The following is a 72,089-nucleotide window of genomic DNA, read 5'->3' on the forward strand; positions in this document are numbered from 1 at the left end:
AATGGGGAAAGCAGAAGGAAAGAGGTAACAACCTTAGGGCTTCTGCTGAGTAGGCAATGAAGGCTCAGTTCTACCAGGACTCCTCGAGCCCTCAGAATACCTTCCAGATCTGGGGAAGTAAAGAACAATGAACCTACTTGGTCCATTCCACAAATAACTGAAGGTTGTCCTTAAGAGGAATCATTCCCCTCACTTCTAGATTCACCTGCTTGTAGTTCTAGAGTTTTTCTTAGATGTCTAGAGAATCCCTGATGGGAAATGAAGATGAGATGAGAGTCTAAATTTGAGTTGCTCTCTGGTCTATAAACATATGTAACATTTTGATTCTATAGATAAAATGCATAAATAATTATATATAACATAAAATTGAGATCCATTTCAATTAAGCAATGCTGTTATGAAAGAAGTAGGCTTTGAACCCAGATTAGTATCCCTAGGTCTTCATGCTTCATTTTAATTCCACCTTGCTTCATGGCTGGGTTGAGTGAGTATGGCCAGTGAGTTAACTCATCTCTATGTGAGTTGCATTTGCTTGTTTAGCACTGGCCCAACCTGAATGCTGGGACTTGGGAGAGGCAGTGCACAGTGGAGAACAAAATAGTGCTGTTGAGGGGATGGTGTACTGGAAAAAGCTGACACAATGAATCTGAGTCTATGCTGATGCTTGGTGAATGTGACCTGGCCAAACCACACTTCACCTGTGGGTCTCAATTTCCTCATGAAGAAATGAAAGGCTCAGGACTGACTTTGCTTGATCTATTCCAACATCAACATTCTGTGCCTCTAAGAGACTTTTGATAAGTGGGCAATCCTACAAATATATCTTCATAGTTATAAAAGTGAAACTGCCAAGGTTTAAAAAAAATAGAATTTTCTGAGTAATCTGTCTGTGGGGAATGAACACTACTTTCCTGGGGAAATCCATGTAAAATCATATAAATTAATTTGTAATGTTTCCTTACAAGTTTACCTTTTTAAATCCAGGGCTACAGTAATGTTAGCTATTTGTTAAAGTAACAAAAATAATTGGGATACTGCCAGAATTTTTTAATGCTGATAATCAATAGTTTGATATGCCCTTGCTTTAGCAGGAGCCAATATTTTGCCTTAAGAAAATGACTTGAGTGTCCAAACAGTAAACAAAACCATAGAATAAATTGTCTCCTTCCTTGCCCTCTATTACTCAGCTATTAAATATCTGTAATTATTTTTTGATTCTGAATATGATTCTGTTTTATCAGGAACTAGAGGTAAGGATGCAAAACAGTTTATTTTCATAAAGGTTATCATGCCATTTTCTCATTACGTTCTAGGGAAAATGCTGAAGTAAGTTTATACAGTATAGCTTTTAGAATATTGGCCTGATGATGATTTTAATATACTACTTCCAGTGAACAGTATAAGCCAAGACATTGTCATCAGCCAAGCAGGGTAGATCTGTGGGCTATTAAGTTTGAAATGCATTACACTAAAAGCTTGGAGCAATGTTAATTTCCTTGGTTTAATTTCTAAAAGACAGCTCAGACATACACTCGACGGGAAAGATTGCTGCTAAATCCAGCCAACCAAGAAACATTTATGCTGCAAAATATAGAGGATAGATGAATCACTTATCTCTTTGTTATTCCTCATGATTCTATATTGAGTGCTGTCCAAAACCAAAATTATTACAGTTAGTGTAAAGATCTAATGACCTTTTATTTGTGATTATAAAATCAGGCAACACCTCATTCTATAAAGTAGATGACTGCTCTGATGATCTGAGCTGGGGAGTTTGGTTTTAAAGAAAGAAAAGGGCTGAGGAAAGCAAAAACAGAACAGTAGACTGGTCATTTCAAAGTTATTTTCCTTGTGAAGGTTAAAGCAGAGGACACTTCCTTATCATGCTTGCTAAAACTGGTCTGTTAAGAGGTTTACTATCTTCTCATTGTCTTTCCCTCTCTCCTAATTTCTCAAAAGTTTAAATACATAACTTAGTTGGGGCTTAGTGGGTTGGAACTTTGGCATGAGTGATGGCATTTTGATTTGTCTTTTGGGCCTACTGCAGGAGCTCAGGCCAAACCAATGGGCTCCTTTGAAGTTTAGGTGACGGCACCTTTCAGGATGAGGAACTTAATTGCTACTGCCAGAAGAGGGCTTAATCTGTCTCTCTAATTGATGCTTTTGCTCCATTTGTTTTCCCATCAAGACTTTGTGTGACAACCTGCTCAACAGTGCAGCTTGTCAGAGGCAATGTAACATTGCGTTTGTTGTGTATTGATGGGAACAAGAGGACAGACAATGCATACTTCTCCTACAGTATTTGTAGCTTTCCCAAAGTGGCAGTATGATTTCCAGTATAAACATTTGACCAGATAATGGTTTCACCAGAATTATTTCTAGTCTCTGGTACCAAATAGTACTTTGGAAAAGATTGGAGAGAAGAAAAGGCATCCTCTCTGGAACTGGCCTTTAAAGATTAAGGCAGATCTTACTATTTCTTATCAATAACTACAATATTGGAAAAAATACCTTTTGGTCCAGGACAAAATTTTGCTCATATGAGATTTATTCTCTTTCTGAGATGGCTAATGATGAGGATTACACAAACATATAATACCACTAAATTGTATACTTAAAATAGTTAAAATGGTCCATCTTAAGTTATATATGGTTAACTATAATAATAAAGAATTTATCTCGCTTTTCTCTATACTTTACCCCCAAAACAAAAAAAAGCACCTTTATATGAAAACAGAGTTAGATTAAAATTATTTGAAATTTAAATGAAAAATTTGGATTTACTCAGTTACAGCCTGCTGTTCCCTATGAGAAGTCTGATTTTTATGTGTTTTTAAAAATTCAATCAACTTCTCTTCCAATGTTATAGTACACTTATACATATTATACATACATATATTACACATATTAAACATTATATACCTATTACTATACTGTAACGAACTTTTTGGGTGGAGGATACCTAAAGTGATCCTTCTTCTTTCTGACCCCCAAAATGCAGATACATAGTATGGAGCTAAGCATAATAAATGGGTTAATATCCAGATATATCCATGAACTTTTGGGTTGAATCTAATGTTCATGTAACTGCTTAAATTGTTAGAGGCTACCAGAAATATTCAAGGGAACCAAAGGTTGCATATGGATTTTGTTGATGTTTTACATATATTGCTGTTTGTGGGCATTGTATTTTTGTTTACGGGTAGTAGTATTCTTATTTGTTTGGAGAAAACATAAAATTTTAATTACTACTATTAAACTTCATTTCATTTCCTGTGTTTGTTTTGTCAATGGCATCTTTTAGTTATTGGCAAATCAAAGAATTGCTTATAGTAGCACCAGGTACAGCTAATTCTTGTTCCTGAACTTCAGTGTCAATTTTCAGCACAAAGCGTCAAATTTTTTACACACTGAGTTTTGCAGTATTTTATTTTTGAGGTTGAGACAGAAATTGGTTTTGTCTGCGTAGTATTCTTCTAGAAACTTCTTTTCTCTGGGTAATATTACCTCTCTCCAATTTATTGGGGGCTTAGCATGTCCTTACATGCCATAATTCTGTGACCACAGCAGATGGGCCTGAAATGTTACCTGCTCAAGTTCTGCCTACAGCTCATTGGTAGGAAATTGAACAAAGAATCTCCTTGTATTTAGAAAGTAAGTTGATTTCCTGAAGAGGAGAGATGTGTGTTTGCATTGGTGGCAGAGGTGTAAAGCTGTGTTGTGTGTTTGAGGCCACATTTACCTAATTTCCAGAGGAAACAAAGCCTAGAAGGCAAGGAAAACAGACAACAAATGGAAATAAAGAGAATTTACTAGTAGCCTCCAGTCTCCAGTCCCAGTCAACTCCAGCCAGCTGTTGATTTCTTCAGCTAGCTAATAAAGTACTCCTTTGGTTATATGGGATAAACAAATTTCCTTGCATTAAATACCTCTTTTCTACTTAAGCTGCATTTTCATTGATTTGTTTCTGGCACTTGAAACTTAAAGTCTTAACTAATACAAAGGTGAACCTCTTCAGATATGTAGTGAATTTGGGATTCAGATTTCTTTTTCTTTTGTACTATGGATGACCATTCATGGAAATCTAATGTTTCCAACTTGTCTATTGTTTGACCTGATAGCCAAACTCATTATATAGTTCCCTCATTTTAAAGAAAAGTCTTGGGGGAAAGGTAGGAGGAATGGAGACTCCTCAATCTCTACATTGTTATCTAAGCATGAAAACAATAATTCGTTTTATTTGTCATGTGAATTAGCCTATTTATTATAGACTAATGATGTCTCAAATGGTGGAGTCTGCTGGTGTTTCAATTCCTTCAGTGTTCTGATTGCAGACTTAACTGTGATGGTAGAAGTGGTGTTGTATGTGCAGGTGCCCCTAGCTGCTGTTTTCATGTAGAAAACACAATGGGCCAGCACTGCGGCTCACTAGGCTAATCCTCCACCTGCAGCGCCGGCACACCGGGTTCTAGTCCCGGTCAGGGTGCTGGATTCTGTCCCAGTTGCCCCTCTTCCAGGCCAGCTCTCTGCTGTGGCCCGGGAGTGCAGTGGAGGATGGCCCAAGTCCTTGGGCCCTGCACCCTCATGGGAGACCAGAAGAAGCACCTGGCTCCTGGCTTCAGATCAGCGCAATGTGCCAGCCTCAGTGCGCTGGCTGCGGCGGCCATTGGAGGGTGAACCAACGGTAAAGGAAGACCTTTCTCTCTGTCTCTCTCTCTCACTGCCCACTCTGCCTGTCAAAAAAAAAAAAAAAAAAAAACACAATGGGAGATGCCCACAGATTGTCTCTTCATCTTGGTTTTTACAGTGTAAGGAGCAAGTGTACTTAGCAAGCTGATTCCATTCCAGGGAGAGGCACCATGGCAGGTCTTTTATTTACTTAAAATCCCAATATTCTTTATTTTAAGATTTATTTATTTATTTGAAAGACAGAGTTACAGAGATGCAAAGGGGGAGAGAGAGAGAGAGAGAGGGAGAGAGGTCTTCTATCCAATGCTGCACTCCCCAGATGGCCACAACGACCAGAGCTGTGCTGATCAGGAGCCAGGAGCTTCCTCTGGGTCTCCCATGTGAGTGCAGGGACTGAAGGACTTGAGTCATTTTCCACTGCTTTCCCAGGCCATAGCAGAAAGCCGTATCAGAAGTGGAGCAGCCAGGTCTTGAACCAGCACCCATATGGGACGCCGGCACTGCAGGCAGTGGCTTTACCTGCTATGCCACAGCACTGGCCCCATCCAACATTCTTTTTGCATTTAGTCATTTCACAGAAACATAGGTAGGAACACAGAGAGCAAGAATTATATTTTGTAAAATGAATTCACCCATAAAGGCGGTATTGTAGTTTAATATTTTGACAAAATCACTCAGGGTCTTTAAATACCAGCACTTTTTTAGTGAAGATTTAAACCTAGTGGTAGGGGAAACTTTGATAGCTCCAGAATATTGAAAGTATTCCAATTTTTGAGCAACTAAAAGGCAACTAACTCTTCTACATTTTATAACCTACATTATTTGAAGATGAGTACTTTGACAATAAGTCAAATATTTCACCCCAGAAATAAAAGACATCTTTTTCCTTGAAAAATGATTTTTTGTGGGTATTTTCAGTCTGTAAAAAGGAAGTGATATACTGGAACACCTATTACATGACTTTAAAGGATGCATATAAAAACTGAGCAAACACATCCCTGATCTTGAACAGAAGTGAGAACCAGCAGGAGATGAATCTCAGAGTGCTGTTCCTTAGTGAATCCTATGCTGGAGCATTTCCTGTGTTAACATTGGACTTTATCTCATGACCAATTAGGAATGTAATTCTGAAGTTCATTAATATTTTCACTTAATGAGCTGTTTACTTGGAAAATACATTAAAAATTAAATAACAAAGGTCGAGGTACCATTGTTCTCACATATTGTTACCAAAGTGCGAAATTTATTTCTTAGCCAACAAAATAAGCCACATACTTTATTACCAGCTTCCTCCTTGCATGCTTTCAGAGGGAAATAAAAGAAAAGCTAAAATAAGGAAATCTTAATATATTTTATTCAAATTAATAATTGACAAATATGTATAAAGGATTTGCTCTATGCTAGACACTACTCTGCAGATATATAATTAATGCCGGTATCATAGCCCTGTGAGAAAGGTACCATTGTCCTTATTTCATAGATGAGGAAATCTAACCACACAGAGGTTAAGTAACTTGAATAAGGTCATACTGCTGGTAAATGGTAGAGCTGGGAGGAATAAGCCCAGGCTATCTGGATCCAGAGTCCTTGACCGTAATTGCTCTGATATATTGCTTTTGTGCATTTCTGTATATCTTTAGCTTGATTTGAAAGTTTGATAATACAAAACTACTACCACCCATAGTTTTTTAACTTAAATAATTAGTCTGTTTTGTTACTTGTAGCAGAACTATAAGATAGAATAAAAGGCATTTGTCTTGTCATCTGAATATGGTTGTGTGTGTGTATGTGTGCGTGTATACACAACATGGATGCAGATGTTGACACCAAGAATTATGTACTAAATAACGTAAGACAGTCTTTCAGCCATGTTTATAAAACCTAACCTACAAGCCACAATTAAGTGCCAGACATAATTATAAGGTTGGTGATACTGTAGCAGCATAAACTTTGTTAAAGTAATGTGACCCAACTGAGAAAAAATGCTTAACTTTAAAAAGAAAAATGATTTGTCCCACATTTCTAAAGTACTTGTTCCCTGGAGGTGTCAGATTTTAGACTGAGATATTCTTAGGTGAAAGGAATATTTGTATTTCATGTAAAAGAAGAGTTAATGTTGGCTATTAAAGCCTTCCTGACCTCCTCTAGATGGGTCAGCTCTTCCCTTGTCTTGGCACTTTATGATGGATTTAATTAAAGCACTTAGCACATTTTATTGTAAATACTCACCTGCCTTTCCTGGTTGGATCTTAGAGACTAACTTTATATAAAGATAGATAATGTACTGATTGCAATTAACTGTCCCTAGCTAGCAGAATGATCTTTGCAATAGTAAGAGGAGAAGGAAGTGAGGTTTTTGGAACAACTGAATAGCTAGTGAGACTGAATTCAATGTATAAGATACATAATGAGGAATTTCTACAAATCCCCATGTGTGATGCTATCTCATCCAGAAAATTAAACTCAGCCCGGGGAAAGTGCTGGTACCAAGTAAGCTTAGGACAGTAACTTTAGCACTAGGGAGAAAAAGGTTTCAGAAGGGATTTGGGTGAAGAGTGTTCAGAATTTGCAGCTAACCTGCTCTCCATCAAATGGGAAGCATTAACAACACCAGTATTGCTCTGGACTATAAAAAGAGATGCCTGTCTGGTCATCCCATTAAGTATGGGGTCTTGCTAAAATTTTGGGAAATACCATGTCCTCTTTGGTCCATGAACTCTGAAAAAAAATTTGGATCTTATCTTCATTCTTCCAGGAAGATACTGTTAGCTATACAATATCCATTCTGCCTTACATATAATTTCATTTAAGGTATACAAATTTATGTAATTCCTATATACATATTCAGGAACATAGTGATACTTCCCACTCTATCTTCCCTCTCCACCCACACTCCCATACTTCTACCACCTCCCTCTCCTGTTCTCATGCATATTTTTTACTAAGATCTATTTTCAGTTAACTTTATACTCATAAGATTAACCCTACACTAAGTAAAGAGTTCAACAAATAGTATGAAGAAAAAAAATACACTCTTCAATAGTCAAGACAAGGGCTGTTAAAAATCATTGCATCATAAATTATCAATTTCACTAGTATCGAGTCCCTGTTAGATATTCTATTAGTTACCAGATATCAGGGGGATAATATGGTATCTGTCTTTTTGGCACTGGCTTATTTCCCTAAGTATGATGGCTTCCAGTTGCATCCCTTTTGTTGCAAAAAAAGAATTTATTTTTTCATTATCACTGAGTAGTATTACATGATAGATACGCACCATATAAATATACTATTTTATATATACAATGTCTTTTTTTTTTTTTTGACAGGCAGAGTGGACAGTGAGAGAGAGAGACAGAGAGAAAGGTCTTCCTTCGCCGTTGGTTCACCCTCCAATGGCCGCCGCTGTTGGCGCACTGCGGCCAGCGCACCGCGCTGATCTGAAGCCAGGAGCCAGGTGCTTCTCCTGGTCTCCTATGGGGTGCAGGGCCCAAGGACTTGGGCCATCCTCCACTGCACTCCCGGGCCACAGCAGAGAGCTGGCCTGGAAGAGGGGCAACCGGGACAGAATCCGGCGCCCCAACCGGGACTAGAACCCGGTGTGCCGGTGCTGCAGGTAGAGGATTAGCTTAGTGAGCCGTGGCGCCGGCCTATATACTATGTCTTTATCCAGTCTGTGGTTTTTGGACACTTGGGTTGATTTCATATCTCTGCTGTTGTGGATTGAGCTGCAATAAGCATGAGGGTACACATCAATTTTCATAAGCTGGTTGCTTTTCCTTTGGGTAAATTCGCAGGAGAGGGCTAGGTTATATGGTAGGACTATATTAATATTTCTGAGGTATCACCATACTGTCTTACACAGTGGCTGCACCTGTTTACATTCCCACCAAGAGTAGGTTAGGGTACCTTTCACCCCACATCCTTGCCAGCTTTTGTTATTTATTTCTATATTGGAGCCATTCTAACTTGGGTGAGGTGAGACCTCATTGTAGATTTGATTTGCATATACCTGATGGCTAGCTATCCTGAGCATTTTTTCAAGTGTCTGTTGACCATTTAAATTTCCTCTCTTGAAAAATGCCTGTTTAAGGCCTTTGCCCATTTTTTTACTGGATTGTTTGTTTGGATGGTGTTGAATTTCTTGAGCTCTTTATAGGTACTAGATATTAATCCATTGTCAGTTGTATAATTTGCAAATATTTTCTCCCATTCTTTTGGTTGTCATTTCACTTTGAGTGTTTCTTTCCCAGTACAGAAGCTTCTCAGGTTGATGTAATCCTGTTTGTCAATTTTGGCTTGATTGCCTTTGTATTTCCAAGAAGACTTTGCCTATGCCAATGTCTTATAGAATTTCCCTAATGTTCTTCAATAATTTTATATTTGGTGATTCATTTAAGTATTTGATTATTTTGGATTTTTCTGCAAGGTATAAGGTGTCTTGTTTCATGCTTATGCATGCAAAGATCCAGTTTTTCCAGTACCATTTATTGAATCAATTCTTTGCTCCAGGTATTGATTTTAGTTCTTTTGTCAAAGATAAGTTGGTACTACTAGTCGAACAATACCCTATACCTTGTGCGGTTGTGTGAGTGCAGCCTGTTGAAATCCTTGCTTAGTATATACTAAGTTGATCTTCAGTATATGAAGGTAATTGAAAATGAAACTCGATGAAGGGCGGGATGGGAGAGGGAGTGGGATGGGGAGGGGCACGGGAGGGAGGGAGGTTGGCAGGGGAAGCCACAACAATACAAAAGTTGCACTTTGTAAATTCACATTTATTAAATAAAAAAATAACTATATAACAAACAAAAAAAAGAAAAAGATAAAAAAACTTAATACTTTACCCTTTTAGTATATTTTATGTTCTACTTAAAACTATTGGTTGAACTCTGTAATTAATACACAATTACTCTTAGGTGTTTAATTAATGCTATAACTAGTACTCAAATAGTATTTTACACTTTGTGTTTCTGTGTGGGTGCAAACTGTTGAAATCTTTACTTAATATATGCTAAATTGATCTTCTGTATATAAGATAATTGAAAATTAATCTTGATGTGAATGGAAGGGGAGAGGGAGTGGGAGAGGGGAGTGTTGTGGGTGGGAGGGAAGTTATGGGGGGAAGCTATTGTAATCCATAAGCTGTACTTTGGAAATTTATGTTCATTAAAATAAAATAAAATATAAATATAAAAAAAGATAAGTTGGTTTTAGATGTGTGTATTGATTTATGGAGTTTCTATTTCATTCCATTGGTCTGCCCATCTTTTTCCCCCAGTACCTGGTTTTTATTATTTACTGCCCTATAGTATGTCTTAAAATCTGATTTGAATATAACTGTCCTGTAATACGTCTTAAAATCTGGTGTTGGGATGTCTCCATCTTTGTTTTTGTTGTGTAAGATTGCTTTAGCTATTTGGAGTCATCCTGGGTTTCCAAATGAATTTTAGCCTTTTTTTCTGGATCTGAGAAGGATGTCTTTGGTATTTTGATTGAGATCACATTGAATCTGTAAATTGATTTCAGTAGAGTAGACATTTTGATAATGATTCTGCCAATCCATGAAAATGGAAGATTTTTCCATTTTGTTGTGTCTTTTGTTTCTTTCTTTAATGTTTTGTAATTTTCATCATAGAGACCTTTGACATCCTTGGTTTAATTTATTCCAAGGTATTTATGGATTTTTGTAGCTTTTGTGAATGGGATTGATCTTAGAAATTCTTTCTCAGTCATGGCATTGTCTATATATAAAAAGGCTATTGATTTTTGTGTGTTAATTTTATGTCCTGCCCTTTTACCAAACTATTTTATAAGTTCTGATAGTCTCTTAGTGGAGTCTTTTGGAACCGCTGTATATAGTATTATGTCATCTGCAAACAGAAATAGTTTGACTTCTTCCATTCTGATTTGTATCCCTTTGTTTACTTTTTTTTACCTCATGTCTCTGGCTAATGCTTTCAGTTTTATATTGAATAGCAATAGTGAAAGTTGGCACCCTTATCTGGATCCTAATATTACTGGGAATGCTTACAACATTTCCACATCCAATAAAATGCTGGCTATGGGTTTGTAATAAATTGCCTTGATTATGTTGAGTAATATTCCATCTATACCCAATTTGCTTAAGGTTTTCATCATGAATAGGTGTTCATACAGTATGCTTATACAGTATGCTTTCTCTGCATCTATTGAGATAATCATATGGTTTTCTTCAGTTTGTTAATGTGATACATCACTTTTATTGACTTGCAAATGTTGAACCATCCTTGCATACAAGGGGTAAAACACACTTGGTCTGAGAGAATGATCTTTCTGATGTTTGTTGGATTTGATTAGCAAGTTTTGTGTTGAGGATTTTTGCATCTTTGTTCATCAGTGAAATTGGTTTACAGTTTTCTCTTTCCCAGAAGTATGAATTAAGTTGGTGCAGGCTTCATAGAAGGAGTTTGAAAAAATTCTCTTCCTTTCAATTGTTTGGAATAGCTTGGGAAGAATTGGAATTAGTTCTTCATTAGGCCTCCTTAATCATATTTCTTGAATTTCTGTGTTTATTTTTAGACATTTGTGAAGAACCTTTTTTTTTTCTTCTGATGGTATATATATTTAAACTATGCCTCTATGGCTTAGTGGAATATATACTTCTTCAGTGAATATACAGAGGTGTGTGGTGGGTGTGGCCAGAGAACTCTGGTCAGTTCTCCCATGTAAGGCAGGTATCCAGGATGACACCCAAGTTGGGCATCATAGTTCTCCTCTTATTAACAGAAGGGAGGGTATGGTCATGTCTCTTGGGTTAATCACACCCTCATCTTCTCTCTTCCAAGATGATCAATGCCTTAGTGTTAGCCCTCAAACATGCTTCTGCAGGAACTGCACAAAGGATCTGTGAAGTCTTCATTGTGAGCATGATTCTGCTGCAGTGTCACAACCCAAGCAATCATGGGGCTCTGAGCATGTGGATCCACTCACAGTGATTGTCCATAGATTGAACTACACCCTACACCTCTCATGCTGTCAGAGTTCCCACAGTCCCATCACTCAAGACTCCCACAGTCACTGGGTGCAGAGGATCCACTCCGCCTGGCTACACTATTCTATCTACACAGAGGCTGATGAGTTCCCAGAGCCAGCTGCCTATGGATACTCCACCACATGGCTTTAGCCCTGGAGCCTGTGATATGTTGAGAGGCTAGGGGCAAATCACAGTCGTATATTGGTGCCCAGCTCCCTGTCAATCCTACCAGCCAGACTCAAAGTCAGGGGAATGTGGATTTCCCCCCCCACCCCCGGTAAAATACCTGGATCACACATGTATACAATACCCACTGGCTGTGGCCCTGCTCATTTCACAGTCATGGTGGACACATACAAAACTCTCTGCAGCTGGTACTAATGTCAGAATAGCTCCTTGTCCTGGCCTGTTTCTGGGTGGGTGCCCCAGAGCTACTGTGATTGCCTCTGTTGACACAATGGGTTGCTCTCCCCACCGTTGCTGAGTGCTCTCACAAAAGCTGCTGCAGAGATGTTGCCTACTCATGTCCAAAATGGTGCCCATACTCTAATGCAGTTGCCATTATGTGGAAGATGAAGGGAGAGAGACCTGCCCTTTTTTTTCCTCTGGATGAGTGGGTATCTGTTCACTTTATGGCTCTGGGCTGCTCTCAGAGAGTGTACTCTGCTAGGCTGTCCCTCCAGCTGCATCACCAGTGGTGCAGGCTGCTGCAGTCTGATCCCACCTTGCTCTGCAAAGCTGGTACTTTCACCAGCTCAGGGCTGCTGGGGTCGCTTGGGTCTGTGCTCATTGCTGAGTGTCTGCACTTCCCTCACCAATGCACGGCATCTCTTCCTTCTGCAGAATCTCCACTGAGGTGTTCCCTCCAGCTCTTCCCCAAGAATATACTTTCTTTTTTTGTTGTTGTAGTTGTTATTGTTCCTTTGTTTTACTAAGTTCCCCTAGCATAGAGCCAACTGGCCCATCCCTATTCTGCCATTTTGGAATCTGCCTTTTTGTTTTTAACAGGAAAATTATTCATTTGGAAAAACCATGTCGACATAAGACACTGTATTTCTTATCTCTCTAAAGCTAGGGTTGGCCAACAAAATTTAGGTAGAAGTCCTTGGGTGGGGCTTCTGGGCAAATATATATTAAAGTAGCTGAATGATGTTGGAGCACTCCCATTGGACTGCTTGGAATGCACAGGTGATACCTAGAATGCCAGCAACTATCATGTGACTAAAGGACAAAATCGAGGATAGAATCTAAGGACTAATCACGGCATAACTGACAAACGGAAGCAACTTTGGTCCCAGATGGCACAGTAGACCTGTCATGTCAACCTTACATTGCCTCTCATTTTTTAACATGAAAACATAATCTCTTATTTGTTGTCACTTTACCTTGATCTCGTTCTTATAAGCAAACAGAGATCCTTTCCTTTATTACTGTCGTGCTAGGCAAGACAGACTGATTGGAATCTAGGCATAGCATTGGAGGATCAATTACATTATTAATAAAAGAATTGGTCTGTTGGATGTTAGACAACCCTAACACGTAACTGCCTTATTTCTTCTTTGTGCCATCATGTTACTGCGATCTCTTACCACTCAGGGAGGTCCCTTTCATTTTTTCTTTCTCTATGTGGTCCTCACAAGTGGAAATGGACTACAAAGTAACTTAACACAAATGCAGTTTCTGCAGAAATCCATGGAAAATGTATTTGCATAATTTTGCAATATTAATCAGAATACTTCTATGCAAATCAGAACATTTGCATTTGAATTAATGAATGCTTGGGAATTTCTCCATGCTCAATGATTAGACACTTGACTTGGTTCTCAATGGCCAGGACTGCTCTGCCATGGAATCCTTCACAGAATAGAATGTATGCCCACCCTTGGAAAATCCAATTTGTACCCTTAAACTCCTGGAAGCAATTGTTGGCAATTTAAAAATAACTGCTTTGGGGGCCAGCATTATGATGTAGCAGGTTAAGTCACCTCCTTTGATGCTGCTATTCTTTATGGGTACCAGTTCCTGTCCCAGCTGCTCCACTTTAAATCCAGCTCCCTGCCAACGTGCTTGAGAAAGTATTTGAAGATGGCCCAAGTGCTTGGGATCCTGTCACCCATGCGGGAGACCTGGAAGAAACTCCTTGCTTCGCCTGGCCTATCACCCAACCACTGAGGCCCTCTGGAGAGTGAGCCAGTGGATAGAAAATGAGTATTATGAAAAAAGATGCATGGATTTCAAATATGTATATACACAGAGAAATGTTTATTATATGGAATTGGCTGACTGTGGAGGCTGCCACATACCAAGAACAGTAAGTCAACAAGGTGGAGATCCAGGAGAGCTGATTGAATACTTCTTGTCAAGTGGAATGCCTGGAACCCAGGAGAACTCCCAGTATCAGCTCCAGTCCATAAGCCAGGCTCAAGACCGAGGAAGAGCCACTGTTCCAACTCAGATAGGAAAGTGGAAAAAATGGAGTCCCAGCAGAAAGCCAGTCAGAAGAGACAATTTGCCCTATTGGAGGAAAATGACCTTTTGTTCTCTTCAGGTCTTCAACTGATGGGATGAGGCCCACCTAATCACAGGAAGAATAATGTGTTTTATGTATTCACTGATTTAAAGGTTGAACTCACCTAAAAGCACCCTCACAGAAACAGCCACAGCAATGTCTGACCAACTAGCTAGGCATCCCATGGCCTGGTCAAAGTTGACACATAAAATTAACCTTTAGACCATGTGTCGAAATACATGTTAAAGTAGAATAACACCAGACAGGGCACATGTGAACAGACTTTAAATTTTTCTTTACTGGTTACCAGACTTCAGTTTTTGACAGAGTGTTTTCTAAGAAGCACATGAAACTGTAAGGATAAAATGAGATTATATATATCATTATTTATTAAATTACAAAACAGTTTTTTTATTAAAAAGTAAATTACTGGGTGGGCACTGCAGCACGGCAGATCAAGCTACCACCTGTGATGCCCACATCCCATATGGCCACCTGTTCATGTCCCAACTGTTCTACCTCAGATCCAGCATCTTCTCTTGCTTTCCTAGGAGCTTGAGACAATGCCACCAATGTGGGAGACCCAGATGAAGCTCTTGGCTTCTGTGTGGCCCATTGCAACCATTTTGGGAGTGAACCAGTGGGTGGAGAATCTCTGCCCTCCCCCATCCCTGCTTCTCTCTCTGTCTAACTCTGCCTTTCAAATCTTTAAAAAATACATTGTTATAATCATGGTGGTAATAGTTTGGAAAGTTATGGAGAATGGACAATTAGTAACTTGTAATCTACGGAGTGAACCTCATTGTGTCTGTTGAAGAAATCCTGTCTTCTGAGAAAACATTAAATCATCCCCAGGCTGTCCCATCAGGGTATCCCATCAGCCCCACTGAAGGTGTAAAGCACAAGAATAACTGCGTTGTAGCTTTCAAGCATTCTACTTCTTGAGTGTAGAAAAGAGCAGGCAGAGAAGCTGAGGCTAGGCAGGCCTAATTGCTGCATGATCCAGGCAGAGCAATTGTTTCATATTGTCTCATAGGAAAACTCCTCCAGATCATCCTAAGAGGTGGGGAAAAATAGAAATTCTGTTCACACGAGACAGCATAAGGCACTATTGGATTCTGGAAATGAGACATCCAGCTAATATGGTTTGGTGGCCATGGGCTTATTTTTGGAATTATTTCATGTATCAAATGAGCTGAAGTAATGTGAACTGACTACTCTCTGGCTTTTGTGAGGATGGGTATATTCTGATATATACTGCTTATTTTTTCATCAGACATATTCTTTAAAAAAAAACATTTATTTATTTATTTGAAAGTCCGAGTTACACAGAGAGAGGTCTTCCATTCGCTAGTTCACTCTCCAATTGGCCGCAGTGGACAGAGCTACGCCAGTCCGGAGCCAGGAGCCAGGAGTTTCCCCTGGGTCTCCCACGCCGGTGCAGAGGCCCAAGAACTTGGGCCATCTTCTACTGCTTTCCCAGACCATAGCAGAGAGCTGGATCAGAAGTGGAGAACCGGGTCTCAAACCAGCACCCATATGGGATGCCAGCGCTGCAGACTAGGGTATTAACCCATATTTCCTCTTTAAAGGAAAAAAAAGAATTAAGGCTCTTTATATCTAGGCAAAATTATTCAGGCTTCTAAAAATGTATTTTCAGATAGTCAAGTTTAGAGGAGAAACTATGAGGATATTTCAAAAGGCTGAGGAAAAATAGAATGAAAAGGTAGGTTATAGTTTATCCCCCACATTTTGCAATCTATATGAGCAGTTTCAGAAACTTCATAGAGATGTGTTTTAAGAAAAGCTGTACATGGATTTCAAAGTTTTTGAACCAAAATGAAAACCTTTTAATTCCATTTTCCACAGACTTTTTGAAGTGCCTCTGTGTGTATTAAATAGAAGTGATCCATTCTATCAAGTCTGAAAACTAAGAACCACTTATACCCTTTGAAAATTCAACTTAGTCACTTCTTTACCTTTTTAATTAAAACATAGAACATATTCAGAAAAGTACTCGTATAAAAAAGTTAGAGGCCAGCACCGCGGCTCACTTGGCTAATCCTCCGCCTGTGACACCAGCACTCTGGGTTCTAGTCCCCGTTGGGGCACTGGATTCTATCTTGTTTGTTCCTCTTCCAGTCCAGCTCTCTGTTGTGGCCTGGGAAGGCAGTGGAGGATGGCCCAAGTGTTTGGGTCCCTGCACCTGCATGGGAGACCGGGAGGAATACCTGGCTCCTGGCTTCGGATCAGCGTAGCGTGCCGGCTGTAGCGTCCATTTTGGGGGTGAACCAACGGAAGGAAGACCTTTCTCTCTGTCTCTCTCTCTTACTGTCTAACTCTGCCTGTAAAAAAAAAAAAAAAAAAAAAAAAACAGTTAGATGAATGAGTTTCCATAACCACAGATTTGAATGTATGTTTATGTGCATATGCTTTCCTGGAAAGTATTTGTGAATATGTATTTGCTATCATTGTATTCACTACACTTAAAATCCTCTACCCCCCCAAAAAATAACCACTTGGCCTGAGTGGTGGTTGTATTTTCTTCTTAAAGAGTCAATTCTCATTAAAGAAATAGTATCTTTAGGGGCAAGTATTTGCCATAGTGGTTAAGAGTTCATTTGGGATACCCACATCTCATTCAGAGTGCCTGGGTTTCAGTCTTGCCTCTGCTCCTGATTCTAGCTTTCTGCTAATGCACAACCCTGGGAGCCAGCTGGTGATGGCCCAGACAGTAGCATTGTGAGCATCTGTATCTTAAACTCTATACCAGGTCCTTGTTTCACAAAAAGATAAGAATTCTAAGTTGAGACATGTGTCAAGTGCACAAATTGAGAATAAGATTTATTTAAATGTGAGAAAATGAAAACACATTCACGTGGGAGTGTGGGTTTCCCCACAAGAAACACCCATCGTGAGTGGATCAGAGAGTGACCGGAAGGCAGGGGAGGGGCAACAAATTGCTGAGTAACATCTTCAGCTGTGGTCCATGGTGAAAAGAAGGTTCTTCCCCATTCCTCACTTCTGTTATGGGGTGTGTGTGGTGGGGTGGCTTTTCATGCATGAAACCTACTGGGATTTTATGATACCTCCATAAATTATACACGGAGCTTAATTTTCATGGTATCACCATTGTAAGTTCCAGATGAAACAGTCTGGGAAAGGGTTCTTTTGATTGACAGATAAAGGGATAGCATTATGTTGTAGGACTTCCAGGTGATTAAACTTACACTAGCAGCTTAGCTATACCACACCAGTAAAGTCTCTGCCACCCATATGGGAGACCTGTGTTGAGTTCTCATCTCCTAGTTTCTGCTTGGCCCAGCCCTAGGTGTTGAGGACACTTTGGGAATAAGCCAGCAGCTAGAAGATGGCTGTCTGACTGGCTGGCACTGTCTGCCTTTCAAATAAATTATTTTTGAAAAAGCAGCCTTCCCTATACCAGGAGGGTTGGGAGCCCCTCAGCTGTCTTCCTTTGGAAGCAGGGTTACCAGTCCACGGCTGCCCTTGGCCTACCAGCAGACTCTTGTTTGATGAAAAAGAGTGACTCCCAGTTGCAAAATTCTTTAAATCAATATATTTTCAGCATTTCTAATAATTTTGTTTCATCTGATGACAGAAAAATCCTAACTTGGGAATTGGGGATCTGGCAATTGAGAGCTAGATGATGAGAGCTTTAAAATGTACCCCTGAGGGAGCAAAGCCTTTCCACCTCTACTTATTTCCTCTACTAAATACCTCAACCTAGTTATTGTCTGAGATATTCTGCCAAGATGGCTGACTTTAATCTCAATATAGTTAGGATTTAAATTAGGGGAACTCTGTTTTGCCAGGTATGGTCTAGGGTTTTTTGTTTGTTTGTTTGTTTGTTTTTTTCTGGACAATGAGGGAGAATGGAAGGAATAGGTGGCTCTGCTCCTGGATATTTTCTGGCCAATAAGGTATTAGGTGAGATCTTCTTGTCTAGGATCTATGCCCCATTCCATTAAACAGCTCACTCCTTGCTCTTTTCACTCAGTGAAATCATTCTTAGCATTTCAGAGGCAGATTTCTTGTTCTTGTTCTTTTTTATAGCTGTAAAATGTTTCCAGCCCTTCTCTTGGATTTACAGATTTAGATGGTTCTCAATATGTTTAAATTACAAAAAAAAAAAAAAAAACTGCAATAAATGACTTTCTGCATATATATTTTATGTTGATGAAAGTATATTCTTCCTGCAGATTCTAAAGGAAGAAACAGGTCTCCTTGGGAAAATGCCTGACCCTAGGCCTGGATCAGGCAAAATATAATACTCTGAATATTTTGTGAAGAAAAGTAAAAAATGCTGCAAAATTGACAGAAGCATGGCAAAAGATAGAGAAGCAAGCTTGAATCCCATTACCATTGTCCAAATATCGGACAATTTTTCAAAATACCTTAGAATCTACATGTAAATGATAATATACTTTCATTAGATAGGGCCAAGTTACCCTCCAGAGTTGGTTTTGTTGTATAGCCCAGTTCAGCAACCAATGAGAGTGTCTCTTTATCCACCTCTCAACAATGGAATGCATTGTCAAGATTTCGAAGACTTGGGGCCAGCACTGTAGCACAGTGGGTTAACACCCTGGCCTGAAGTGCCAGCATCCCATATGGGCACTGGTTCTAGTCCTGGTTGTTCCTCTTGTGATCCAGCTCTCTCTTAGGGCCCCTGCATCTGTGTGGGAGACCCAGAAGAAGCCCTGGCCTCAGATCGGCGCAGCTCTGGCCATTGCAGCCATCTGGGGAGTGCACCAGAGGATGGAAGACCTCTCTCTCTCTCTACCTCTCTCTGTAACTCTGTCTTTAAAATAAATAAAATAAATCTTTAAAAAAATTTATAAGAAAAAAGATTTTGAAGACTTGCCAATCTGATGGTAATAATATGTGTCTTAGTATATCTACGGTTTTCTTTCAACAAATGAGTTTCAACAACTTTTCATATGTTTGAGGACCTATATTACATAGTTTTTATTTTCTGTTCTATTTTCATTTTTCTCTAGATTATGTACTTTTTATTCTTTTAATTTTGAATGTGCTAACATATACATTATACATCACAGGCACAAACATTTATTTGTCAAATACATTGTAAATGCTTTCCTCCAGTTTGTCATTTGTCTTTTTTTTAAATTCTTTTTATTTCTTTGACAGATAGAGTTAGACAGTGAGAGAGACAGAGAGAAAGGTCATCCCTCCTTTGGTTCACCCCCCAAATAGCCATCACAGCCAGTGCTGCGCCGACCCGAAGCCAGGAGCCAGGTGCTTCCTCCTGGTCTCCCATGCGGGTACAGGAGCCAAGCACTTGGGCCATCCTCCACTGCCTTCCCAGGCCACAGCAGAGAGCTGGACTGGAAGAGGAGCAACCGGGACTAGAACCCAGCATCCATATGGAATGCTGGCACCACAAGTAAAGGATTAACCAAGTGAGCCACGGTGCCAGCCCCATTTGTCTTTTTAACTTTGGATTTTTGCTTTTGTTTTGCTTTTCCCAAAATATAGTAAATTTATGAATTTTTTTGGATTTTTAATTGATATTTTGTGTTATAATTAGGAAACCTTACACTACTCCCAGTTATAGAAATTAATTCACGTTTTCCTACAGAAATTTGTAGTTGGATTTATTACATTATCTTCTGAGTAACTTCAGGCTTAAGATGAGATTTCTGACTGCATTGCATCAGCTTGGTTTATATTCCTCTTTAGCTTTGCTCCCCAACATCCTATATTGTCATTGGCATCTTGGATTTCCATTGTATCATAGCATGTTCTCAGTCTTCTTCCAACATTGATGTTGGGGCATAGTCCACCAATAGAACTTGAAGTATTGACCTTAACCATGTTTCTATGTAGGTTCTAGAACAGTCTTGTCAGTACTATCCAGCAGAACTAAGATATCAATTACATACATATTTTAAAGGTTCTAGTAGATCTCTACAATGAAAATTACAAAACCTTAAAGAAAGAAATAGAAGAGGATACCAAGAAATGGAAAAATCTTCCATGATCATGGATTAGAAGAATCAATATCATCAAAATGTCCATTCTCCCAAAAGCAATTTATAGATTCAATGCAATACCAATCAAGATACCGAAGACCTTCTTCTCAGATCTGGAAAAAATGGTGCTGAAATTTATATGGAGACACAGGAGACCTCGAATAGCTAAAGCAATCTTGTACAACAAAAACAAAGCCGGAGGCATCACAATACCAGATTTCAGGACATACTACAGGGCAGTTGTAATCAAAACAGCATGGTACTGGTACAGAAACAGATGGATAGACCAATGGAACAGAATTGAAACACCAGAAATCAATAAACATCTACAGCCAACTCATATTTGATCAAGGATCCAAAACCAATCCCTGGAGTAAGGACAGTCTATTCAATAAATGGTGCTGGGAAAATTGGATTTCCACATGCATATCCATGAAGCAAGACCCCTACCTTTCACCTTACACAAAAATTCAGTCAACATGGATTAAAGACTTAAATCTATGACCCGACATCATCAAATTATTAGAGAACATTGGAGAAACTCTGCAAGATATAGGTACCAGCAATGACTTCTTGGAAAACACCCCAGAAGCACAGGCAGTCAAAGCCAAAATTAACATTTGGGATTGCATAAAATTGAGAAGTTTCTGTACTGCAAAAGAAACAGTCAGGAAAGTGAAGAGACAACTGACAGAATGGGAAAATATATTTGCAAACTAAGCAACAGATAAAGGGCTGATAACCAGAATCTACAAAGAAATCAAGAAACTCCACAACATCAAAACAAACAACCCACTTAAGAGATGGGCCAAGGACCTCAATAGACATTTTTCAAAAGAGGAAATCCAAATGGCCAACAGACACATGAAAAAATGTTCAAGATCACTAGCAATTAGGGAAATGCAAATCAAAACCACAATGAGGTTTCACCTCACCCCGGTTAGAATGGCTCACATTCAGAAATCTACCAACAATAGATGCTGAAGAGGATGTGGGGAAAAAGGGACACTAACCCACTGTTGGTGGGAATGCAACCTGGTTAAGCCACTATGGAAGTCAGTCTGGAGATTCCTCAGAAACCTGAATATAACCCTACTATTCAACTCAGCCATCCCACTCCTTGGAATTTACCCAAAGCAAATGAAATTGGCAAACAAACAAGCTGTCTGCACATTAATGTTTATTGCAGCTCAATTCACAATAGCTAAGACCTGGAACCAACCCAAATGCCCATCAACAGTAGACTGGATAAAGAAATTATGGGACATGTCCTCTATCGAATACTATACAGCAGTCAAAAACAACGAAACCCAGTCATTTGCAACAAGATGGAGAAATTTGGAAAACATCATGCTGAGTGAATTAAGCCAGTCCCAAAGGGACAAATATCATATGTTCTCCCTGATTGGTGACAACTAACTGAGCACCAAAGGGGAAACTTGTTGATATGGAATGGACATTATGAGAAACAGTGACTTGATCAGCTCTTGTCCTGACCGTTGATGCACAATGTAATACTTTATCCATTTTAGTATTTTTTTTGTTCTAGTACCATTGGTTAAACTCTGTAATTAACACACAATTATTCTTAGGTGTTTATATTTTAACTGAAAAGTGATCCCTTTTAGGAATTTGGAAAACATTATGCTGAGTATAATAAGCCAATGTGAAAGGGACTAATACCACTAGTTCTCCTTGATAGGAGACAACTAACTGAGCACCAAAAAGGAAACCTGTTAAAGTGAAATGAACACTATGAGAAACGGTGACTTGATCAGCCCTTGCCCTGACTGTTGATTTGCAACTTGATATGTTATCCCTCTTAATATTTTTGTTTGTTTGTTCTACTTAATACTTTTGGTTGAATACTGTAATCAATACACAATTCTTCTTAAGTGCTGAAACCTAACTGAAAAGTGATCGCTGTTAAATATAAGAGTGGGAATAAGAGAGGGAAGAGATGTGCAATTCGGGACATGCACAAGCTGACTTACCTCAAACGGTAGAGGTAGAAACATACCAGGGGATTCCAATTCAATCCCATCAAGGTGGCATGTACCAATGCTATCTCACTAGTGCCAATGATCAATTTCTGTTCACAATTGATCATAATGATAGGACTAAGAACCAAAGGGATCACATAAACAGGAATAGTGTCTGCAAATACTAGCGGATAGAATAAAAAAGGGAGAGAATGATCCAACATGGGAAGCGAGATACACAGCAGGCCCATAGAATGGCAGATATCCTAAACAGCACTCTGGCCTCAGAATCAGCCCTTAAGGCATGCGGATCTGGCTGAAAAGCCCATGAGAGTATTTCAGGCATGGAAATCCAAGACACTCTGGGGGAAAAAAAAAAACCTAAATGAAAGATCTCCACGAGGGAGATCCCAGTGGAAAAAACGGGCCATCAAAAAAGGAGGTACCTTGCTCTGAAGGGAGGAGAGAATTTCCACTTTGACCATGGCCTTGTCTAAAAATTATCAGAGTCAGTGAACTCAGGGGGCTTCCATAGCTTTGGAAGCTCATGACAAGAGCCTAGGATGATTACTGATGCCGTAAACAAGAGTGTCAATTTGTTAAGTCAACAACAGGAGTCACTGTGCACTGACTCCTCATGTAGGATCTTTGTCCTTAGTGTGCTGTACATTGAGATTTAATGCTATAACTAGTACTCAAACAGTATTTTTCACTTTATGTTTCTGTGTGGGAGCAAACAGTTGAAATCTTTACTTAATGTATGCTAAACTGATCTTCTGTATATAAAGAGAAATGAAAATGAATCTTGATGTGAATGGAAGGGGAGAGGGAGTGGGAAAGGGGAGGGTTGCGGGTGGGAGGGACGTTATGGGGTGAAGCCATTGTAATCCATAAGCTGTACTTTGGAAATTTATATTCATTAAATAAAAGTTTTTTAAAAAAACATAGTAATCCATAAGCTGTACTTTGGAAATTTATATTCATTAAATAAAAGTTTTTAAAAAAAACATAGTGTTGAATAACTCCAAAAAAAAAAAAGGTTCTAGTAGTGCATTTCTCAAATGCTAAAAGAAAACAGGTGAAATTAATTCTAGCAACATGTTGTGTTTAACTAAATATATCCAAAAAAGATTATCATTTCAACATGTAATATAATAGTTTTATAAAATTTTACATTCTCTCTTCATCTTAATTCTTTAAAATATGCTGTATATTTTAGGGTCATTACACACCTTAATGTCAGCTAGCAAAACTGAATGGCCTAGTAGGTACATGAAGCCCAAAGCTACATGTTGGATGGCTCTGATCTAGATGACCCTTCTTAATAGAAGTTACTTTTGGACCAGAGCAGTATATCTATCATTAAGATTTTGGGAGACCTTATCCAGGAGGAGCATTTTAAAAATATTCTTACATGAGCACCCTGAGGGCATAATTCTCCGAATGGGGGCAAAGATTATATATATATATATATATATATATGTGATAAATATGTATATATATATATATATATATTCCATTTTGTGTACCTTATATGTGTTCTTAGCAGTCTTCACACTCTGAGAAGTAACCACAACTAAGAATTTTCTGTCAGTTGTTTACAAGTGAGCAGAGGTTTTATTAAATCTGTGAAGGTAAAAAGCTGGCTTCTTCCATCTTGGAGCAAGTCACACCATAAGTAAAATACAAAGATTCAACAACTATAAGGTTTTGATACCATGATGAATTCAGTGAGGTCATAGCTGCTATAGAGAAATCTAACAATGGAAAAAAATATTGAATTGTATAGAAAATAATCTTTTGCTTTCCTAAGAAAACTTTTATTTAAGGAATACAAACTTATGCCCATTACTGCAGCTCACTAGGCTAATCCTCCACCTGCAGCGCTGGCACCCTTGGTTCTATTCCCAGTTGGGGCACTGGATTCTGTCCCAGTTGCTCCTCTTCCAGCCCAGCTCTCTGCTGTGGCCCAGGAGTGCAGTGGAAGATGGCCCAGGTCCTTGGGAGACCACGAGGAGGTGCCTGGCTCCTGGCTTCAGATCGGCACAGCGTAATGCAACAGAAAAAGAAGACCTTTTCCTCTGTATCTCTCTCTCTCTCACTGTCTAATTCTACCTGTCAAAAAAAAAAAAAAAGGAATACAAACTTCATGAATTTCATAAATACAACTTAAGGAGCATAGTGATTCTTCACAATGTACCACCTTCTCACCCCTCTTCCTCTTCCTTCTCCTATTTGTAGTCTTATTTTTTACTAAGATCCATTTTCAGTTAATTTTATGTACAGAAGATAAACTCCAGACTAGCCAAAAAGTTCAACAAATTGTATGAAGAAAAAAAAAAACTGTCCCTCAACAGGCAAGACAAAGGCTATTCAGTCATTGCATCTTGAAGTTGATTTCACATTTTTTTTTTTTGAAAGGCAGAGTGGACAGTGAGAGAGAGAGACAGAGAGAAAGGTCTTCCTTTGCCATTGGTTCACCCTCCAATGGCCGCCGTGGCCGGCACGCTGCGGCCTGCGCACTGCGCTGATCCGATGGCAGGAGCCAGGTGCTTCTCCTGGTCTCCCATGGGGTGCAGGGCCCAAGCACTTGGGCCATCCTCCACTGCACTCCCTGGCCACAGCAGAGAGCTGGCCTGGAAGAGGGGCAACCGGGACAGAATCCGGCGCCCCGACCGGGACTAGAACCCGGTGTGCCGGCGCCACAAGGCGGAGGATTAGCCTAGTGAACCGTGGCGCCGGCCTGATTTCACATTTATTAAGCATTCTTTTTTTTTTTTAGAAACTTAATTTTAAGAACAACTCAGGAATGATACATCTTTTGTGAGCACTTAGACATAACAATAACTTATGAGACATAAGAATATCCCCCACTTATTACACTAAAATGAAGTAAATCTTTGAGAACAAGTTTTATGATTAACTGCCATAATACAACTCTTTGAGGAAAGAGGTCCTTCATGAGAAGTTAGAGCACAGTGACTCTTGTTGTTAATTTAACAACTAATACTCTTAGGTATGATATCAGTGATTACCCGAGGCTCTTGAAATGAGCTTCCTAGGCCATGGAAGCCTTTTGAATACACAAACTCCATCAGTATTTAGAAAATTCCATAAGTAAAGTGGAAGATCTCTCCTCCTTTCAGAGAAAAGTGCATCCTTCTTTGATGGCCACTTCTTTCCACTGGGATCTCACCCACGGAGATCCTCCATATAGGACATATTTTCTGCTACAATATCTTCTTGGCTTTCCATGCCTGAAATGCTCTGATGAACTTTTCAGCCAGATCAGAATGCCTTCAGGGCTGATTCTGAGGTCAGAGTGCTACTGTCATTCCATGAGTATGCTGTAGGGACTGTTTCTCATGATGGAGCATTCATTCCTTTTTAATTCTATCTATTATTATTACCAAACACTTAATACTAATTATATGATCTCTTTAACACTTAATCCTATCCATAAGATCACTTTAACACTTTAAAATGCTATTTTTACCACTCAGCTAAAGGGAATTTGTGGTACCATGGCAAGTTTTTTAAACTGTATCATTAAAAGTATATTCTTAGGAATGTATGCAGAACTATGCAGATTTACAGTTAAAAACTTCATACATTCTATAATTACAGCTTTAGAAACACGATTATTCTTTCCATTTTTCTCACCTACCCACACTCCCACCCCCTTCTTCCTCCCTCTTTATTACCACTCTTATTATTTACCAATATCTATTTTCAATTAACTTTATAAACATAATTAACTCTATGTTAACAGTTCAACATTTAGTATGAAAGAAAAAACTGTTCCACAACAGTCCAGAAAAGCGCTGTTCCAGATAATTGCTTCTCAAGGTGTCAATTTCACTTCTACAGATTGCCTTTTAGGTGCTCTATTAGTTATCACATGTCAGGGCAAACATATGGCATTTGTCCCTTTGGGGCTGGCTTATTTCACTAAGTATGGTGTATTCTGGTTTCATCCATTTTGTTGCAAATGACTGGATTTTTTTTAAATTTTAATTTACCACTGTGTAGTATTCCATGGTGTACATATCTCATACTTTTTTTATCCAGTCTTCAGTTGATGGGTGTTTGGGTTGATTCCATGCATTAGCTATTGTGAATTGAGCTACAGTAAACATGGGGGTACAGATAACTATTTTATATATTTTGATTTCATTTCCCTTGGGTAAATTCTGAGGAGTGGGATGGCTGGGTAATAAGGTAGGTCTGTATTCAGATTTCTGAGGTATCTCCAGAATACCTCAGAATACTTCTATAGTGGCTTTAACAGTTTACATTCCTCTCAACAGTGGGTTAGGATACCTTTTCCTCCATATCCTTGCCAGTATTTGTTGTTTGTTGATCTGTATGAAAGCCATTCTAATGAGGGTGAGATTAAAGATCATTGTGGTTTTGATTTGAATTTCCCTGGTGGCTAGTGATCCTGAGCATTTTTTCATGTGTCCTTTGGCCAATTGGTTTTCCTCTTTGAAAAATGTTTAAGTCCTTTGCCCATTTCTTAACTAGGTTGTTTGTCTTGTTGTTTAGTTTCTTGATGTCTTCATATATTCTGGTTATTAATCCTTTATTAGTTGTATAGTTTGCAAATATTTTCTCCCATTTTGTTGATTGTCATTTCACTTTGCTGAGTTTCTTTTGCAGTTCAGAACCTTCTCAATTTGATGTAGTCCCACTTGTCAATTTGGCTTTGATTGCTTGTGCCTCTGGGGTCTTCTCAAAGAACTCTTTGCTCATGCCAGTATCTTGTAATGTTTCCCCAATGTTCTCTAATAGTTTGATGGTATGGGGTTATAGATTTAGATCTTTAGTCCATTTTGAGTGTTGGTTGGGTTTTTGTGTAAGGTGTAATTTAGGACTATTGCTTCATACTTCTGCATGGGGAGATCCAGTTTTCCCAGTATCATTTGGGATTGATTTTATCTACTTTGTCAATGATAAGTTGGTTGTAGGCACTTGGATTGATTACTGGCATTTCTATTCTGTTCCATTGATCTATTCTCTTTCCTTGATTTATGCATCTGCTTTTATAGTACTAGGCTGTTTTGATTATAACTGCCCTGTAGTACGTCTTGAAATCTGGTATTGTGATGCCTCTGGCATTGTTTTTGTTGTACAAGATTGATTTAGCTATTCGAGGTCTCCTGCGTTTCCATATGAATTTCATCATAATTATTTCTATGAGAAGAATGTCCTTGATATTTTGATTGATATCACATTGAATCTGAAAATTTCTTTCAGTAGTAGTATGGACATTTTGATGATGTTGATTCTTCCATGAATGTGGAAGATTTTTTCCTTTTTTATATTTTGTTCTATTTCTTTCTTTAATGTTTTGTAATTCTTATCATAGACATCTTTGACATCCTTGGTTAAATTTATTCCAAAGTATTTAAATTTTTATAGCTCTTGTGTATGGGATTGATCTGAGAAGTTCTTTCTCATCCATGACTTTGTCTGCATATACGAAGGCTGTTCATGAGTTCCAAGAGTCTCTTAGTGGAGTCTTTTAAATATCCTATGTATAGAATCAAGTCAGCTGCAAATAGGGATAGTTTGACTTCTTCCTTTCCAATTTGTACCCCTTTGATTTATTTTTCTTACCTAATGGCTCTGCATAAAACTTTCATGACCATATTGGGTAGCAATGGTGAGAGTGAGCATCTTTGTCTGGTTCCAGATCTCAGATTTAGGAATTGAGGTGGTACTGGCTTCATAAGAAGAATTTGAGAGGATTCCTTCTATTTCAATTATTTTGAATAGCTTGAAACGAATTGGAGTTAGTTCTCCTTTAAATGTCTGGTAGAAATCAGCAACAAAGCCATCCATTCCTGGGCTTTTCTTTTTTGGGAGGGGCTTTATTATTGATGAAATTTCTGTCTTGGTTATTGGTATGTTTAGATTTTCTATGTTTTCATGACTCAATTTAGGTAGGCTAAATGTTTCCAGGAATCTAACCATTTCTTCTACGTTTCCTGATTTATTGGCATACAGCTCTTTGTAGTAATTTCTGATGATCCTTTTTATTTCTAGTGTCTTTTGTTACATTTCCTTTTTCATCTCTGAATTTATTAATTTAGGCTTTCTCCCTCCTTTTTTGGTAGGTTGCACTAATGGTGTTTCAATTTTATTTTTTCAAAAAACTATCTCTTTGTTTTGCAGATCTTTTTATTGTTTTCTTCTGTTTCAATTGTGTTTATTTCTTCTCTAATTTTAATTATTTCTTTTCTCCTACTAGTTTTGGATTTGGTTTGCTGTTGTTTCTCTAGGTCCTTGAAATGTGTTGATAGCTCATTTTTTTAACTTTTATTTAATGAATATAAATTTCCAAAGTACAGCTTATGGATTACAATGGCTTCCCCTCCATAACGTCCCTCCCACCCGCAACCCTCCCCTTTCCCACTCCCTCTCCCCTTCCATTCACATCAAGATTCATTTTCGATTCTCTTTATATACAGAAGATCAGTTTAGCATACATTAAGTAAAGATTTCAACTGTTTGCTCCCACACAGAAACATAAAGTGAAAAATACTGTTTGAGTACTAGTTATAGCATTAAATCTCAATGTACAGCACACTAAGGACAAAGATCCTACATGAGGAGTCAGTGCACAGTGACTCCTGTTGTTGACTTAACAAATTGACACTCTTGTTTATGGCGTCAGTAATCACCCTAGGCTCTTGTCATGAGCTTCCAAAGCTATGGAAGCCCCCTGAGTTCACTGACTCTGATAATTTTTAGACAAGGCCATGGTCAAAGTGGAAGTTCTCTCCTCCCTTCAGAGAAAGGTACCTCCTTCTTTGATGACCTGTTCTTTCCACTGGGATCTCTCTTGTGGAGATCTTTCATTTAGCCTTTTTTTTTTTTTTTTCACCCAGAGTGTCTTGGCTTTCTATGCCTGAAATACTCTCATGGGCTTTTCAGCCAGATCCGCATGCCTTAAGAGCTGATTATGAGGCCAGAGTGGATAGCTCATTTGTTTGATTCCTTCCCAATTACCTGATGACTGATGTAGTCACCGGTTGCTATAAACTTTCCTCTTATCAGTGTTTTTGCCATGTCCCATGAGTTTTGCTATGTTTATGTTGTATTGTCTTCATTTTTTTCCAAAAAAAAATTTGATTTCTCTTTTGATTTCTTGAATGGCCAACTGTTCATTTAAGAACATGTTATTCAGTCTCCATGTGTTTGTATATGTTCTGGAGATTCCCAAGTTGATGATTTCCAACTTCATTACATTGTGGTCTGAGAAGATGCATGATATGATTTCAATTTTTTTGAATTTGCTGAAACTTGCTTTATTTCCTAGCATGTGATCAATTTTAGAAAAGTTCCATGCACTGGTATGAAGAATGTGTGTTCTGTGGTTGTAGGATGAAAGTTCTGTAGATAACTGTTAGGTCTATTTGGTCTATAGTGTTGATTAACTGTGTTGTCTGCTTGCTGATTTTCTGTCTGGTTGATTTGTCCATTGCTGAAAGTGAGGTACTTAAATCCATTATTACTATTGGATTTGAGTCTATGTCTCTCTAAAGATCCGTTGTGATTTCTTTTAAATAGCCAGATACCCTGTAATTAGGTGCATATATATTTATTATAGTCATGTCTTCCTGTTGAATTGATCACTTAATCATTACCTAGTGTCCTTATTTGTCTCTTTTAAAAGTTTTTGTGTTAATGCTTATTTTGTCTATATTAGGATGGCTACACCAGCTCTTTTTTGTTTTCTGTCAGCATGTAATATCTTTCTTCTGTCCTTTCACTGTTGGTCTCTGAGTATATTTCTTGGTGATATATGTTTCTTATAGGCAGCAAACAAATGGATTTTGTTTGTTAAGCCATTAAGCCAATCTGTATATTTTAACAGGAGAGTTGAAGACATTTATTTTCAAGGTGACTATTGATAACTAGCAACTTGGCCCTGCCTTTTTTTTTTATAAATATTCCTATTTTTCACTTTGGACTTCCTTTGTACATTTTGAGAGATTTTCTGCCTTCACCTTTCTTCGTAGTGATCACCATGTTTCTATGTGTAGCACATCCCTAAGTGTCTTTTGGAGGGATAGATGGGTTGTGACAAATTCCTTCAATTTATGTATGTTATGGAAGGTCTTTATTTCCCCCTCATTCATAAATGAGAGCTTTGCAGAGTACAATATTCTGGGTTGAAAGTTTTTTCTCTCAAGACTTGGAATGTATCTCGCCATTCTCTCCTAGCCTGTAAGGTTTCTGATGAGAATTCTGCTGTGAGTCTATTTGGAGATCCTCTGAAACTAATCTGACATTTCTTTCGTGTACATTTTAGAATCTTTTCTTTGTTTTCCTGTTGAGGGATTGACTACAGTGTTAAGATGTTTTCTGGTCATGTCTATTAGGATTTCTGTGTGCCTCCTATATCTGGATATCCCTTTCTTTCTCAAAATTAGGATGTTTTCTGTTATTATTTCAGTAAAAAGGCCTTTTTATGCATTCTCTTTACATACCTTTAGGAACTCCTAAGGCCTATATGTTGGTTTGTTTGATAGTATTCTATAGATCTCCAACAATGCTTTTGCTTTCTAATTTCTTCTTCTTTTTTGTTTGACTGTAAAATTTCCTGTGATTTGTCTTGTAAATTGGATATTCTTTCTTTTTCTTCACCAATTCTCTTGTTGAGGCTTTCCACTGCATTTTTATTCATTCCATTGAATTCTTCATTTCCAAGATTTCATTTTGATTTCTCTTTAAGATCTCAGTTTCTTGTGAGACATTCTCTTTCATTTCAAGTATGGATTCTGTTAGTTCATGGATTTGCTTCTGATTACTTCTAGGTAATCCTATGATCAATTTTTTGAATTCCATTTCTGGCATTTTTCAGTCTCTTCATTGTCACATTCTGGTATTGAAGTGTTGTATTCTTTTGGGGGTGTCATGTCTTCCTTATTCTTGTTTCTTGAACTGCTGCATTTATTCAGCATTTGTGGAGATACTCTTTACTTTCTTTGTTTTTATTTTTTTGTGATGGCTTTTTTATTTTACAGATAGAATTAGACAGTGATAGAGAGACAGAGAGAAAGTCTTCCTCCCTTTGGTTCACCCCCAAAGTGGCCCTACGGCTGGTGCTGTGCCAATCTGAAGCCAGGAGCCAGGCACTTCTTCCTGGTCTCCCTGTGAGTGCAGGATCCCAAGCACCTGGGCCATCCTCCACTGCCCTCAAGGGCCATAGCAGAGAGCTGGACTGGAAGAGGAGCAACTGGGATTAGAATCTGGCACCCACATGGGATGCTGGCACCGCAGGCAGAGGATTAACCAAATGAGCCATGGCGCCAGCCCTGTGATGGCTTTAATCTTTAGACTATGCCTCTGGATTAGTAGAGTATCTCTGTTTTCATTGAATACATAGAGGTGTATATTGGGTGTGGCTAGGAAGCTCTGTCAGTGCTGCAAGATGAAGAGAGTGTCCATGGTGACTTGGTTGGGCATGGTAAATGTCCTCTTTTTTTTTCATGAGAGGGCAGGTCTGTTCAGTTTTGTTGGCATCCTCTCAGCTCACCTCCTCTCCTAAAAGGAGACCAGTGCCTGAAACCTAGACCCAGTAGGTATGCTATTCACCCATACTGTCCCCAAGAACCACACAAAGGATCTGTGTCGTCCTCCATGTATGCACAAATTCCTTAGTAATCAGGGAGCCCTGAGCATTTGGAGCCTCCCACAGTGACTGCCCAAAGTCCCAGCCACACCCTGAGCCCTCCCATGCAGCCACCACATTTTCACAGTTCCAGCACACAAGCCTCCCACAGTCATGAGAGCACCGAGCTCCCTTTCAGTGCTCCAGCCAGATTCTTTCCTAGGCTGGTTGCTGGGCACAGACATAAGCTGGCACACCTATTATGTATGTCCAAAATGGTGCCCTCTCTCTATCATCTTGTTACAGGACACTGGTTGCACACTAGTCAGGGAGAGAGAGTTGCACCTGTCCCCCACAGAGTTCCAAGCTGGATTCATGCCAGTCTCTTCCTGCTGCTTAATCACCAATAGTTTGGCCTGCTACAGACTGGTATCACCTCACTCCAGAGCTGGTGCTGAGGTTTTCAGCTGCTGGGGTCTTGAGTCTGTGCTTTTCCACATCCTCCACATAGTGCCACCATGTCCCTCTAATTTGTATGGAGTTTCCTTTGCTGTTTTTTCCCTAATTCTTCTCTGAGACTGTACTCTTTCCACTTCTTTAAAACTGTCTTCTTCTAGACTAGAGCAGTAAGCACCCTCCTTATTCCACCATCTTAATCCTCTCTAAAATGATCTTTAAGTTTTTAAAGAGACAACTAAGTATCATTCACTACTGTGAATGCAGTTAAGAATTTGTACCTCAAAAATGATGACCAGTAATTCTTTAATTAAGAAGACTCTAGAAGGAAGATTATTTGCTGACATTCAGCAACGTTTGCTACAAGACAACTCTCTTGTCTAGGAAACACTTGGAAAATTGACCACAGGTTATAAAACTGTGCAGTATAGGATATCACAAATCAGAAGGTTGGAGAAACATTATGAAAATTTGCTGATCAAAAAGAAAACTCTAAAGGTTATTTAAGGCTTCACAAGGTTCTTATTTTGGCTCCAAAATATGTGAGACTAAGTACAAGTTCAGGATCCTGAAAAAGCTGCACATCTACACAATATTTACATGCAGTTTCAGGGCTGACTAAAGCTCAGTGTTCATAATCACCCAGTTGGTGGCAGTGTGAGTGTCCTAGTACATAGTTGTGTCTAACTTTAAGAAAAATATACTGTAGTCTTCTGGACTAAAATTTAGAGACAGAGAGATTCAAACTTCTGGGCCAGAAAGAGATCACTGTCTTAATTTGTGGCATTTAAGAAGTAAACATGGCCAGCGCCTCGGCTCAATAGGCTAATCCTCTGCCTGTGGCGCCAGCACCCCGGGTTCTAGTCCCGGTCGGGGTGCTGGATTCTGTCCTGGTCGCTCCTCTTCCTGTCCAGCTCTCTGCTGTGGCCCAGGAGTGCAGTGGAGGATGGCCCAAGTCCTTGGGTCCTGCACCCGCATGGGAGACCAGGAAAAGCACCTGGCTCCTGGCATCAGATCAGCGCGGTGCACCGGCCACTGGGGGGTGAGCCAACGGAAAAGGAAGACTTTTCTCAAGACCTTTCTCTCTGTCTCTCTCTCTCTCTCTCACTGTCCACTCTGCCTGTCAAAAAAAAAAAAAAGAAGAAGTAAACATGAGAATCTTTACTATGTGAGTCAAACTCATACCCAACACTATGAGGAGACAGCTCTAAACAAAGCAGTAAATACATATCCCCAAGGAAGAAAATAAACACAATGGCAACTTAGTCTAGAAAATGTGAACTGGTATAGTGTAAATTTAGAGTTACAGAACAGATTGCAGCATCCTTTTTAAACCTTCAGGGAATATATATTACACAGAATATACTGACAGTCCTTACAATGTTCTTCTTTCCTGTTTTCTATAAATTTCTAATTAGTCATAAATTTACTATCTTCCTAAAGGGCCATGGTTAAGCATACTAGCCCAATTCCTTTCCACCATAGCAAAAAAGTTGTTGCATAGTCAGGAATGAACAGCACTCAGTCAGATATCTGGGGAGGCTATGTATTGAAAGGGATGTTATGTCTTTGGGCTATAATATTCTAGTAAAAGCCTATTGACATTGGCTGAGCTGCATGAAACATCATTGCTAACTGCAGCATTTACTCCACAATTCATCTAAGCACCTGTGCTGCAGAGAAAGTTATTCTGTTTCATGTTTTGACAGCTATGGATCTCAGGGTGTTGGTCTCCAGGGTTATTCATTCTGATTGTAAAATATTTTACATTTCCTCCTGGAACTGTAAATGAAAATAATAACTGTGCTTGTGTTTGGGACCCTGCCACAGGGTTCCCAGACATTGTAAACTTTAGCTGAAAGACCCTGGCATTGTATGGTTGAACAGTGTCATTTCCCAGTCGGCTCATGGGAGCCACATGCCATTTGTCAGAGCATTGACTAACAAAGCTGTTTGTGTCAAGAAGATGTTGCTTGGTGACAAGAGAAACCAGCAAGAGACACCCCCAAGCAAGGATACAGTATTCAATCCAGACTCGTGACTGGGGAGAACTTGTGTGAGTCTTTAAATCTTCAGTGCATGGTTTTATTGTAAGTCTGAGTAAATGTAGGTGTTTTGAATAATGACTAACATAAACATTAGCTGAATTAGCTCATTTCTGCTATGATTTTGCTGTTGAATCATTAGAGTAGAAACGCCTCAAGATGCAATTAGGACAAGAAGACTGTGCTTATTCAGAGCTGTTGGGAGTGACCTGATGGAAATGAAACAGTGAGGGGCTCCCCAACTCTTTGCTTCCTACCTTTTGATTCTTCTCCAGGAGGAGCTGCATTTGCCAGGGTAGCAGCAACTCTCACTTGGAGCAGAAATGAGAGAGAGTGATGCCTGGGGCTAGGAGGGGAGCAGAGCTGTATCTTACGATTGGCAGCCATTGAAAGCTTGGCTAGGAAAGAAATTAAGGAAGCCGGTCATTGCACAATGCAGTAGTCTAGAAGACTGAACCAGAGCAAAATGTAGGAACTGAGCAGCCCATTCTTTGAGTTCCTCCCCTAAAAGAGCAACTTACCTGAGATCTACATGGCTGGCCTTGGGACTCTGGTGAAATTGTTCTGCAGCAGCATGAACAGTTTTGCAAGTCTGGAGTGACGTGAAGGGGCAGGAGACAGGTGTGATTAGAATGACTCAGTATCCCTTAATGTGCTCACTAACTTCTTGCATGACAAAAGTGCCTTGCATCATTTCTGCACGGCATTTTTCTTTATAGACACTGCCCTCCTGCCGTTAGATGCTCTTGCAAAGAAATCGGGGTTAGAGAGATTTCAGTGATATCGAGGGAAGCAGGTAGCATTTTAACAGCAGTCTTTTTCCTTTTATGCTGTACTCTCCCTCTCATTTTCTACTTGCTCGAATAAATTTATATTTTTGAGAAAGTATTACCAGTGAAAGTGATGACATGCACATTGCATCCTCAACCAACTCCAAATATTTTTGTATCGTGTTGGTAGTTTTCCATGATTATTTCCTATCTATAGTGTATCACATGATTAATATGGAATAAGTTATTTAACACATGTACAACCATAGTATTATGTGATATTATTCTGGCCACTTCTATGGATGAGAAAATGGAGGGATAAATGTAGTAGAGTCCTCAGAGGTGCAACTGGGATCTGAACCTCCCACTGCCTACACAGTTCTTGGTGCTAACAACCACACCAACCTACTTCATCCTACTCAACTGCTTCCCCTGGTCTTTTCTATCAGCAAACCAAATGCCTATAGCAAAAGCAAACTCAAACTAATTAGTTCAAGACATGAATAGCTGCAGGCAGAAAATTTCAGTAACTACATTGCTTCTCTAGCACTTTCAATCTCACTACCTGAATACAGCATGCATCCCTGCCTCTTACCTCTTCTCTGTTCCACTTAATTCAGTTTCAGTACATAAAATCCTAGCCATGTTCTCTTCCCACGTACATGCTTTTGGGCTTTCTCCTCAGCTCTGTTATCCATGACTTGATTTACTCAGGCCTCCAGGCAAGTGCTCTGATTTGGTGCTGGATTAGCCTTCTACAGGCCTTTACCTGTGTGCACTTTGAGTTACTTAAGTCTGCTTGGCACCCACTCCAAGTAGATTTCTTAAGTCATGGCACAGGCCCTTCACCTCTTCCTTAGAAATGAACTTATCTATTTCCCACTCCTGATAAAGTTGTGTCTAAGAGAAGCTAATGCTTCTTGTTCAGCCATCGATATTATTTCATAGTCAAGAGGTTTAGGAATGTTCCACTGATTAAGAGGTGACTAGTACTTAAACCTAAAACAGAGTATGTATGTATCTTCCATTTTGACTTTTTAGAAGTATTCATGATAGATTCCTTGCTCTGTCACTTAATATCTTGTATAGTCCTGGTTAAGTTGCTCCCTCTCATGAAGCCTGTTTCACCACTGTAAAGTGACAGGAAAAAAAAGAATCTTCTCATACAGGTATTTTGTGAAAACAAATTGGCACTCCCATGGAGTCTGACACATTGTAAGTCATCAAAAACAAAATAAATCCTGGCATCATCATTATTATAGAATTTGAGCTGTATCTCTTTCTTGCCATCAATAGCTCCCAATCCCAACCTCAATCCATTACAAATACATAATGAAGACAGAAGTTGGCCCTTGTTCTGGATAAATTATTAAGCTGAATGTTAACTTTTAGTGTGAACTATAATGTAAAAATAATTTTGACTGTGACACTGAGGGAAGTAAACACACATAGGCATAAAATAAGGATAGCTATTTGGCATAGCGATCAATACACTAGGTGGGATGCCCACATCACTTATCTTGGTTCCACTCCCAGTTTCAGCTTCCTGGTAATGCATAATCTGAGAGGCAGTGGGTGGTGGCAAAAGTTGTTGAATCCCTGCCATCCATAAGAGAGGTCTGGATTGGACACTGGTTCCTGGCCCCAGACTGGCCCAACCCTGGTTGTTTAATGAACCAACACTGTTTTATCTTCTTCCTGATTTGAAGAATCTAATACAGCTCTCTTGCCTTTTACTGTAGAGAATGTGTAGTATGTTGAAAATTAAAGAGGCTTGGCCGGCGCCGTGGCTCAATAGGCTAATCCTCCACCTTGCGGCGCCGGCACACCGGGTTCTAGTCCCGGTCGGGGCACCGGATTCTGTCCCGGTTGCCCCTCTTCCAGGCCAGCTCTCTGCTATGGCCAGGGAGTGCAGTGGAGGATGGCCAAGGTGCTTGGGCCCTGCACCCCATGGGAGACCAGGAAAAGCACCTGGATCCTGGCTCCTGCCATCGGATCAGCGCGGTGCGCCGGCTGCAGCGGCGGCCATTGGAGGGTGAACCAACGGCAAAGGAAGACCTTTCTCTCTCTGTCTCTCTCTCTCACTGTCCACTCTGCCTGTCAAAAATAAAAAAAAAAAAAAAAAAAGAAAAAAAAAAAAAGAAAATTAAAGAGGCTCAAATACTCTGGCATCAGGGCTAGTACAACACCAATTTGATGCATATTTTGTACACATTATTCCAACTCCCAGATTATTTTTTTAACTTTTATTTAATGAATATAAATTTCCAAAGTACAGCTTCTGGATTACAATGGCTTCCCCCCATAACGTCCCTCCCACCCGCAACCCTCCCCTTTCCCACTCCCTCTCCCCTTCCATTCACATCAAGATTCATTTTCGATTCTCTTTATATACAGAAGATCAGTTTAGCATACATTAAGTAAAGGTTTCAACAGTTTGCACCCACATAGAAACACAGAGTGAAAAATACTGTTTGAGTACTAGTTATAGCATTAATTCACAATGTACATCACATTAAGGACAGAGATCCTACATGAGGAGTAAGTACACAGTGACTCCTGTTGTTGACTTAACAAATTGACACTCTTGTTTATGGCCTCAGTAATCACCCTAGGCTCTTGTCATGAGCTGCCAAGGCTATGGAAGCCCCCTGAGTTCACTGACTCTGATCATTTTTAGACAAGGCCATGGTCAAAGTGGAAGTTCTCTCCTCCCTTCAGAGAAAGGTACCTCCTTCTTTGATGGCCCCGTTCTTTCCACTGGGATCTCACTCGCGGAGATCTTTCATTTAGGTCATTTTTTTTTTTTCCAGAGTGTCTTGGCTTTCCATGCCTAAAATACTCTCATGTGCTTTTCAGAAGCACCCACATGCCTTAAGGGCTGATTCTGAGGCCAGAGTGCTGTTTAGGACATCTGTCATTCTATGAGTCTGCTGTGTATCTCACTTCCCACGTTGGATCGTTCTCTCCCTTTTTTATTCTATCGGTTAGTATTTGCAGACACTATTCTTGTTTATGTGCTCCCTTTGGCTCTTAGTTCTATCATTATGATCAATTGTGAACAGAAATTGATTACTTGGACTAGTGATATGGCATTGGTACATGCCACCTTGATGGGATTGTATTGGAATCCCCTGGTATGTTTCTAACTCTACCGTTTGTTGCAAGTCAGCTTGAGCATGTCCCAAATTGTACATCTCCTACCTCTCTTATTCCCACTCTTATATTTAACAGCGATCACTTTTCAGTTAAGATTCAACACTTAAGAATAACTGTGTATTGATTACAGAATTCAACCAAAAGTATTAAGTAGAACAAATAAAAAAAATACTGAGAGGGATAACGTATTAAGTTTTTCATCAACAGTCAGGGCAAGGGCTGATCAAGTCACCATTTTTCATAGTGTTCATTTCACTTTAACAGGTTTCCTTTTTGGTGCTTGGTTAGTTCACTGATCAGGGAGAACATATGATATTTGTCCCTTTGGGACTCGCTTATTTCACTCAGCATAATGTTTTCCAAATTCCTAACAGGGATCACTTTTCAGTTAAAATTTAAATACCTAAGAATAATTATGTGTTAATCACAGAGTTCAACCAATAGTACTAGAACAAAAAAATATACTAAAGTGGATACAGTATTACATTGTACATCAACAGTCAGGACAAGAGCTGATCAAGTCACTGTTTCTCATAGTGTCCATTTCACTTCAACAGGTTTCCCCTTTCGTTCTCAGTTAGTTGTCGCCGATCAGGGAGACATATGATATTTGTCCCTTTGGGACTGGCTTAGTTCACTCAGCATGATGTTTCCAGATTCCTCCATCTTGTTGCAAATGACCGGGTTTCATTGTTTTTGACTGCTGTATAGTATTCTATAGAGGACATGTCCCATAATTTCTTCATCCAGTCTACTGTTGAGGGGCATTTTGTTGGTTCCAGGTCTTAGCTATTGTGAATTGAGCTGCAATAAACATTAATGTGCAGAAAGCTTGTTTGTTTGCCAATTTCATTTGCTTTGGGTAAATTCCAAGGAGTGGGATGGCTGGGTTGAATGGTAGCATTATATTCAGGTTTCTGAGGAATCTCCAGACTGACTTCCACAGTGGCTTAACCAGTTTGCATTCCCACCAACAGTGAGTTAGTGTCCCTTTTTCCCCACATCCTCTCCACCATCTGTTGTTGGTAGATTTCTGAATGTGAGCCATTCTAACTGGGGTGAGGTGAAACCTCATTGTGGTTTTGATTTGCATTTCCCTAATTGCTAGTGATCTTGAACATTTTTTCATGTGTCTGTTGGCCCTTTGGATTTCCTCTTTTGAAAAATGTCTATTGAGGTCCTTGGCCCATCTCTTAAGTGGGTTGTTTGTTTTGATGTTGTGGAGTTTCTTGATTTCTTTGTAGATTCTGGTTATCAACCCTTTATCTGTTGCATAGTTTGCAAATATTCCCATTCTGTGGGTTGCCTCTTCACTTTCCTGACTGTTTCTTTTGAAGTACATAAACTTCTCAATTTGATGCAATCCCAAATGTTAATTTTGGCTTTGACTGCCTGTGCTCCTCCCAGATTATTTTTAGAATAGAAATACTAATAGCTAAACAGCTGTAAGTTACAGAGCTAGATAGTAAGTGGATGTTTAATTACACCTTTTAAATGAATCAATTTGATAATAAGTTTACCTTCTTTAATTGGTCTTTTTCCCTTCTTTTCCCTCCTGAGTTAATACCCTGGTGCATTATACTTCTGTCTGCCTCCAAGGCCCAGTCACATTTCCCTTTCTCTTACTGCCTTTTGATATTCCACTTTTCAAGAATCACTTCAAATCCTGATATCACAATCATGTCATTATCTCTTCCATAATCCCTACCTTTAACATCTAAACCATACAACCTAATCTTTTGTCAATGAGCTTTTGCTCGTCATTTATTCTGATTCTTGCTTGGTTCATCCTATGTAAGACATTATACATTATGTATCCTTTTGGTCATCCTGAGGTGAAATGGCATAGTACTATTTGCATATGTGAGTACAATCCTTGACCTGTCCCAATAGATTATCACAGAGTAGAAACTATGTCTTGTGTCCTTAAAGTCATGTGCACTCGGACATTCCCAGGTATATTTTCATTTGGAAGCCAAGTAGTATTCAAGACTTTGGATCATTTTCCTTCCTAGTTAATAAAATAGGACTTTAGGTTTGTTGAGTTTCATTTTGTTGTTTATGGCCTAATTACCTTTTTATTACTGTTATTTGAGAAGCAGAGAGTTCTCTCTCATTTGCTGATTCATTCATATAAACTGCAACAGCCAGGGCTGGGTCAGTACTGGAGATCTCCTACATGGATGGCAGGGACCTAATCACTCAATTTCAAGACCTAACTACCATTATTGGCACTTTTTGGGTTCTGATGGACAAACCCAAGAGTTGATTCTACCTCTACAAAATACTCACTTGAGCAAACATACCCTTGAGCAAACAGCTTAACTACCCAAGCCTCATTTCTTCAGTTGTAAAATGGGAATATTATTTGCATTATTTTTAAGAGAGTTTCTTCTGAACCTTAAGTGAGGTTTACTGTGGGGAATAAATGAGGTAGTGAATAAAACTCAAAGTGAGTGCTATAAATATATTTGCTGACAAGAGAAGTTAGCAGAGGTTAATATCCCAGAGGTTAATAGAGACAGTGGCAGGTGGCAAAACTGAGACTTGAGTCAGTGTGATTCATACCTGGAGACCATGTTATATTCTGCTTCCTGAGGCAGGAAGTATAAATCTCTCCCCAAAACAAAGCATTAATATTTAGTCACCTTCCAGATTTCTCAGAGAGAAGGAGGAAGGAAAGGTCTTTGCTCATTTCAAGTAAGTTAACACTATATTGGGAAGGCTGTGAGGGCACTTGGAAAGACTCTGCTATGCTCTTGGCTGGCAGTGCCTTGGGTCTACTGTGGCAGAAAATGGTTCCAGAGTACGACAAGAAATTAATAAATCATGGCTTATTCTTTGTTACAAGCATAAACTTAGCTCTGATGTTCAAGTCAGTCAGATGTGGGAAAGTTAATTAAAATTCTATCATAAATGGCTCTGTTCTTACCAGTTTAAAAGTGTGATATTCCTGGATATTGCTTACCAGTATTCAAAGTTTTATTCTGGATTCACAGTCAAGTTTAAAAATAATGTTTCCTCTTGGTATGTAGCAGGTGTGCCCACCAAAGTTGCCCTTGACACTTGGGAGCTGGTTGGAACACAGTCTTCCATCATAGATTTAACCCTTCTAAAAAGTTTTGCTTTTGTAAATCTTTTGAAAATAGTTTAGTAAAAATAAAAGAAACATGAATCAAAAATAGAATGGGCAGGCATTTAGCCTGGCAGTTAAAATGTCAGTTCAGACACCTGCAGCCTATGTCAGAGTGCTGGAATTTGAATCCTGGCTCTGCTCCTGATTCCAGCTCCCTGGTAATGCTCATCCTGGGACGCAGCAGGTAATAGCTTAAGTACTTGGTTTTCTGCCACCCTTGTGGGAGACATAGTTGAGTTCCTGGCTACCAGATTCAGCCTGGCATATCCATGGGCATAAAGAGCACTTGGGGAGTGACCAACAGATGAGAACTAACACATAAAATGTCTCTGCCTTTTTCGGTGTGAGTGTGTGCCTCTCAAATACATATGTATTTTTTAAATGTTGGGAAATGAAAATGTTGCGCTAGAGGAGGTTAAGAGATGTTTGTGCCTTCACTTACTCTTTGTCCAATGCTGACCTGATGCTCTGGAAAAGACAACAATGGGCCGTTAGTTGAATACCTTCTATGTTCACACAAGGATACAGCCCCATGATTTCAATATGGAGTTACTAAGAGTTATCGTTAAGGGGGTGATTTCAAACAAGCATTTGAAATAAGTGTCTTTAGATATCCTTCTATCTCTAATTTGAGGCTATTCTTTTTATTACTATCATTAATATTAATATTAACATTAATATTTCCTCCTTATCTTCCCTGCTCTGTTTTTTTCTCATGGGTACCCTGTAGACTCCTGATGAGCTAAGGAGCTTTTACTCAGTCTCATGCTTCAGGCTCTGCACTTTTACCACCAGATTTTATCCGTCCTCTCTCCCTATGTGTCATCTGTTCCAAATCCGACAAAGTAACGAGGATTTTTTGAGATAGTAAACATAGCTATTAAATGTACCAGTGATTGGTACTGGAATTTCTGATGGCAAATCAAGAGGAAAGAGATTTTGAGGCAGGGAGTGTATAGAGAATGTCTGTCTTCAAAGAATTCCACAATTTTTAAAATGTTAGTACAGGTGCTTTCCAACAGTCTATCTGATGAGAATCCCAGGAATCCCAAATCTATCCCCATGACTTGAGTTCTGTCATTACAATACCTCCCTCTTTCCATCACACTTTGTCCCAGGGATTCACTACTGAAGCTAACTCTCCTAGTTCTAGTTCACCATAGTGGTGCTAAGCTAGCATTTCCAAGAAGGAACATCAATGAAGATAAATCAGAACAACAAACAAGTATAGAAAACATACACAGAATTCAGATAGTTACTTTTCCAAAATAAGAGATTCTTGTATTAAAATCATTATAATCAACTTCCACTGGGCTGATATCAATCAGAAGATATCCCGTTTGGGTGAAACGCACCTGTTAGTCCCTTCCTGTCCCACCTTTACCAACTCCTAAGTGTTCCACGGCCTTTGCTGAAGGAATGGGAGTAGGTTGCCATTCCATGGTGACACTTCTCTCTATTGGTGTTTCTTAAATGTTTGTACCAAGGATGAGCAAAGACCCGCACTGAACCACCTGTGATGCATTTTGTGAAGATTTAAGAAGTAGGAAATAAAGCTAGATGCCACCAAATACAAGAGTAATATGCTCATATAGAGGTGCCATCAGGGCTGACATCATGGAAACTAAAAGCCATGAACAAATCATGGTGGATGGAGTCAGCTATAATGAAATAGCTAATTGGGTGCTTTCTGTGTGCTGTGTTTTACTCTGAATTCTGGAAGTCACTGATTTTTTCATTGTGACAATGCATTCTACCATCATAACAGTAGTTCAGGACAGTAACTGAGTATACATTGGGTAAAAATTTACTCATTTCTTGTCATGAGAAATGACTGGCTGAGGCTAGCTCAGAATTCACCATCAGTCAGAATGAGCACAGTGAGATCTATTAAAATACACTCCAAGGGAACAGCAGGCAAGCAGGAGAACTAGAAAGCTGGCTACGAATGCAGTGTGAATTATAATCTTGAAGATATATATCTGTACGTGTGTGTGTGTGTGTGTGTGTGTGTGTCTGTGTGTGTCTGCGCATGTGTGTTTGTTTGTGTTTGTGGCAGAATGCTGCTGGCTGGGGACTTTTCCCTGCTAATGACTTCCCTATTGCTGGAGATTTTCACTAAAAGCCTCCTTATTGCTAAGTGTCCAGGTGACCTTTACAGTTATTTCTTATGTATATAAAATTATTTAATCAGAGTGAAAATGTGAGGTGAGCTTCCATATACTGGTTCACTTCCCAAATGTCCACCATTGCTGGGGCTGGACCAGGTCCAGAGCCAGGAGCTTGGAATTGAATCTAGGTCTCTTACATGGATTGCAGGGACCCAAGAACTTGAGCCACCACTGTTGATCCCCAGGGTGCACAATAATAGCTAACTTGACTCAGGAGTAAGCCAGTATTTGAATCCAGGCACTCTGATACGAGATGCAGGTATCATACCTAGTCTTAACAATTAGGCCTCCACATTTCTCTTTTTCTAAGATTGATTTATTTATTTGAAAGGTAGAGTTACAGAGAGGCAGAGAGAGAGAGATAGAGGTGTTTCATCTACTGTTTCACTCCCCAGATGGTCACAATGGCCAGAGCTGCACCGATCCAAAGACAGGAGCCAGGAGCTTCTTCCAGGCCACCCACATGGGTGCTGGGGCCCAAGGACTTGAGCCATCTTCTACTTCTTTCCCAGGCCACAGCAGAGAGCTGGATCAAAAGTGGAGCAGCTAGGATTCTAACCAGTGTCCATATGGGATGCCTGTACTGCAAGTTACGGCTTTACACACTAGATCACAGCGACAGCCCTCTCCACATTTCTGATACTGTGAATCTGTAGTTAGCATCGGACCCCATGGATTAAGGGATCAGGCTGATTTGGGCTAAGGTGTTTTATTTTTGACTCCGGGTCCTTGCCTCACACAAAGAAAAGCATTCTAAGTACGGGGTGCAAAAGTGTTAACAAAATTTATTCAGAAGGTAAGAAAGTGAACAAACATACACATGTAAGTGTGAGTTGCCCCTCACAGAGAAATGTCTTCATGAGTGGGCAGTGGTTCAGGTGATTGCTTGAACGGGGAGCTGTGGGAAGTGGGAGAGAGAAAAGTCCCCTGTGTAGCACTTCCAGGTGTGGTTCCCAGCTAAAGAAAGACTGAATGGAGCTCAGTATCTACATTTTCAAGGCAATCCCCTCTTAAGTTCCAGATGAAGCAGATGCATCATGGGAAAGGAGGTGCTTAGATTGACAAGAAGACAGAATTGCATACCTGCCTATTTATCCTATTTTTGAGGAATCCTTTCCCTCCTGTACTAATCACAAGTCCAGGTTGTCCCTTGCACTTCTGTCCTACCAGTGCTAAGTCAGAGTTCCCAGGACTCCTCCCCTTGAACTTCATAATCCCTCGGACAGTACACAGAACTCAGAGAAACTCTGTCCTAATAAGATCAGCAGTTTATTACAAAAGGGTAAGCTCAGTAATGGCCAGATGAAAGAGATGCTCAGAGATCCAGTGCACTGCTGACATGCCCTCCCTGGACACAGCACCCTCCCAGCACCTCTGGGTGTTCACCAACCCTGGAGTTTATGACTGATTGGATCATTGGCTAATGAGGGGTTAGTCAATCCAACTCTTCTTTCCTGAAGATCAGTCCAGGAGGTGAAGCTAAAAACACTAACTTTCTAATCACATGGTTGGTTCCCTTGGCAACCTGTCTGCATCCTCAGAGGCTCTCCAAAAGTCACCTCATTAACATAAACTCAGATTTGATTGATGTAGATATGTTATGAATAACAAAAGAGGCTTATTTCACCTTTATTGCTATTATCATTTTAGGAATAGCAGGAGTTTTTAGAGTTTTGGCCAAGAAGTTGGTGGGGAGGGGTTAGGAACCAAGACCAAAAATGTATACCTGGCACTCTATATCTTCATGTTCTGAATCTGAGCACTTAACCAACTTCAGAATTTGTACAATGTAGTTAGGCCTACGATGGTCACATCTGTACTAAGGATATACGGGCTTCTCTCTTGCCCATTGTGACTATTCACTAAACTATACTATGCAACTATTTGCATTGCATTTATGATGTATTAAGAATTCTAAATAATCCAGAGGTGTTTTAAATATACAGGAGGATATGTACAAGTTACCTGCAAATATTATGCCATTTACCTAAGGGACTTGACATTAAAGATTTTGATATCCAGAACAATGAGGGACAACTGTATTTTTCATATCAAACTTGTATTCCCAGGAGAATTCTAGGATCTTCTAGACATAATTACCCTTCTGAACAAGACTTAAGAATCTTAATGCACTGTGGAGAAATAGAAAGATAATGCAGAAATACAATGAGGAATAGGAAAAACCTGGATTAAGAAAATATTCCAGAAGTCTGCTGTAGCTGTTCAGATGAGAAATGATGAAGGTCTCTGCATTAGACAGTTATAATGAGGAAAGTGGCAGGCACAAGAACAGATAGGTGATTTTGAAGACATTAACAAACAAGAGTTAGTGAGGAAGGAGACATGGCAGAAATAGAGAAAGAGTAATTGAAGATAGCTAAGAGCTTTACAGATTGGTGAATGAAGGAAAGGATGAAGAAATTAAAAAAAAAAACTGTTTCAAGCATTTCTATGCCATTTGAGCACCTGTACACCAGGAAGGAGGTAGGGAGACAAATGAGAGATGAAGTCTGCCATGGGGTTTCCCTTCTGGCGTGGAATCCAGTTGATGAACACTTAAAACACTGTCAGAGGGTGAGAGAATGTGAAGACAACCAAGCATACCAAGGGAATAGTCACCATATGGGGAGAGTGAGAGACACTGGAGGTAAGATGGTCAGAAGGGAAGGGGGAGGCACATGAAGCTCTAAGGAACGGCTTTCATGCAAGAGGTTTAACAAGTGTAGAGGCTTTGTGTGGGGAAGAACTGGTTGTGCTGAAGGATTTCCAAGGGCAGTGTGGCTGCAGTACAGTGAGTACAGGAGAGTCAACAGCAAGTGACCTCAGAGAAGGAGGCAGGAAGGATATCAGGAAAGACCATAGGGTAGGAGTTTCCTGGAATCCAGTGGTGAACCACAAGCAGGAGAGTAACATGGTCTGGCTTAGGCTGGACAAAGGTCTCTTGGGCTACTTTGATGGGGAGCAGACTGCTGGGGAATTTCTCTCTGGGAGCAGAGAGCCCATTGAGGGCATGAACAGAGAGAGGGAAGTGGTTTGGGGTGGCTGCTTGGAGTTGTGACTTTGCAAATATGTTTTGAAAGGGGAGCTGGCAGAACTTGTTGTTGGATTGGATGATAGGGTAGAGAGTGGGAAGCATATGAGAGGAGACTGAGCAAAATGAAGATTGGCTCTTAGATGGTTGACTCAGGCAGTTAAATGAATCTAATGCTATTCACTGAGCAAATGAAGTCGTTTTGAGGGAGAGAACAGATTTTATTTTCTTAGGCATCAAAGCAATAGGCAATTGGATACATGGGCTGGTGCTTATGGAAAAGATGCAGGCTGAGGAAATATCTAAGGGATCTTCAAAAAGTTTACAGATGAGATACACTATGAAAAAACTGAGTTGGTTACAAAGTTCATTTTAAAGATTTATTTATTTATTTGAAAGGCAGAGTTGCAGAGAGAGAGAGAGAGAGAAGTCCTCCACCTGCTGGTTCACTCCCCAATGGCCACAAAGTCCAAAGCTAGAGTGATGTGAAGCCAGGAGCAGGTGCAGGGGTCCAAGAATCCAGGCCATAGCAGAGAGCTGAATCAGAAGTGGAGCACCTGGGACTCAGACCGGTACCCACATGCCCATATGAGATGCCAACACTGCAGGCAGCAGCTTCACCTGATATACCACATTGCCAGGATTGCAAAGGTTTTTTTACACTCTTAATTCAATTTCCCAGTAACTTCTTGAAGTATTTTTGCATGTATACATCACAGGAATACAATGGAAAATTAAAATCCAGGAAATGAATGAGTTGAGTTTAGACACAGATGAAGCTACAAGAGATCCTATACTGATCCTGGTGTCTTGGCATCACTGCAGCATTTAGAAGTTCTGGAGAGGAGAGAAAGCCTGATGGAGCAGAAGAAGAAAACAAGAGGGCCTGGCACTGTAGCGTGGTGGGTTAAGCCACGGCCTGACGCGCTGGTATCCTATATGGGTGCTGGTTCGAGACTGGCTGTTCCACTTCCAATCCAGCTCTCTGCTATGGCCTGGGAAAACAGTAGAAGATGGCCCAAGTCCTTGGGTCCCTGCACCCGCATGGGAGACCCAGAGGAAGTTCCTGGCTCCTAGCTTTGGATCAGTGCAGCTCCAGCTGTTGCGACCAATTGGGGAGTGACCCAGCGAATGGAAAACACCACCCCCACCCCCGCCTCTCCTTCTTTCTGTGTGTATCTCTGACTTTCAAATAAACAAATCTTAAAAAAAAAAAAAAACAGCGAGAGTCATTTCTGAGAATGAAATAAGAGGAAATTGAGCACCCAAGAAAATAAGGGCTTAATCTCAGGCTAGGTTTTAAGCATTCAGTGATGAAAAACTAATAGTAGATAACCATAGCATAATCCTGCACAGTTACTTCAGCAGAACAATAGTTGTAGTGCCAAGTGCCAGTTGTCTCATGGCAGCCATCAAATCTTATCCAAAAAGGCCATGGCTTCCACACTTTCTACAGTGCTTGTCTTGTTTCTTTCTTTATTTTTTTTTTGCCTTTTTTTTAACTTTTATTTAATGAATATAAATTTCCAAAGTACAGCTTCTGGATTACAATGGCTTCCCACCCCCATAAAGTCCCTCACACCCGCAACCCTCCCCTTTCCCACTCCCTCTCCCCTTCCATTCACATCAAGATTCATTTTCGATTCTCTTTATATACAGAAGATCAGTTTAGCATATATTGAGTAAAGATTTCAACAGTTTGCACCCACACAGAAACACAACGTGAAAAATACTGTTTGAGTACTAGTTATAGCATTAAATCACAATGTACAGCACATTAAGGACAGAGAGCCTACATGAGGAGTAAGTGCACAGTGACTCCTGTTGTTGACTTAACAAATTGACACTCTTGTTTATGGCATCAGTAATCACCCTAGGCTCTTGTCATGAGTTGCCAAGGCTATAGAAGCCTTTTGAGTTCACCAACTCTGATCATATTTAGACAAGTTCGTAGTCAAAGTGGAAGTTCTCTCCTCCCTTCAGAGAAAGGTATCTCCTTCTTTGATGACCTGTTCTTTTCACTGGGGTCTCCCTTGCGGAGACCTTTCACTTAGGTTTGTGGTTTTGTTTTTTTTTTTTTCCAGAGTGTTTTGGCTTTCCATGCTTGTAATACTCTCATGGGCTTTTCAGCCAGATCTGCATGCCTTAAGTGCTGATTCTGAGGCCAGAGTGCTGTTTAGGACATCTGCCATTCTATGGGTCTGCTGTGTATCTCGCTTCCCATGTTGGATCGTTCTCTCCCTTTTTTATTCTATCAGCTAGTATTTGCAGACACTATTCTTGTTTATGTGCTCCCTTTGGCTCTTAGTTCTATCATTATGATCAATTGTGAACAGAAATTGATCACCGGGACTAGTGAGATGGCATTATAAGGATCCATCAAAAGCAGACAGTCCTCTTAATCTAGAGTCACAGTATAACGAGAAAAAACCAAAGAATACCTCCAATATGCAAAACAAACACAAAAGATGAGGTAACAAGAACAAGGAAGACACTATGACGCCCCCAAATGAAATAGACACCCCAATTCAAGATTATGAAGATGATGAGATAGAAGAAATGCAAGAAGTAGATCTCAAAAAATTGATAAGAACATTAAGAAGTTCTCAAAAACAAATTCTTGTACTACAGAAATCCTTAATGGACAAGATAGAAAATCTCATGAAAATTAAATATTAAGGAGGAATCGAAATGAAATGAAACAACTAGTAGAAAATGAAACTGTGATAATGACGAGAAATCATAATGAAATGAAGAATTCAATAGATCAAATGACAAACACATTAGAGAGCCTTAAATACAGAAATGGTGAAACAGAAGAGAGAATATCAGACTTAGAAGGCAGAGCACAGGAAAATATACAATCAAACCAAAGAAAAGAAGAGGAAATTAGAAATCTAAAAAATATTGTCAGGAATCTTCAGGATACTATTAAAAAACCCAACATTCGGGTTCTAGGAGTTCCTGTCTTGTTTCATAAACCAGCTGAAGCTCTGATGTGGTTAGCTTCCTGGAATCTAACAGAAACCCGGATCTCCTTTGCCTTCCATAGGATTTTCCTGCAAGGAAGGGAGGGACGAAGGGAAAAAAAGTGAAGAAAGAAATGTTGAGTATTGACCAAGTGCTAAGCATTATGCTGTGTATTTGATGTATTTTATTTCATTTTTACTCTTAATAGTGACGGGATATTACCTACATTTACAGGGTAGGAACTCTATGCTCAGAGAGGTTAACAAAGCATATTGGTGACAGAGCTGGCATTAATACCCATCACTGCTCAGTTTTATTTCTACCAAATCGTGCTACCTCTCGAATATAACTATTTCATATGACCCATTTTCTAATATTTTTGTCTTGACAGAGAACTAAAATTCTTCATTTAATAGCAACATAGTCTAGAGTTTCATCTTCCCTTGGAAGTTATAGGCTGGGAGGCATTTACTTTCCTGGAATAGGGCCTTTGGGACTAGAATAATTTGGTGAGTGAGTTATATAAAAATATGCCTAGATTAGAGTAGGCTTGAGTCTCAATTTAATTATTACAGTTAAAACATTAAGTACTGTGGAGCTGTCACAATAAAACGCAGGCATTCCCACATCAATACTATTCCTCGCCTCACACCAGAGCATTTTGACAGGAGAAGGTCTATTTTAAAGTAAGCAACCTAAAATTTTAACAAAGGCTCAGTGTTCTAAGGGAAATTGTTAATTCAGAAACTGAAGTTCATCTTTAAAAACTCAGAGATGCTTCATAATAATTTCTCAAAATTGGTAACTTCTTGAAACAGCTGTGAACTGAGATTTCCTTTTACACTGAAGTGAGTGCCACATGGTATCAAAGATTACACCACACTCCTGATACTAGAGAAATAATAATATCTCTGGTCATAATAAGAATGTGGGACTTCAGAACATGTTAATTAAATTGATTTCTATAGCTCATTGAAATTCAAGAAGACTGAAATAAAGCTAAAATGTCAGCTAAGAAAGTTCCAACTAAGAAATCATCTTAGAAAATACACGGATAACTATTTCAGTGAGGCTGGGCTGTGCGAACCCTCAAGGGAGAAATTAAGGGAAGGAGATGAATCGGAAGCATAATACTGAATAGATGATAGATCTGGCTCCAAGATACTGTATCTGGCTCAAAGGAAAATATCTGACTTTTTCACTACTTTATGTTTCTGATATACAGTAGAAATTAAATACATGGTTTTTAAATGAAAGAGAGGAAAACATTTTTGAGTAAGTACATTAATATGTAAATGGAGAAATGTGGCCCGGTCAACCTGATGGGAAGCAAAGGGAAGACTAGCTTCAAATTCTTCGCATGTAGCTTGGTGGTGAAGATACCTCAAGTGGATAGGGGCTGCAAAGCATTTATCTGGTGTCTATGGTAGTTGTGAGAATAATGAAGGAAGGATTGGAAAAAGACATGAAGATGGAGAAGAATTTAAAATGCTGAATGCAAATAAGGCAAAGGCCTATAGTGGCCATCAATCTCCTGATTTCGTCCTGTATTCTTGAAACAGGCCATGTTTCTTAGTAACCAATCTACAAGATTGTATTAGAAATGCTACTATATAAAATAAGTTTCCTGAATATGAAAGACTTGAGTAATGCCATTTAACATTAAAAAACCAAGTTATTTCCAACACAGTTAAATATTCCTTCTTAATATTTTTAAAAGTTGTTTATTTACCCAAATAATATGGTATTATTTTGAAATGTATGCCTACCTACCTTTTATCCATTTTCCCATTCTGCAAAGATCCATGCCTATTTCCAAGTGGAGAATACTAGAAATGATGCTTTTGAGCCTTTTGGATGAAATGATTCTTCAGAACAAGACTTTTGTATTGAGTGTCACGTTTTCGTAATGGTAAGGTATTAACAGTTGTCATCTCACTGCTAATATCACTAATTTATTTTTTTTCACTAACTTAAAGTACACTGGGAGATAATATTTAAAAATGGTGACTCCCTAATTTATTGTTGAAAATCATGTCCTAGGTCTGCACTAAATCACCTTTTTAATTGATATCAAGATAAAGGACAAAGTTTGCTTTATGCACAACCAAGAAGGAAGTTGTTTGGGAGGGGCACATAACTTCTGGATTAGGACTTTATTTCCCCTCTGAACAATCTTTGGGCTCACTGAAATCTCAAAATCTGTTTATACTGAGTTCCATTGCAATGGTTTTATTCTCTTGTTGCTTTCAGCAATCCTAGAGGAGTTATTAAGCAGAATTAATAGAAATGATTTGCTTGTCCAGAAAAATTGCATTTTAGCAAAGAATTTCTCAAAAACAAGGCAAAATCATTGCAGGGTGTTATTTGAGTGGCTGTGTAAGCTGTGACCTCCTCTGCCATATGAAAGTGAATTGTATATTCTATAGTTCTATAGACTTCTGTTAGCAAGAGCAAAGTCAGACCACCACTAATATGGCTTATTATGGACAGGTCTAGCATTAGGAATAGATTTTTGAGCAGGAAGGCTTACCTGAAACTTCTCAGACTGCTTCTGGGAAAAGAAATCCATAAAGATGGATGTGAATGTGAGTAAATAAATCTCTACTTTGATTTTAAAGTTCACTTCACAAGCTGGTGACAGAAGATGACAGATTGGGGTCCTGTAAGAAAATTCATCAACAATATCAACTTGCCCTTATTTAATCAACATGTGACATTGTAGGTCGACTAGTAGAAGGGAAAATACTTGGAGTGATGATCCTTTGAAGCACAAAATTTTAGGTTACTGTGTTTCAGGAAAAGAAATACCAATTTCTGGCCAAGGCTTGATGCTGCAAAATTGCAATGAGGTGTTGGGACTTTCACTGTCTTAGTTTAGAGTGGCCCGGTCTCCCACCATTCCTCAGGAGGCCATCATAACAGCTGGGAGCTATGTTGTGAGAAGGAAGTGGAAGCAGCACTATAATTTAGTCATGATTGTTGCTCAAACTGAAAAACTGTTCTTGTTCCTGGAACAGTTTAGTGTTCCGACTAAGACAAACAGTGCTGTTTTTGCTTGTCATAAAAAATAGATAAAGTAAAACGAACCAATATCTATCAGGGAAGATTGCATAAGTTTACAGGAGTCAGCAGCTTCAAAGTTTTGAGTAATCTGTTTACAACACCACTTTTAGTGAAATGGGGCACAAAAGCTGGTGCTATTTATTTTTATTGACTCATGTTGAGATAGTGGGATTTACTATGTAATATTTATGGAGTGACCCATTAGTGATAACTATCTTATTTTATTACCATAGAATGCTTCAAAAATTGTAGAAAATTTGTGTAATGGAGACTTTTTCTACACATATTACATGTGCTCTGTTGAGTAACATGTTTTATCTGATGTTTTCAGCAGCTATATTAAACAGTATTCTCCAGACAAGTGTAACTAGTAGGATATGCATAGATATATAAAAGGAGCTTTATCATGGGAAATGGATCTCACAGTTAGGGAAGCAGAGAAAACCCCATATCCTGTCTGGAAGTTGGGGACCCAAGAAAGGTAGTGGTTAATTCAGTTAGAATACAAAGGCCTGTGGAAAAGAGGAGCTGATGCTGGGAACTCCAAATCTGAGGCCTGAGGCCACTGGTCTAAGTCTCGGGGTCCAAAGAGCTGAGAACAAATTATTTTAATGTCTGAGGTTAGTAAAGAATGGATGTCTGAGCTGAGAGAGAGAGAGCTAATTTGTTCTCCCTTCAGCTCTTTCTTCTATTTGGGTCTTAAATGCATTGGATGATGCCCCCCCGCCCATTTTTGGAGAGGAGGTCTTCTTTAGTCAGTCTACTGATTTAAGTGTAAAGCTCTTCCAGAAACACTGTCACAGATACACCCAGAAATAATGTTTAACCACGTAACCGGGGCTCCCTTAACCCAGTCAAAATGACACAGAAAAACCAACAATGGCTAACTAGGGTCAGTATGTGTGAAGCCTTCAGCCCATCACTCATTTCTTGGGATTCCCTCACTTGGCCTGTTGAATGCTTTACTCATGCTAATAGATTCTGTGCTCCTGCCATGAGGGAGATGTGACTTGGCAAAGGAACCCAGAGTTTTTGATGTAGCATGTAAATTTTATAATTGTAATCTTACAATTAAGTCCACTGTCTATCTGCCCTTCCTCACATTTTATTCCCTTCAGCATTGTATAGTTGTTTCAGAACGATAGCCTTAAAATATATATTCTGCACATTGTTTAATCTGGGTTTATAAACAGACATTCTGATCGCTTGACATGGGTCTCAGGAATACCAAAAGGATGTAGGTAAATAATAGTTTTAAATTTCAACAGAAATGAACTCTTTACTTAATATAATTAATCATATGTATAAATTTAATTGAAAAATAGATGTTAGTAAAAAATAACAATGGGAATAGGAGAGGGAGAGGAGGAATAGGAGTGTGGGTGGGAGGGTAGGTATGGTGGGGGGAATCACTTTGCTCCTAAAGTTGTATTACATCAAAGTTTTTATTCCTTAAATAAAAGTTTTCTGGGGAAAGATAAAAATAAAAGTTTAAGAGAGAAATAAGGTGAATTAAGTTGGCAAAATGATATTAATTCTTCTATCCTTTTTACAACATATTTTTATGTACTTCATTTATACCACCCAGTGCAGTAAGATGTCAGTTGAAGGATCAAAAATAACTATGGGGGTAAAAATAAAGAGATAAGGGCAGGAATGATGTGGAAAAGAGAAAGTTCATAGTAATTCATTTTAAAACTGTGGCTTTATATGGAAGACTACTCTTCAGTAATAATTAAGTTGAAAAGCAGCTTTTCAGCCTTTTTATTTCCATGTACTAATAAAAGATTTGCAAAAGATGCAAATGGATGCCTACTGAGCATGAATAACTTCTATTAATATCAAGGACTAATATTTCCCCTCAATTAACATGTGTATTTCCCTCAGGATGTAAATGTGCCCATCTTTGCCCTCTGATAATCAGGTCAATTTTGTGAATGAATGTCTAAGAACACAGTTTGAACCTTTATTTAAACTTTTATTGGATATGTTTAACAAGCAAAATGAAAAAGGAGTTAAAATAGTATTTAAAATGGAATGGTTCATCTTTTGCTAGAATAATTTTGATTTTAGAGTAACTGATTTGCACTTACAGATTTATGTGCTAATATATCAACTTGAAATACAAAACCATAAATTCATAAAGATAGAATAATTTTCTTTACTGGATTATCCTTAAAACATCATTCCCAAAATATCTGAGCACTTCCAATAGCTTGAAAAATTGTTGCTATAGATTAGTAATTAGAAAATAGTACCAGAATGGGGCCAGGTGCAAGGTATAAATTTAAATACAAAATCAACCTTAATTGCTCATGTTGATATGAAACATTATGGAAAATGCATCTGTCCTTGAATAGGTAACATGTAAACTTCTGGGATTGAAAAATTCTAAATTTCTTTCAAATATACTCAAGTATGAACTAACCTTTGAATATCTAGCTTTCTAGTACAAATTATTCATACTAAGCTTATAATTTATTTATAAATATTATTCTAAAGAAAACAAACTTATTATTTTATCAGAATATTGCTTACATTTAAAAGGCTGAAGGATAGTATATAATTGGTGATTTGGTATGCTAGAATCAGAAAGAATACAAAAGTTTCATTTTCTAATTACAAATAGCAAAACAAAAAATATTAAGAAACCATTAGCTAATGAGTGATGCTTAAGTTTGCATTTTAGCATTATTTGTTTAAAATGAACCTTTTATTTTTATAAAATTTACTGTATTTTATGCCTTTTTAATCAGATACATTATGTCATCATTTGATTATTCAAATTTTCACTTTCTATAGGAATAGTCATATCTTTCAATGAGAATAACTTTTCACCTTTTCTACTAAAATGTTCTTGATTAGAAAAACAGTTTCATTTGAGTACCTTAGAATGTATGCTGTTTATTTAAAAACATTTTAAAGTAAATACAAACATAACAGTATAGACAACACAAAAGTATTATTTTACATACTAATATCTTTTATTACAAAAAGTAATTATGTGTTTGTAAAAATTCACATAAGCAGAAAAACATCCAGTAAGTTTCAAATTGGAAGCTTACAATAAGAATTCAGTGTCCTATTAATCAGAAAGCTTATCCAATTGTACCAGAGATAAATCACATCACTAAATGATCAAATATGCTGTGATTAGCACAAGGATACTGGGAGAACTGTGTGGAAATGGCTTTCTTCATTTCCTTCCTCAATCTAATCTAAAAAACAGGAAAACCGTGTCCATCAGTCATGCCCTAATTTATTCATTTGACATCGTGTTCTGGGAGAACCTTTGTCCGGTCCCTACTTCTGATCCCAATATTTATCACACAAATTATTTGCCCCCTGCTTTTTGGTAGAAAACAAATGGCATTGTCAAATTATCTATTCTTAAAATAATTCACACTAAGAATTGTTTGTATATTTCACAGAAAACATGTACATTTATTAGAACAAAGCGAATATCAAATGCCTGCTTGTCATTTGAGATTCTGAACAATGACTAATACTGAAAAATTCCTATATTAGTACATATATGATAACTGCATCATATACAATGACCAAATTCCTCAGGTTTAGCCAGAAAAAAAGCAAAAATGCTCAATGAATTCTCAAATTTTAGTCAAGTCTAAATAGATGAGGGGAGGTCTACTCTGCAACTTTAGAGCCTCATTGTATCTTGTGACATCTCATAACTTCTAAGGTAGTTGCAGCAGAGAAAGAAATAGAAAACGAGAATAGAGCACATTTTATGAACAACACCTAGAGGTGCACATTCTTTTGCTCACTACCACTGACTAGAATTTAGTCGCATGGCCATCCTACTGCAAGATAAGTTGAAGAAATATGAATCCTCCATAAATGTTCACCCAAAAGAAGAAATATATTGGGTAAATGTTAGACCATTTTCTGTCATCATCTGTCCTTCAAATCATCAAATTATCTATTTCATTCCCCTTCTCATACATTGAACAGAATCAGCAGCTATTTGAAGGAAACAAACCAGACTGTCACCTGGTCACCTCATCGAAACCCAAATCTGTGTCACAGAGCTCTTTTCATGAGATACCAATATGGCCCTTGATATATGATGGAAAAGCATAGATGGCCGGCGCTGTGACTCACTTGGCTAGTCCTCCACCTGCAGCGCCGGCACCCAGGGTTCTAGTCCCAGTTGGGGCACCGGGTACTAGTTCCAGTTGTTCCTCTTCCAGTCCAGCTCTCTGCTGTGGCCCAGGAAGGCAGTGGAGGATGGCCCAAGTGCTTGGGTCCCTGCACCCGCATGGGAGACTGGGAGGAAGCACCTGGCTCTTGGCTTCCGATCAGCATAGCATTGGCCATAGCAGCCATTAGGGGAGTGAACCAACAGAAGGAAGACCTTTCTCTCTGTCTCTCTCTCTCTCTCTCTCACTGTCTATAACTCTCTCTCTGTCTCTCTCTCTCTCACTGTCTAACTCTGCCTGGCACACACACACACACACACACACAAAAAAAAAAAAAAAAAAGGAAAAGCAGAAATGAGGATAGCTGTTGCCTACTTCATCCCCTCAGCAGTAGGTGAGACAGGAATAAGATAATTGTAGTAAATTATTCTTTCCAAAGAAGTCCTGTTGGACCAGATTCTTGCTGGAATCATATGACAGGGTGATAGCAGACACGTTACTGGGAATAAACTTCTGATTGCACACTAGTTTGACTCTTTTTTTTTTTTTTTATTTTGTTTGTGGTAACCAAATTTCATATATTTCCTATATAAAGATTCAGGAACATAGTGGTGCAACTCTTGGAGAAATTTTATTTTATGTGTTTTAGTTTTATTGTTGGGTTTTGGTTGCTTTGTTTTGCTATGGCTTCTGGCTCTGCCATCTTGGTGGGAAGTGTAGTTTTCATCTTGTTTATCTCATTTTTGGGCCATACATGAACATGAAGTCAGCATTGAAAAACAGCTCCTCTTCAAAACTACAAATTGTGTATTTTTTTCTCATTTGTATAACATTGGAATCTAAGAGGTTTGACTCTTGAATGGTGTGAATTGTGTGGATTTTTTTTGTTTATTTCTTTGTCCAGCCTTTTTGTTTCCTTTCAAATATGATTCTGGAAGTACTTCACCAAAAACACCTAAAAATAGAAAACATGGCATGGCATGTTCCTCCCAGTAACAATAGGTGTTAGTCAAATTTTCATGATCATAACACAATACCCATGGAAGGTTAACTTTGACCAGAAAATAGGTTTTTTTGTCTCACAATTTTAGAGGTTCAAGGCCATGGCATGAGCATCCACTCAGTTCTGGAGGTGGCCTTCTTGCAAACAAAATCCTAAGATGGCTTGAGGTATTGTAATTGGCAGGGAGTGTACATGTCTGTGTGTGTGTCTGTTTTGGTTCTTTGTCTATCCTTATCAACTCACCAAGATTCAGTCCTGGAAGCTGCATCCTAATGACTTCACCCATGTCGCCCACTTCTCAAAGGTCACATTTCTCAATACAATAAATGGATTAAATTTCTACCCTCTCTGTTCTATTAACATATGACTTTGGGGGCTAAACTCTGAAAGAGGTCAGAGAGACAAGCTGAATTCACACCATAGCACATTAGATGATAGACTTCTAAATATTTGACAATGTATGGATCACAACTATTTGGCTCTGTGATCCTGATTTCTTTACTATTCAGCACCTGCTGTCTCACATCCAACCACAAAGCCAGTTCCATGCATTGATGTTGCCATGGCAACCCTCTCCTTCAAGGGAGGTAAACATTTGGGTATAGGATCTTTCCATAGCCAATTATTACTTTCCCAGGAGACATAATAAAGAGTCTCAATATCTTCCTCCTTTAAAGAAGGTATCCAGTTGTGGGCATGATTCTTTTCCCCAAACAAGGATCTTCCAGAAATGCACTGGAAACAATAACAACAATAGCAAAAGGCAATTATAGAACAAAAATTTTTGTAGTACAATCTTTTAAAAAAATACATTAGAGAGAAAAGAGGAAGTAGAAAGAACTTTTTCACATCACTTTTGGCCATTAACATTTCTTCTTCATTGCTTATTTCAAAAGAAACAAATTAGGTCAGACCCAGAGATGGGAATTCCACCTGATCTGTCAAGGTCTTAAAGTACATAAGTATATTTTTGAACAAAAAGACATAAAAGGAAACAAAGTATTCATTTTTTACAAAGTTTCATTTCTCAAACAATGAAATAGAACTATTTCAATTCACCAAAAGATTAAATTTTCTTTGAGAGAAAGGTCATTACTTAAAAACTGACAGCGTATTTGGTTGTAACAGAATGCAGGATGCAGCCCTTCTGAGGAGGAAAAGGGAACTGATAATGAACTTGTTCATTGTTCAGCACCAATAAAAGTCCACTTCCTACCCCATGAGGAGTCACTCAATCCTGTGGGTGCAGTAGTGTTGTGGGAAGATGAAGACAATTTCGGTTCTTATGTGATGTTGAAGAAAAATTTCCACATGGACAGGGACAATGAGCAAAGCGAGATTCATTGAAAGTGATAAACCTCCTGCCACAGCAGTCAGGAGATGAACTCCAAGGGAAGAATTCCCAAAGAAGCTTGCCAGTACTGTCTCTTTTGTACACAAAGTGGCTCTCTGATTGGTCCCTTTCTTAAAAAATCAAGCCCATATTTAATCAGAGGAGGAGCAGAATAGCAGCTAATCAAAACCAGGGCATACAATCTTGTGTCACTTTGATAAAAATAAGTGTGGTTAACTGACCTAACTGCCTATCACCATGTCTAACCATTCACAGTCCCCCCTCAGAAAAATGGTCCCTAACTGCCACTAGGATGAAGACCCTTGTGCTGCTTCATGTTGAAAGGGGACATTACTCGGGGATGGCAGCAGATCACTCCTGCAGCTGTGTCCCTGGTAGAATCTAGACTTCCTTGGGGGCTTCATTTGAAGTGCCACCTAGAATTTGATGGCTTCCATCTATAATCCTCAAAGCCAACCCCAGCCTGTTGGCATAGTTACATTATCTAGACAGTTTACATGGCTGATGGAAGAGCAGTTGTGGTTTTAGTTAAATCACTGGAAACACAGACACAGTGATATAAACGGTGATGTCAGGGAACAAGGAGGATGTATTTTGCTTGGTTATGTTCAGAGAGTTCTTTAGGAGCCCAAAGCTAACAAATTTTGTTGTAATATATCCTCAGGGGGAGATTCCTTTGCCCATACAAAAGGATGTTTGATTTAACATGTTTGAAGCTAGATGAGTCCACAAAATTCCAGTAGGAATGAGTTTGGTCTAATGTGAACCACTACAGATGTAGGTGGTATTAATAAGACCCCTCTTCATCACACAGCTATAAAGCCTTGTTTCAAAAGCCTGTGGTGGCCATTTTTAATAGATTATCTAGGATGATTTCAGGCCCCACTGTGAATTTTTGGAGTTTTCTCCTGATGTCTGAAGCATACTTGGTCAGGAATCCACTCCTTTAAGATTGCCCGACCTTCTATAAATTCAGAATCTAATGGGGTACATTTTGTTAAAGTCTCTTTCAGGCATTCCATGAAGGCAGAGGGGTTTTCCTTTGGCCCTTGATCAATTTGGGACAATTTAGAGTAATTAAAGGATTTAGTTCTAATTCTTTTTATGCCCTTTGTGACACAGACAAAAGGATGTTTTCTCCAACCATCTACAGGGTTGTTAGTGTCCCAGTTACAGTTGTTCAGGGGAACTGCCTGTTGATCAGTGGAGAATGGCATCTTATTCATAGATTGCAATTTTAAGGTCATGTCCATGGGATACATACAATACATCACCAGATTCTTCTACCTATAAGGCTGTAAGCTTTTGTAACCTTGGTAGAGTTTGGCTGAGGATCAGCACTACATTCTTCTGGATTAATTCATTCACCTGTGTTAACTTCTGAGTGAGCCTCTATTTGATGATCTTGGTCTTCTGTGAAGCTACCCAGATCTCCCTCAAGATACCTAAGATCTTGCAGAAAGAGGAACTTGGACTTGAATAGGTCCTCACCCTCCAGACATTTGCTGATCAGGTAGTAATTTGGTATGAAGCTGGGGGGTCTAAAGGTCTTGGATACAAAAGACAATAAAGGGGAGTGGGGGGATCACAGGGAGAATGTTCCGGTCCTGGAGGAGATAGGGCTGCCACAATAGTTGAGTCAGTCTGACAAGGTTTATAGAGTTCTGGATTGTCTCATAGCAGAAAGAAAGCCTAGACAAAAGGGACCTCAACCCATTTCCCTGCTTTACGATGGAAGAGATCAAGTTGGAGAACGGTATTGTAGAATACTTTGCTCTGGGGGCCAACTGTCTTAATCCTGTATTTTGTAACTAGACATGGTGCAGAAAAATATTAGACTTTTTTACTTTAAGCTCTGGTGGTCCAAAGAATACCAGTGTCTGAGGATGCACCCCAAGGGAGTTCCTGCTGTTGATTCTGTGTTTTCCATCTGGACTGAGAGGATAAAAACAGAGGTATCCATGAGCTTTTGTCTCTCCTGAGTTTGAGACATCTCTCAAACTCTCTGTGGCATCCAGGTGTGCACTGAAGCCCACAGGGAAAGGAGTAAGGTACAGGTGGGACTAGCACAGAGTATGCATATATATTTGTCAGAACAGTACATGCAGGGAATGATCAGTGCCTTTGCATGTTGGGGTATTAAAACTGGCCCTCTGCCTGGTCAAATATATTCCATCATTTTGCCCACTTACATGAAAAGAAACAGTTCTACATATCTTGAGCCTTCATGACAAGAGTCCTAACAAGGGTGTTTTGAGCTACAATTTTCAGGGAAGGCACCACTCTTGGCCACCACTTGGGTTCTTGACTAAGCAGGTTAAGGGGTAAAAGAACAGGATGGGGGAATAAAAATTCACCCCAATGAGCTCCTCTGGGATATGGACCTGACAGAGGTAGACACAAAAGGGGGAGAGATGTGAAAAGGAGGGAGCAGGACAGAGAGAACATGCACAGATTCAGGTCACAAAGGGATCTATGCTAACAGATGTGACTGGATGGAAAAGGCTACTTATGTATGCAAGTTCTACCCCCAAACCAATCAGATGTTTAGAAAAATACCAACTAATGGGACCAGTATTCTAGTTTCTAAGAAATGAGGAGAGCTGACATGAAAAAGAATGTGTCCAGAGGTCACAGTGTAGTGAGGCAAGCACAAAAGGAGCTGGAGATCTTGCCAGAAGCTGGAGAAAAGTAGGGGTCACTGGGGTACAGAGGCCATAGCCTTACTCCAGACTGTACCAAGTCTCAACGGTGCTGCTCCATGAAGGAAGTATGCTTCCAAGCCCAGCACAATTCTGGGCTGTCTAGGTCTGTTGTCCAGCCAAGAGACTTGCTGAAAGCACCAGAGTATAGCCCCAGCCAGGATCCATCAGACATCTCAAGGCCTTCTCCCAGTTCCTCGTGATTGCCCAATCCATACAAGAGAAGGAGGATTTATAAAAGTCTCAACTCTGGTGGATTGATCCAGCCTTACTCAGCAAATTTGACCCCTGAGTCTTAAGACTGGCAGCCATGCTTACCACTTTTAACTACCTTACAGGTACCTGGTGTTCTTGAGAGAGTTACTATGGTGGAGAAAGAGGTATCAGTAAAACAGATGCAGAAGCAGTCTACTTGCTCACCCATCCAGCAAGGCAATCTGATGCTGATCTGAGTTGGATTTGAGTTGCATCTGAGTTATGCACCAAGCTGTTGTGGGAAGTGGAGGATAAGGGCAATCTCTGTTCTTGTCTCACATTGAAGAATAATTTCCACACAGGTAGGCACATTGAGTAAATCAAGATTTATTGAAAGGTAGAAACCTTCTGCCATAACATTTGAGGGGTGTGGGGGGCTCCAAGGGAAGATTTGCCAGTAACACCTGTGGGAAGTTGCCTGTATTATACATGAAGTGGCCTCTCTGTCCGACTGAATGATTTCCAGAGATAATCTGTTTTTCCTCACCAACTCTGTTGTTAAGGCTTTCCACTGCATTTTTATTTGATCTACTTAAATCTTCATTTCTAATATTTCATTTTCACTTATCTTTAAAATCTCAATTTCATGGGAAAAATTTTCATTCATATCATGTATGGCTTTCTTTAGTTTGGATTTCCTTCTGATTGCTTCAAGTATTCTTATAATTTTTTGAATTATGTTTCTTGCATTTCCTCAATGTCTTCATATTCACATTCTAATATTGAAATGTTGTGTTCTTTGGGGGGATCCTGGTGCCTTCCTTATTTTTGTTTCTTGAATTTCTGCATTTATTTTTTGTCATTTGTAGAATTAATTGTTGTTGTTGCTGTTGTTTTCCTCTGATAGCTTTTATCTTTGAGCTATGCCTCTCTTAGAGGAATGTCTGCAGTATCAGTGATTACCAAGAGATATGTGCTGGGTGTGGCCAGGGATCTCTGGTCAGTGCTCAAGAGTGGGGCAAATATCCAGAGTAACACCTAAGTTGGGCATGGTAGCTCTCCTCTGGCTTATAGGATGGAGAAGAATGGTCACCTCCATTGGTGCAACTACTCCCTCACCTTCTCTCTTCCAAGCTCAGGAATGCTCAGGTGTAAGCCCACAGTGTGTGCAACACTCATCCACACTGCTGTATGAACCACAAGTGATTTGTGCAGTCCTTCCTGTGAGCATGATTCCCTCTGCTATGGAGCTGCTCTGTGCAACCAAGGAGCTCTGAGAGTGTGCATCATCACTCAGTAATTGCCCAGAAACCCAGCTACACCCTGCCTCCTTTTGCACAGTCACAGCACCCAGGCTTCTCACGGTCATGGAGTGCAAGAAGGACCACTCCACCATGCTAGCCCATCCAGTCTGGGGGAGCAGAGAGAGTGAAGTGTTCTCAGAGATGCTGCCCATGTGTGTTCCACCCACTGAACGAGCCTGATCCTCCAGCCAGACTCAAAGTCAGTGGGAAATGAGGGTTTTTCTCTCTGGTAAAATCTGTGAGTCACAGGCAAATACAATACCCCACTGGCTTCACAATTGTGTTGAGCATGCAGGAGAGCCCCAAAGGTCGCACTTGCCTTCTGTAGGGATGCTCCACCTCCCCACCCATTGCTTGTGGGTGCAGCTGGTGAGGTGGAGGCCATCCCTGCCCATTGTTCTTGAACTGCTCTGGTTGCCCCTGCTGACTGGATGGAGAGCAGTCCTAATGGTTGTTTGGATGTGTGCGCAAGAGCTGGAGCAGCTGCTACCTGCCTATGTCCAAAACATGATGGCAGCCATCCCACAGCTGGTGCAGGTTGCTGTTGCAGAGGAGGAGGGTGGTGAGACTGAGACAAAGGGAGTGGCACACCACTCCCCCACCTCTGGGTGAGCAGTTGCACTGCTGCCTTTAGAGATCTGGGCCAGACTCAAAAACAGTGCAGTTCACTAGTCTCTCCCTCCAGCTGTATCAACAGTGGTACAGACCCCTGCCATTTCACCTCACCTGATTTGCCAGGGTGGGCACTGCTTTTTGGTTCCAAGCTGCTGAATCCTTCGTTGTGACCCTGATCGTTGCTGGGTGTCTGCACCTTCTGCACAGGTCCAGGCCATTTCTACTGCTTTTGCAGGACCTCCCGTTGCAGCTTTGCCCTGAATGGACTTTCTCCACTTCTTTTCTATTACTTTTGCTTTGCCTAAATCAGACCACCCTGTAGCTATTCCACCATCTTGGAACTTCAATTGTTTTTAAGTTAATATTTAAAGCCTGAGGAAATTGTTATTTATAAATGCTATTAAAATATTATGAATCTGTATGTGGACAACCTAAATAAGAGACAAAAATATGATACCTTATTTTAAATGATTCACTGCCTCTAAATAATCTGAAGTTTTTGTAATAATAGGTTAACACAGTAATTGACTAAGTCTGCCAGAACAACACATCATAAAGTGGGTGGCTTTTCCAGTAGAATTTTCTTCTCTCATAACTCTAGAGGCAGAAGTCCAATGTCAAGGTGTTGGCAGGCTTCATGTATCCTGATTCCACTACCATTAGGAATCTGTGTCCCCCCTCATTTGGTACCTAAGCATGAGTCTGGGTCCTAATCTCCTCTTGAAAGACATCCTTAAAATTGTATTAGGACTCTGTTTGACCTCACCTCTTTAATGACTTACTTCCAACTACGATCAATTTGTATTAAATTCACAGGTCAGAGGTACAATTTAGCCTGTAACATGTAAAAATATCTGTATGATCTTTATTTTGGTTTTCAACAATGTGGGAGGAATATGGAACAAAGTTCAGTGTCAAATGGAAGGAGTAACAACACCAACTGGAGGACCTATTGCTGATATAGAAATATTTACAAATTGAATTACTTTGGTTCAAGTTTCTTTGGTCAGAAGACCTTGAATGTATCTTTCTCTATGTAATTACAGGCATATGACAAGGTAGTATACAACTGAGCACTGGGAAACAGGGTTTATTACAGAGACTGGATTGTAATTTTAAAAGCTATGTGATTTTTGTCCCAGCTCTGATACTTACTGGCTTTGTAACTTGATTGATGAATCACTATCTGACGCACAGTATACACAAGATTAAAAAGAAAGGCCTTAGGTTCAAAAAGATTAGGCAGGAAAAAGTCTCTTGTGAACAAAGGCACATCATATGAACGGATGGATTTCACTGGAAACTTTATTTTGAGCAACTTAAACATGATTGTAAAGGCTATAAGTCAACAATACTGAAAATTTAGAAACATGAAAGATACCCACACTGCCTACATACCCTTTTTCATTTGTCTGTTCCTTTTCCTTGTTTCTAGTTGTGTATTACCATAATGTAGATAAAAGTTAAATCACAATGAAAAGCAAATATTATGAAATTTTAATAATTTATACTGCTACCCATAGAATGGCAGATGTCCTAAACAGCACTCTGGCCTCAGAATCAGCCCTTAAGGCATGCGGATCTGGCTGAAAAGCCCATGAGAGTATTTCAGGCATGGAAAGCCCAGAAACTCTGGGGGAAAAAAAAAAAAAAAAAAACCTAAATGAAAGATCTCCGTGAGTGAGATCCCAGTGAAAAGAATGGGTCATCAAAGAAGGAGGTACCTTTCTCTGAAGGGAGGAGAGAACTTCCACTTTGACTACGAACTTGTCTAAATATGATCAGAGTCGGCAAACTCAAAAGGCTTCCATAGCCTTGGCAGCTCATGACAAGAGCCTAGGGTGATTACTGACTCCATAAACAAGAGTGTCAATTTGTTAAGTCAACAACAGGAGTCACTGTGCACTGATTCCTCATGTAGGATCTTTGTCCTTAGTGTGCTGTACATTGTGATTTAATGCTATAACTAGTACTCAAACAGTATTTTTCACTTTATGTTTCTGTGTGGGAGTAAACTGTTGAAATCTTTACTTAATGTATGCTAAACTGATCTTCTGTATATAAAGAGAATTGAAAATGAATCTTGATGTGAATGGAAGGGGAGAGGGAGTGGGAAAGGGGAGGGTTGCGGGTTGGAGGGAAGTTATGTGGGGGAAGCCATTGTAATCCATAAGCTGTACTTTGGAAATTTATATTCATTAAATAAAAGTTAAAAAATAATTTATACTTATGTTCTTTAGAAATGATTTTCTTGTATTTGCTGAAATTTACATTAGATTTTCTAGCAGGTTAACAACCTTGACTCTGGTGTAGCCTTTAAGAACCTCTTGGAAGTGATAACTCAGGTCAGTCACAGTTCTGATAACTCAATGGCATCCATGCCAACCTTCCACTAAAAAACTACTTTAGAGTCAACATCTCTGACTTCACCATCCATGTAAGTGGTTCTCTTTAACCTAACAGATACTGTGGGTACTAAATTTCCCTCTCCTGTTACCAAACCTTGTCCTAAATGCCATTCCATCAGTGACCATCTCTCCTTTCTAATGGTCCAAGTTTTCAGATTCACTGAGTGTCTTCCATTACAGAACATTTTGTCAGGCCACTAAACATTCATTGGGTATCCACTGGATGTCATGCACTCTGCCAGCTGATTATTGGCCTAACTTTTCCGGTACTGTGGTATGGCTTTCATATCTCTGACCCTTCCTCTAAAGTCACTGCTAAGTGTGAAGACTTTCCAACACTGATGATCTACAGCACCACCTGCAATTACTTTGTCTGGCTTGTCAGCCTAGCCTGTGATTGTCAGTATAGTAAAAAAAAAAAAAAAAAAAAAAAAAAAAAAAAAAAAAAATTGATTGAGTTGGAGCCGTAGTACTTGGAAAACGAATAAAACATATAAAGCATGGCACAGATGGAATCTTAGAATGAGGAGGGATTCTCTGGAAAGTGTCTGTTTGATGGTTAAAGACACAGAGAAGCACATGAATAAGTGATTTGTAACAGGCATGGTAAATTAGGGGGGTTGTCTTAGTACCTTCCAGTTGCTTTAGCGAAATATCTTATCCTGGGTTATTTGGAGATAGTATAAATTCATGTCTTGTAGTTATGGACACCGAGAAGTCTAAGACAAGGCACCAGGACATTTGGTGTCTGCTGCTGGTTTGCAGTGCTTCAAAGATGGACCTTCCTGCTGTACCCCCACATGACAGTAAGGGCAGAAGGGCAAAGGAGGGCAAACAAGCTCCCTAAAGCCTTTTTCTCTCACAATTGTTTATCTGAGAGACAGAGAACATGCACGAGTGCAAGAGTGCATTTCTATCTGCTGATTCATGTGCCCAAATTCCTGATCAGGACCTGGGAACTCAATCCAGGTCTCCCAGTTAGGTGGTGAAAGTCCAGTCACTGCAGCAATCTCTGCTGCCTCATGAGCTTGCATTCCTGGGAAGCTGGAGTCAGTAGCTACAGCTGAGAGTCCAACTCTGGTACTAAGCTATGCCTGCTCCTCCTAAAGCCCTTTCATAAGGGTTTCAGGATTGCCAGAGTCACAATAAGTACCAGATCTCTTTTTACATAAGTAAGACAAATTAACATGTTAGCAAGGACAAGAATCAAGGCCTGATGGAATTTTTGGTCTTTATTCTGTCACTGCAATACTTGAATTAAATGAAGTCAGAAGAAGCTATAGCAATGAATAGTCCAGAAATCCCAAAATAGGTGAGGGCAGGGGTCATTTTCAACATGAATCACACCCGAGGGAAGCACAAACAAGTTGTCCCTGGCAGAGACAGACCAAGTCCCTGGGTGTCCTGGGACCCCATGCTGCCTATGACCAGTTGGTCCTCTTCTGTGTCTTTTCAGTAACAAGATTTCCTATAGGCAGAACACCCCAGGAGGCCACCACATGGCCAGTTCACATTACCAGATCATGCACAAGCTGAGGAGAGGACTGGAGAAAAGTAGAGCTTTTGAGGACACTGCTGGCAGCACTTAGAACACAGAGGAGAGGGGTACAGCGTGGAGTCTGGGTGGAAAGGTTGGGATATACCAAAGCAAAGTAAAATGTGATGCTTGTTTCTAGAACTTTTCAGGAGCTTTAAATCTGGAAAGAGACTTTGCAGATCTGCAAGAAAGGGCATAATAGACAGTGCTAATATTACATACATTTGAATACAAAACCCCCTTTTTAAGTGATATATTTTGAGATATAGAGAACACATTTGGGAATTTCTGCTATAATTAACATATCTTCTCTCTATATAAAAATGTATTCTCAGGTTCTATTCAGATTCTATTAAAGCATGACTTGAGGGGCAGGCATCTGGCCTAGTAGTTAAGATGAGGGATACGATGTCTGCATGCCGTATCAGAGTGCCGGGATTTGAGTCCTGTTTCCACCTCCTGATTCTAGCTTCTTGCTAATGTGTGCCATGGGAGGTAGCCAGTGGTTGGTCTCTGCCACCTATGCTCCTTGATCCATTCTGGCTTATTCCTGGCCAAAGCAGGCATGTTAGGGTGAACCAGTTGTTGGGGGCTCCTTCTATGTCTTAATGTGTATCTCTAAAAGACTACTACTAACAACTACTGAAATAAAGTATAAATTAGATTGCCACAACTAAATAATAAAGGCCAATGTTAAATAATTTATTAATAAAGAGAGTCCCCAACATTATTAAAACAGAAGTCACACTGGACAGAATTTCTCATTATCTGCTATACTTTAACAGGATTTATGAACTTTTCATGCTAAACCACTATTATTAAAGCTAATCAAAAGCATTTTTCTTCATAATGTTGTAGATTGTTTTATTTTTTATGACAGTCTATAAACCTCTAAGTTCTAAATGACGTACCCTTTAGCAGTAAAAATCTGAAAGTCTGATTGATGTTCTAATAGTATGCTTGAGAAACTTGATCTTGTAAACAATTTTGTTTTCAGTTATAATTCATTTAAAGCAGATTTATTTGACATAATCCTGAAAGAGAATTGATGTTGCCCACAGAAAAGTGCATTACAAGGAGGCCAGTTTACTGTAAAGTTGTGTTTTTATATATCTTTTCTCTTCAGTTTAATTTTTTAAAAAATCAACTTTATTTCCATAGGAAATTAATATTACTGTATTTACATGTTTACTTTGTACTGGTACTGATATTTTCAGTTCAGAAATTTCTTAGAATTACCTACAAAATTATAATGATAAAAGCTGAAAAATATTTCTCTTGGGAATTTAAATGTAGGTTCTATGGAAGACAATTTGACAAAATGAGAAAATTCTGAAATAAACTCATATATGTTTGGCTCAGTAAAGCTAACAATGGAAACATACTTTAAAACCTTACAGGAAGGGTCTTCAAAAAATTCATGCAATTTGCATATTTTGAAAAAAAGTATATTTGCATTTTGAAGACTTTTTGAGGAAAATAACTTTTTACTGTAATTCCATTTCCCATAATTCTTTTTATACTAGGGGGTGGCTAGATCAATTATGGAATATCTATAACTTAGAACATAATGTAGATTTTATATATTGAGTACTACCAGGACAAGTTTATGTAAACATGCATATGTAACTGAACACCAACTCTACCACCAAAATAGTAATAATGCTTACAATTTCTCAGATGACTGAAGTCTACTTTTTCTTTGTATGTCTTTAACACATTTTCTTTTCTTTTTTTTTAAAGATTGATTTATTTATTTGAGAGGCAGAGTTACACACAGGAAGAGGGAGAAACATTGCAGTCTTCCATCTACTGGTCCACTTACCAAATGGCTGCAATAGCCAGAGCGGTCAGTCTGAAGCCAGAAGCCAGAAGCTTCTTCCAGCTCTTTCCAGTACTCAAAATACTCTTGCCATATGGATGCCAGTTTGAGTCCTTGCTGCTCCATTTCAATCCAGTTTCCTCCTAATGGACTGGGAAAGCAGTGGAATATGGCCAAAGTCCGTGGGCCCCTGCACCCATGTGGGAGACCCAGAAGAAGCTCCTGGCTCCTGGCTTCAGATTGGTGCAGCTCTGGCTGTTGCGGCCAGTTGAGGAGTGAACCAGCAGATGGAAGACCTCTCTCTCGCTGCCTCTCCTTCTCTCTCTGTGTAACTCTTTCAAATAAATCTTTTTTAAAAACTACACATTTTATAGCCCTTTAGAACTAAAGTGTGAGGAAGTGTTCTTTTGGTTAATATTTATATATATTTTCATTTTATAATTCTAGATGGACTTTTTTTTAATTTAAGGTATACAAATTTCTTGTATGTTTTTCATATATACAGATTTATTAACATAGTGATACTCCCCACCCCCTTTCCTAATCCCTCTCTTAATTTTCACAACGATCTACTTTATGCTCATAAGATTACCCTACGCTGTCATAGAAGAAATTAAAAGAGAAATCAAAAATTTTCTGTAAGTAAATGAGGGTAACAGCACAACATACCAAAACTTATAGGATACAGCAAAAGCAGTGTTAAGAGGAAAGTTTATATCAATAGGTGCCTACATCAAGAAATTGGAAAGGCAGCAAATAGATGAGCTTTCAATTCATCTCAAGGATCTAGAAAATCTGCAGCAAACCAGACCCAAATCTAGTAGGAGAAGAGAAATAATTAAAATCAGAGAAGAAATCAACAGGATTGAATCAAAAAAAAAAATTACAAAAAATCAGCCAAACGAGGAGCTGGTTTTTTGAAAAAATAAACAAAATTGACACCCCATTGCTAACTAACTAAAAAAAGAAGAGAAAAGACCCAAATCAATAAAATCAGAGATGAAAAAGGAAACATAACAACAGACACCACAGAAATAAGAAGAATCATCAGAAATTACTACAAGGACTTGTATGCCAGCAAACAGGGAAACCTATCAGAAATGGATAGATTCCTGCACACATGCAACCTTCCTGAATTGAACCAGGAAGACACAGAAAACCTAAACAGACCCATAACTGAGACAGAAATTGAAACAGTAATAAAGGCCCTCCCAAAAAAGAAAACCCAAGGACCAGATGGATTCACTGCTGAATTCTACCAGACATTTAAAAAAGAACTAACTCCAATTCTTCTCAAACTATTCTGAACAATCGAAGAAGAGGGAATCCTCCCAAATTCTTTCTATGAAGCCAGCATCACCTTAATTCCTAAGCCGGAAAAGGATGCAGCATTGAAAGAGAATTACAGACCAATATCCCTGATGAACATAGATGCAAAAATCCTCAATAAAATTCTCGCCAATAGAATGCAACAACACATCAGAAAGATCATCCACCCAGACCAAGTGGGATTTATCCCTGGCATGCAGGGATGGTTCAATGTGCACAAAACAATCAACGTGATACACCACATTAACAGACTGCAGAAGAAAAACCATATGATTATCTCAATAGATGCCGAGAAAGCATTTGATAAAATACAACACCCTTTCATGATGAAAACTCCAAGCAAACTGGGTATGGAAGGAACATTCCTCAATACGATCAAAGCAATTTATGAAAAACCCACGGCCAACATCCTATTGAATGGGGAAAAGTTGGAAGCATTTCCACTGAGATCTGGTACCAGACAGGGATGCCCACTCTCACCACTGCTATTCAATATAGTTCTGGAAGTTCTAGCCAGAGCCATCAGACAAGAAAAAGAAATCAAAGGAATACAAATCGAGAAGGAAGAAGTCAAACTATCCCTCTTTGCAGACGATATGATTCTTTATTTAGGGGATCCAAAGAACTCTACTAAGAGACTATTGGAACTCATAGAAGTGTTTGGGAAAGTAGCAGGGTATAAAATCAATGCACAAAAATCAACAGCCTTTGTATACACAGGCAATGCCACGGCTGAGGAAGAACTTCTAAGATCAATCCCATTCACAATAGCTACAAAAAACAATCAAATACCTTGGAATAAACTTAACCAAGGACGTTCAAGATATCTACGATGAAAATTACAAAACTTTAAAGAAAGAAATAGAAGAGGATACCAAAAAATGGAAAAATCTTCCATGCTCATGGATTGGAAGAATCAATATCATCAAAATGTCCATTCTCCTAAAAGCCATTTATAGATTCAATGCAATACCAATCAAGATACCGAAGACCTTCTTCTCAGATCTGGAAAAAAT

The sequence above is a fragment of the Oryctolagus cuniculus genome, chromosome 13 (assembly GCF_964237555.1).
Source record: "Oryctolagus cuniculus chromosome 13, mOryCun1.1, whole genome shotgun sequence".
Classification (NCBI taxonomy): domain Eukaryota; kingdom Metazoa; phylum Chordata; class Mammalia; order Lagomorpha; family Leporidae; genus Oryctolagus; species Oryctolagus cuniculus.